General features: G+C 40.1%; 4 protein-coding genes across 4 annotated transcripts; 2 read left to right on the top strand and 2 right to left on the bottom strand.

Moving 5' to 3' along the window:
* Positions 1-3,867: 3,867 nt before the first annotated feature.
* Positions 3,868-4,877, top strand: LOC131677694 (DNA repair protein XRCC3). Its single transcript, XM_058957661.1, has 3 exons — positions 3,868-3,990; positions 4,049-4,404; positions 4,461-4,877. Exons 1-3 carry the CDS (start codon positions 3,933-3,935, stop codon positions 4,875-4,877), a joined length of 831 nt encoding a protein of 276 aa, XP_058813644.1. The 5' UTR covers positions 3,868-3,932.
* A 20-nt stretch (positions 4,878-4,897) lies between these two features.
* LOC131677686 (regulator of G-protein signaling 7-like) lies at positions 4,898-30,927 on the bottom strand. The gene is made up of 6 exons (XM_058957652.1): positions 30,710-30,927; positions 29,623-30,629; positions 20,970-21,083; positions 20,784-20,909; positions 20,125-20,416; positions 4,898-13,580 (listed from the first exon to the last, which is right to left on the bottom strand). The coding sequence occupies exons 2-6, from the start codon at positions 30,522-30,524 to the stop codon at positions 13,521-13,523; spliced, it is 1,494 nt and encodes a 497-aa protein (XP_058813635.1). The 5' UTR covers positions 30,525-30,629; positions 30,710-30,927; the 3' UTR covers positions 4,898-13,520.
* A 473-nt stretch (positions 30,928-31,400) lies between these two features.
* LOC131677687 (ferrochelatase, mitochondrial) lies at positions 31,401-32,962 on the bottom strand. The gene is made up of 3 exons (XM_058957653.1): positions 32,760-32,962; positions 32,499-32,667; positions 31,401-32,438 (listed from the first exon to the last, which is right to left on the bottom strand). Exons 1-3 carry the CDS (start codon positions 32,803-32,805, stop codon positions 31,478-31,480), a joined length of 1,176 nt encoding a protein of 391 aa, XP_058813636.1. The 5' UTR covers positions 32,806-32,962; the 3' UTR covers positions 31,401-31,477.
* A 7,891-nt stretch (positions 32,963-40,853) lies between these two features.
* Positions 40,854-47,297, top strand: LOC131677693 (annexin B10-like). The gene is made up of 3 exons (XM_058957660.1): positions 40,854-41,122; positions 45,954-46,844; positions 46,910-47,297. Exons 1-3 carry the CDS (start codon positions 41,105-41,107, stop codon positions 46,964-46,966), a joined length of 966 nt encoding a protein of 321 aa, XP_058813643.1. The 5' UTR covers positions 40,854-41,104; the 3' UTR covers positions 46,967-47,297.
* The last annotated feature ends 13,651 nt before the right edge of the window (positions 47,298-60,948 follow it).

The following is a 60,948-nucleotide window of genomic DNA, read 5'->3' as shown; positions in this document are numbered from 1 at the left end:
ACCACAAGTTTCTAAAATCCAGAGATGATACTTATGGAGGAACAGGTATATTTTTAAGGGAAGATTGGGGATATCTTGATATTAAATTCAATGGTATGTCTAATTCAACGCAAGTCGTTGGTATTAAGGTGGTTCGTTTGGATTTGGTATTGGTTTCATTGTATATTAAACCATCTATAACAATCCAAGATTTAGAAGACGATTTAACTAAAATATTTGAAACGGTAAAACCCTTTAAAAAAGTTATAATCGGTGGTGACTGGAACGGACATCACTTCGCCTGGGGCAATGATTACCACGACACGAAAGGTAATGCTATAATGGATAAAATCAACACATATAACGTTTTGATACTCAATGATGGATCAAAAACCTTCATACCATTAGAACTTAATAAAAAAGCAACAGCAATCGATATAACATTAGCTACTGCTAGTATTTACAATGATATAGAATGGAAAACATTGGATGAAAGTATAGGAAGTCATCATCTAATTATTCAAATCAAATTTACACATCAAAACAGTGAGAATACAAAACCGGAATATGTATACAATAATAAGAAAATAAAAGAAGACATAAGTAAATTAAATTTATCCAATATAAATGATATAAACGACTTTCAAAAAATGGTTGAAAAAATTTATAAAAATAATAAAACAAAAAATAAATATATCCCTAAATTCTGGTGGACAGAGAAAGTAGAACAAGCTTGGCAGAATAAGAAAACAGCACGAACTAATTTCAATAAACATTCAAACTCAGAAAACCTAATCAAATTTAAAAAATCCCAGGCTATATTTACTAGACTTAAACGAGAAGAAATTAAAAATAAATTTTTGGAATTTGTGACGAGTATTGATCCATCATTGAACTCAAAAGAACTATGGAACAAAGTTAATAAAATAACAGGTAAACGTAAATCACAAAAAAATAACAACATTCTGTATGACGATGAAAAACTAGCTGATACTTTTTTGGATGTACATTTTGGAGAAAATAACTTGAAACCTCTAGAATCTTTTTATAACTACACAAACTATGATTTGCTAAATGCAGAACAATTTGGAAAAATTGTAAATAAAAAGAAAAACTCATCACCGGGAAAAGATAAAATAACTTACGAAATGCTACGTTCATTATCCGCTGAATCTAAGGAAGCAATAGTTAAAGAAATAAATAAATACTGGAAAAACTGCTACCTACCAATAACCCTAAAAACTATTAAAGTAATAGCCATCCCAAAACCGGGTAAAAACCAGTCAACCATAGAAGGTAAACGACCAATATCCCTAATTCCAACCATTACAAAAACCATAAATACCGAAGTGCTAAGTAGATTGCAGAACTTCTTAGATAACAATAATATCATCCCAGAAACTTCATTCGGATTTCGTAAAAATAATTCAACCATAACTTGCACTAACTACTTGATTAATAAAATAAAACAAAACAAACGAAACGGGTTCTTAACAGGAGTTATATTTTTAGATCTTTCTAATGCTTTCAACACAGTTAATGTCTCAATATTGGAACAAATTATGATACAGTACTCCATCCCATCTGAAATAATACAATGGATTACAAATTTTTTACAAAGTAGGAAAATAATTTTCGAAACAAAAAACAAAACTTTAGAGCGATTCATAAGTAACGGGTTACCCCAGGGCGATGTGATGTCACCAACCTTATTTAATGTATATACGGCAAATCTACATAATCTAATTGAAGATGATACAGAACTAGTACAATTTGCAGATGATTTCGCCATAATAATTAAAGGAAAACAATTAGAGAGTATAAATCAATCTGGACAAATATTTATTGATAAATTGACGACAGAAATGACTATGTTAAACTTCCAAATAAATGCTAATAAAACAAAAGCGATGCTGTTCCAGAACAGTAATAATACATTGAATATAAAAATTAACAACCAAATAATAGAAACCGTTAGACACTATCCATACCTAGGTATCTGGTTAGACAGATATTTAAGTTTTGGAGCACATATTAAGGAGGTTAAAAGAAAAGCCAACGACAGATTAAATATGATTAAAATAATATCCGGAATAAAATTAGGAAGCCATCCACAAACCATGACGATTATCTACAATTCGCTAATAAACAGTATGGTACGATATGGATCCTCAATCTTTTCTAATTCAAAAAAGTCCAATTTGAAAGAATTACAAACAATCACAAACGCGTGCTTGAGAAGAGTTACCGGATGCACCCGCACCACACCATTAAACACGCTCATGGCAATAGGAGGTCAGAAACCCGTTAAATTACAGCATGAACAAAACACTGCTAAAGAAATAGCCAGATATTTCCACTCCAATAACATAGTTTCTACACAGCTTAACTTAGAAAACATAACTCATATTGACCCAAGTAAATTATCCTACTTAGAAGAAACATATATGAAGTACCATCAAATAATTGACAAAATATCTCCACTAGAACGAATAAATGCAACACCTAATATTACAGTCACATGCTCTCTAGAAGGCATATTGACGAATAAAAATGAATTAAATACAGCACAACTACGACAAGCAGCACTTTTCGCTATGAACGGTAGATATTTCGGTAGACCAAAAATATTTACAGACGCATCTAAAGATGACAACATCTGTGGTGTGGGTGTGTTTAACGAATATACAAATTCAAGAATTTCATTAAAGTTAAAAACAGAAACGTGTATAACAACAGCAGAGATAATAGCAATAGATGTAGCACTAGATGATATCGAAAAAAATGAAATTCAAAATGCAGTAATATATACCGATTCAAAATCAGCTTGTGAAATCATCTGCAATGCACTAAACAGTGGTATAGGAAGTAGATTAATCACCAAAATAATTCACAAGGCATCGCGTTGGTTAGTCGCAATCCAATGGATACCTAGTCACGTTCAAATAAACGGCAATGAAATAGCTGATGCTCTAGCAAAAAATGGTTTAAATGAGACTAGTACCTTATCTAACGTAGTTCTTCTAAAAGATTCTTTTTTGAGCATAGAGAAACAAATTATCCAAAAAACAAACTTGTGGTATCGTGAATATGCTATTGAAAAGGGGAAAGGAAAATTCTTTTATGAATTGCAAAAAACGATTGAAAAAGAACCATGGTTTTTCAATAAAGGATTGTCCAATGACGAAGCAAGGTTGCTGAATAGATTAATGTCGGGACATGATTTCTCAAAATATTGGCTTGCAAAGATGAAATTAGAGTCAGATGAAAACTGTGAGATTTGCCAAGAAGTGGAAAACTCACAACACATTATTTTGTTTTGTACCAGGTTTAACCGCACCCGTTCCAAATATTCATTCGATTGTAAATTTTCTTCACTTAAAGAATTGTTCAAGTCAAAAGATCTTAATATTCTAAAAGAAGTAGTCAATTTTGTTAAAGAAATTAAAGTAGATTTATAACTTTTACTAAATATGAATTAATACTGCGCATAGTTTCCATTATTTTCATTTCAGATTGATACTGCGATAACACGAAGCCGTCCTCGCGACAATAAATAAAACAACAGGGCAATATAGTCGCAGTCACTCAGCCCTTATACCGAGCTGTCAGCCGATAGCTCAAACAGCAGAGATGCCAGATTTGCAGACAAGTCTGCAAATTCGCAGACTTTTAATTTAAGCTGCAGATTTTTTCGATGATGCAGATATTTGCAGATTTTCTAGTTTGGTTGCAGATATTTGCAGATTTTTTAGTTTTGTTGCAGATATTTGCAGATTTTTGAATATAAAGGCTTTTGGTTACACTAGCTTTCCTGACATTTTTTGTTCTTCCCAGACTTTTAAAATTATTATTGCAGACATTTGAAAAAAGTACCTGGCATCTCTGTCAAACAGAGAAGAAGAAGAAGAAGAAAACATTTTATCGGTGCCTAGCACTAGGAATAAAAAGCAATGAGTGACACAGAGAAAACTGAAAATCGAAACAAGAAATCAACGGAAGTACTTACTGGTAAGATCTATTCAATTTGTAAAAACGCCATTTGCTCACCAAAATGTTAAAATTTCAGCAAAACAATCGCTGTCGCACTGTGCCCAACGGTGGCGTCGAATCAAGTTCCATGTTGCCTGTTTGGACCGACTCACCGGTGGCGGTTTGCCTTCACGTGGAATCGTTGAAATAGCGGGTGATGCTGGATCGGGCAAAACTCAACTCGCTCTCCATTTGGCATTGGTTGCCCAGTTTCAGCTGAAAGCTAACCCTAGGCTACAGCCTCGTGGGGTGGTTTACATTTGCACTGAGCATCCATTCCCATCCAGAAGGATAACTCAAATGGAACAAGCTTTGAAGGAAAAACGTGCCGAGATGGACGAAGGACCGTTTAATTTCACCGACAATATTTTCGTCGAACATTTGAATAGTTCAGTAGGTTCTCAAGGTTTACTTCACTAACAAATTTAAACTTCAATTTAGTCAATTAGACAGCTTTGGAACAATGTATCAGCGATCGACTCCCTGTTCTGCTGGAGAACAATCCGATCGAACTGTTGATAATCGATTCCATTGCGGCGGTCTACGGAGACGAACAGAACTACGTTGACCGTGCACATTCCTTCCGACGCGTCGTACACGCTCTACACTCACTGCAGGAGCAGTTCGATTTCGCCACCGTCTGCACCAACCAGGTACGGTCGGTGCTCGACGATGCCAGTTTAGACGATGAAAAGATCGTACCGGCTCTCGGATTAGCCTGGGCTAGCTTGGTACATACTCGGATACAGCTTAGCCGCATAATTGGAAACCACAAACGAACCTGTCGGCTTCAGTTCAGTCCCACAATCGCCCCGGGAGAGTGCCAGTTTCTCATTACTGAGGCAGGGATTTCGGATGCAATTTGAACCGGACAATTCGGAAACGATTCACAGTTTCAGAATTGTACATTTAAAATATAGAATTTTACACGTATTCCATCGTATTTGTTGCACTATTCTATGATTGATTGTTTTTTTTTCCTAGTATAAATACACTATTTGTTGACAGCTATCCTATGCTTTATACCTGTTTAACATATTTCTGTTACTTGTTTTTGGTAATAATCACAAAAATATCACAAATAGAAGCTAAAAACTATATGCGCTATATCAGTGTAAAACAATAGGAAACAATTCAAACTGTTTCGCAGTTCCATTGTCGTTTCATTTTATGTTTGTTACAATACATTACTGTGGCTTCGCTAAAAAAAATATAAAGTGGTAAGTAGCTAGTTTTTCGTTTGTTTCATTGTGCATTCTGCAACCATTCATTTTCCATTCCCTTCATCTGAAAGTTTTTAGATGCAAATCCTAGTCGTTTCGACAGTTATTTTTGCAGTTGGTTTGCTGTGTCAAATATTTAATGTAACAGAAAATAGCATTTGAAAGATGCATATAATGGAAATATAGTTAAAAATGAATGTACTACTAGGCTATAGCTAGAAGAGTTTCCATTTCAGCAGATTTGTTAATATGACTCGCCCTTCTCGCCTATTGAACTGATCTTTACGGGAATAATGATGTTCAAAGCTCACATTCATTCAAAATGAGCATAATAAACGTGCACATTTCACACCATGAAAGTAGCGATAGGGACGAATTTTATACGCACCTCGAACATGAAGACGATTGCAACATAAGCCATGGTGTTGGTCAGTAGGAAAGATAAATAACGGTTATTTAAAGCATCGTTTACAAATTACGTAACGCACAAATTGCCCAAAATTGACTGCCTCATAACATATCAAAAATTGTCACAATTTTTTCACTATAAACATGTTAGGCAACATCCATAAATGACGTAGCAATTTTGGAGTGATTTTTAACACCCCAGCTCCCCCATTGTAGCATTTCGTCGCAAACCTGTATATACCCCCTGGTAATGACGTACCTTGACGGCAACTCTTCTCCCCACATCCCCCTAAAGCTGAGCATGTATTATTCGAGAATTAGCAAAGAAAAAACTTCGTTTTTAACTACGCATATGTTCAAGAATTTTCCATTACAATTAGAAAACTAAAAAGATTGAACAAATAAAAAAAAAAAAAAACGAAGCGTGAACCATTGAGTACAGTATTAAAAAAATCGCACTTTGATTTTGGAATCATATATAAGGAAACGCTTACGAATTGAAAATTCCTATTCCCCCTTAAAAAGACTACGTAACCTGACATGACCCCCTACCCCCCGTCGTCACACATCATCACAAAATACAAAACTCCCCCATACAATGCTACGTCATTTATGGATGGACCCTTATGTCACGTTATAGCCTAGTGTTGCAAATTTTGCAACCGTGTGGGTCGACCCGAGTGATTGAATGGGCATGGGTAACTTTTGTGTGCCCCACACGTAGGCGAGAGAGGGTTCTTTGCTCAATTCTTCACCTTTTGTGGGAAACCTCGAGAGCCTCTCTAATGAGCAACGAAGTGGTTGGTGACATTACTCTTGAATGCCTTGCAAATACCTGACGACGGCACTTCTTGGGTTAACAAGCTACGGGAGTGTCGGCCGAGTTCGGCTAGTCGGTCAGCGTCTTCGTTTCCTCTAATACCACAGTGTCCTGGGACCCAACATATCGTAGTAGGGGGGTCGCAGTTCTCTTCGATTTCCTGGACGTAAGGGTGTTTAGATTTCCAGGACTCTAGTTCGGGTAGGACGGAGAGTGAATATGTAAATATCACGGTTAGGGTATCCTCGGGTTTTTTGAAGATTGCTGGAGAAATCGTTGCTGCTTCTGCTGAAAAAAATGAACAGGTGAATGGGATACGAAAAGCAAGACCTGTTCCTATTTCATTCACTCTCATCCCCACACTCTCATCCATCTTTGAGCAGTCAGTATAGATCATGATATGGCGGTTCACTAACTGGTTGAGTTGCGCTCGCACTGTACTGGGTTGTGCTTTTGCTATAATGGTACGAGAAAGGCTGGTGCCAAGATTTGGTCCACGATTAGACCAATTGCGGCTCCTAACTCTGTGCAATTCAGTGATTTCTGGAAGAGGGGCGTGAAGATTTCTGGCCGTTTCCAGAAGGCTACAATCATCATCGGTGGTTTTTTCAAGGAAGCTAAGCGCCCGTTTCATGGTGGTCACTGCTACAGCCCACCGACCTGGAAGAACACCAGCCTCAATGCAGACGGCTTCGGCGGGGGTGCTGGGAAGAAGATTGGTCGCTTGTCGAATCGCTCCATGATAGAGGGGGCAAGAGTGACGGCCAAGCTTTCCCAATTCCGACTGGTCAGTTCGATACCGTGGAATATTTTACTGTGAATTAAAGCCTGGGTTATATTCAGTGCTGTCCTCCTGTTTGAATTTGTTGTGGAGTGCGTATGGTTTGAACTAGCCGTTTCTTGCGTTGGCGTTCCTTTTTAATTTGCATGAAATGGGACGAGAGAGTTAGCTATCGCAATGTTAAAACCGACGGACTCAGCCCATCGCCCAACAGCACTGAGCGCTGTCTGCAGCTTTATTCTTACACGCCTCATTGTCTCCCCAATTACTACAAGTATTATGTCGTCTGCATATGCGAAGATTACACACTCGCGGGAAGGGCGGTGAATAAGGAGTTCATCCATACTAATTAAAAACAGCGTAACAGAAACAGAACCTTAAGGGACTCCATTTGCCTCGTGAAAGGTGCAAGACCGGTTGCCCCCAATGCAGACTTGGAAGCTACGGTTGCTAACGAATTCCTGAATGAATCTGCCGAGGTTACCGCGGATACCCCACTGATGTAGCTGGCGGAGTACACCCTCCCGCCATACAGTGTTACAGACTTTCGCTATACCCAGTATGGAAATGTCTGCATGGTGACCTTCCGATAATGCTTGGTAACGTACTTCACTGAAACACCCAAGATGTACACCAGTGCCAAGCGCCTTCCTAAAGGCGAACTGTCGGCGGTCGAGTAGGTTCTCGTCTTCTAACAGGGTGTTTTAGGCCTTCGCTATACCCAGTATGGCAATGTCTGCATGGAGATCTTCCGATAATGCTTGGTTAACTACTCCACCGAGGCACCCAAGATGTACGTCAGTACCGAGGCCCTTCCTAAAGGCGCATTGTCGGCGACCAAGTAGGTTCCTGTCTTCTAACAAGGTTGTTAAACGTCCAGTCGCTCTATAGTTTTGGTAGTACAGGACATCAGGCTGATTGGACGAAAATCGCTTGGTTCTATTGTTCACTCTCCTCCAAAAATCTTGGGCTGAAGAGTTATGGCTGATACCGTCGAGAAAGTCAGCCCAGCTGGTGGTCTTAGCCTTCCGAATCGCTCTTCTGGAGGTTTATCGATGATTGTTCTCTTGAGTGATCGAAGGGCCGTCCGTCATGCCCTGGTAATCGATGCCACTTCACGGTTCCACCAATGTATTGCACGACTCGGAGGAATCCCGCTGATACGGGGGATACAAGATGATGCTACCATGATGATCCTACCATGAGCTCGGATAGGGTCTCGGGTGAGTATGCTCGGTCTCGGTCGATATTGTCAGATCGATTTTGTTCAAATGCTATCTAATCTGCTCGGTCAAAAATCCAGCGCCTACGTCGGGACGTAGAGGGGGAGTGAGTTCATGGAAAATTGTGATGGGAAAGTTGTCGCTGTTCCCCTTGTCGGATGAGACGAACCATCCACAACATCCTGCGATAGAGTAGGTGCAAATTGTTAGGTCCAAAGCCGATGTCGATCGACCGCGCAGAAATGTGGTGCTGCCGTTATTAAGGATGACAGCATTACTGTTCTAGACTACTTCCAATATTACGTTACCGCGACAACAGCATCTCCTAGAGCCCAAGCAGTGTGGTGTGCGTTGAAGTCCCCCATTCATATAAAGGGGGTTGGGAGCTGCTCGATGAGGTTGCCAAGCTTATTTCGTATATCACTAACTTCCTGGGGTACATCGATTGAATCTATAGTGTATTTGAGGGGGTAATTGATCCGGCGTGCTAGGGCGATTAGGTCGGTGTTGAGCTGCACCGGCTCTGTTATTAGGTCCGATCCGGTTCCGAGTCCAACTGTCTGATATATGTTGGCACCACACCTAGACTCCCAAGCCAAACGTGGCTAAACCACGGGGAAGGATTCGTGCCCTTGCTAGTGTGTGTCTCCTGAATATCGAGGCAGATATGCTCGTGGCAAGCGATAGTTCGTTGCAGGTCTACGAGATTTGCTTGCAGTCCGTTGGTGTTCCATTGTACGGCTAGCACGCTATTTCTCCCACTAAGGTATGAAGTAGGAGTACTGGAGTTGGCACAACTACTTCGAGTAGGGCTTCTGACACTTAGCGGACTGGAGCTACCAGACAACCCTCCAAGAGCTATGCTGCTGGCGGTTGCGTTAGATTTTCCGGCCATGTCTAGAGGTGATGATCGGCGATAACGTCTTCCGCATCGTGCACGATGTTTGTAGATCCTATCGTCTGGATACAGAGGCTCCCCAGTGGCCACCAGAAGATCCTGGTAGTCTTCTGGTGCCTCCAGGAACATGGTGAAAACGGAGGCTGATTTACCGTTTGAGATCAAGCTAGCAGGTTTGGAATTTCTGGTTGTCTAGCTGGCATTGTTATTACTTGTACGAAAGGGTACTGGGTGTCATGAGCAGCCAGCGACTGGCCTTAGATTTTCTTCTACTGGGAGAGACCGGTGCGCCGGTGGGTGTAGGTGGTGTTCTGTTAACTGACATCGTGCTGGAAAAGTCCGGGGTTGGACTTCCCAGATACGACGCGTTCATTGGTTGTTGTACTTTTCGACAGGTGGTGCCTCGACGGCCGTCGGGGTAGCGGAAAGGACCGCGTGTTCCACTTTCGATTGGATGCGGGGGGTGATGCTTCTTCGATAGTCATTCACAGAGGTGAGATCCGGTGGCTCAGCTACAACAGTCGACAGGGACGAATCGGATGAGACCGAAAAATTACGAGAGCGATGTATGTGTACGGTTAACTGTTGGTATGATAATGTTCAAGTGCGTATTGTTGGAGAGGTTTTCTCTGTTGATGTCGGTGTCCATGAGGGCTCCAACCGGGGGGTTTTGGTCGGTTTTGATTATGCTGGTCGTAGGGTCTATTTAGTCTGAGATATCTATTGTCACTCTTCCTTCTTTACCGACTTCCAGGCTTGAATGTTTCATGGTTTCTAGCGAGCTGGCCCTTGTCTGCGTGCTGGTTTGCGAATTTCTGTATGTGCGTGTTAGTTGTTCTGATTTGTTTTCCTTTTTAATCGGGCTTCTTGATTTGGTCGATTTTCGGGTTGTCCTTTGGACTTTTTGCGTCGCGATTCTTCATTGCCATGGTGGATGCTCTGTGTCGTCCCCATATCCGTGGGTCGGTTTGATTGTATCTGCTTGCAGTTCTTGGGGTTTGTTCCGGTGATTATATTGTATTGAAGTTATCGGGTATGGTGCGTTTTCTTTAAGGGTATTGACGTGTGCTATTTCTGATGGAGATCTTTGCGCATTTTGCCCTGAGAGGGGGCTGAAAGCTTTGCGAGGGTTTCATTTCGCTTAGTACTTCGAGATGTTGAGATTTAGCTTCAGATAGTTTTCAGCTGCTGGATCCGCTGCAGTTTAGGCAAGTCGGTCGTTTGGCGCAGGAGCGACTACCGTGGCCAAACATTCCGCATAACATGGAAGAAGAGCACTGCCATACTGGAGTCCTGACTAAGCCTAGATAAATGTTCTCCGGAAGATACGATCCTGTGCATGAAAGGACAACCAACGGTATGTTGGCTGGTTTACCTTCTATCATTTGAGTGATTCTTCTGGCGTGATGATGTTTTGACTACTTAGCTCCCGAGCGAGTTCGTCCGTGCTCAAGTCTATCGTATCGAGATCATATATAATACCCTGCACCACGTTGAGGGTTGGGTGGTGAATAATCTCTATAGATTGATCGGTGACAAGGGGTTTCATTCCGATTAACGCATTGTGCGCTTTCTAAGTGATCGTGCGTAGAACGTACCGCGTACCTCTTGCCTCTTGAGCTGCCGCCATATTCGGGGAACGGGTAGACGATGTTCATCTACATCATTTCAGTTAACCTGTTCTCATTAGCAGGGTCTGCTGGTCAATTATATCTCCAGAATTCAGGTATGATGGAAGGGTGTGGTTCATGGATGGCGTGCCGACCCCATGCGGGGTCCCATTAGCTGGTTTGGGTGAAATAAATTTTCACAATGTTCGAAAGAAGTTGCAGAAAATTTTCGGTGCAATATTTTCCGAGTCTCAGCTATCCAACGTCACTTTAACTGAGATCTCAGCAAAAAAAAAAGTTTACTGTGCTCTCAGCTGTTGAGATTTCGGCAAAAGATGTGAAAAAAGCTGAGATTCGACAGAACAAAATAAGTGTGCAAGCCGCTTACTGTAGGTGAGAGATGAGAAAGATAATGAAGAAAAAGAAAACCACATGTGATCTTCGGTGCTACCGTATAGAGTTCCAAGCAAATTATTTCACACACATTAATTGGCGGTTTGTTTTCCTCCAGCTGTCATATATAAAACTGTCAGCCAATTTAAACATTTGAAATAGCTCGGCTAAAGTATTTATAATGGTGTTGAAATGCTCTATGTCGCTGTTAAACTTATTCCGGAGACGTACAATACCGGTTGGTCAGATTCCATCATGAAAATAATCCGATCGAAAAGCTATTCTCGATTTACTTTCCTCCAACTATGACAGGTGGAGGAAAACAAATCGTTGAACACACTAATACGGTTACAGATTGTCAAGTACTCGAAGGGCGAGACACACGAAATGCTGCAAAAATAGTGTTTACTTCTAGCAACACTACCACCACGAGCAAAGTGATTGGACCAAATGTAGTAGGATTTGTGGAATATTTGATGAAGGCTAGGTTGAAGACAGCCCAGTTAAACTCATTCCGGAACCGGTTCGGATTTTAGAATGGAGTCAGAATGGATTCCAACTCAAATGCAACAACCGATTCCGACTTAATCGGGTTCGGAATCGGTTGTTGCATTGGAGCTAGAATCCATACTGACCACACAAAAAGAATCGAAGAATGATTACTAGTTAAATTGAATTAGACAGAAGAAAGAAAATTCGGAAGTGCATTGTACGAGAAATGGTCAAAGACTAAGTAAATGATTCAATTCATAAAAAAAACTTTTTGAGCTCTTTGATTTACTGTAACCGTTTGTATTTTATTTGCCCAGTTGTGTTCATTTGTCATTTGTTGAAGTGAAAAGATGCTAAGAACACACATACGAGTGAAATTGTAGAAAAAATATACAAGAACATTAAATGTTTATCAAAATTTTGTTAACAACAGTCGCAAGTCTTATGGTATAGTTCATGTGTTCATTTTTGTAACCATCAAATCGAAAGTTGAAAACTAATTCGCCGAGTATGTATGTGTAATCGCACGATGTAAGATAAGAAAGGTGGGAACATTCGTCATTTTTAATGTTTTGTATGACGCTTGGATTCGTGGAACATAAACACCAACAAATGATCAAATTAAGAAACAATTTAAGTTCCGTATTTGTCATACAGAGGACTGGTGTCATCTTCTACACAGTTACACATAACCAAACTAACTTCTAGCAAGTAAGGCGATCACATATCGAACAGGACTTAATATTCGCACATCCGGATTCTTTGGCGCTTTTTATTCTAAATGGCGAATTCCGCTGGTTTTCCACCTTCGAGATGATTGAAACAATTTGACGCTTTTATCTATAGATATTGGGAGCTACTATGGATAATTTGAGTTAATTTACTACTCTATAGTGGTAGGATAAGTTCTTTGATTTATTATTCTGGCGATTATGGTTTTGATTGTTTGCTTACTTCAATGGAATGCTGGAAGTGGGCATGAGAACTGGTTTAAGAGTGATTGTTTCAATAGCTTTGCACCGAATGGAGCTGATAATTTTCAGAGTAGATAGGTATTCAGAGAAACGTGAGTGCAATTGAACTGTCAATTCATATGATTTTAATCGGTTATAGAGTTTTTGCGTCTTTAAAAACTTGTTTGCCACTAAAATATTATCCAAACTTTAAAATCTCACTATTTGTTCGAGTAATGGTGGGTTACCGCTGGTGACTGTATAACATGTTTCGCTTAGCTTATATCCACGTGTCTATAGATAGTTTGTAACATGTCGTATTAACTGTGGTAATGTTTAACCTCATTTCACTATCTGTCAAGCGGCTATAGAGTATATCCCCCACCACTATTTGATGATTAGTATACTACCGCACAGACTAACAGACATAAAAATCTAGCTCATACCTACGTTCACCATACAATCGATCACTATGTCTGTTGGTCTGTCAGGTTCTGGTGGCATCTAAATAGGTACGAATATACTCTCCTCTAATGCACATTTACCTACAATAGCTGGTTACTGCTCTAGCAACAATCTGGAACAATCTTTTAGGTATTTGTCTGATGTTTGCATTTGAACTATTCTACTGTTTCAACGACTGTTTGGTTGTTACCTTTTCTCTCTTCCGTTTGTGCTGCGTGATGTTCGCACAGACACGCGTCTGCCTTAGTTTATCACAGGTGTATCTTTTCTGCCGGAAAATATTCGAAGTCCTCGCACGGATGTCTGCATTTGGATCACGTTGCACGTTAATCCGAAGAAACAATCAAAATAGGTACGAGGTGTTAGCAAACTTCTACCAGAAGAGGTGTTTATGGTTCACAATATTTAGCGCGACCAACTTGCATATAGAAACAGTTCGATGTGGATATTATAAAGACTACTTACTATTCTACCACTATTCTACCATGAGTTACTAGGGCTAAGAAACAACGGGATACTGGCATATGAACGAGCAACGAAGAACTGGAATAGAAATCATGCGCGTTGATCATAGTAATCTGTATATGCATTACCCAAATACGTATCAATAGGAAATCAAATCACCATCACACCCCAACCACTAAGAAGTAAGAATTTAAACGATGATATAGACGAGTTAACCGCTAGAACAAAAAAGAGGAAAAGATGTGGTAAAACGCAGCTTTGGGGCACAATGCACCAATAGCTTTCATCAAAAGTTACGGAAAATTCCTGGAAAAAGCAACACCAAGCAAAAGTCCGTCATAGTAAAGCCACATATTAACAGACATTACACTCGAAAACAATGCTTTGTCCACTTTAACGGTCATTTCAAATATATTTGTAATTGGGGCTGTGGCCGCATTTGCGATGATGGCGCCACTGACATAAGAACAATCAGGCGGGGGATAGACCACTAGTGAAAAATTGTTCCCATGCTTGAGGGGTAACACTCTAGCAAATGAGTGTTTGGGACCGTGTCTAAAAGGTGGAGCTAGAGTTCAGGGAAAATCAGCGGATCGATATTTTTTAGGGGAATTTCTTCATAGTGTTATGTCTGCTAGTCTGTGGTAAAGCGTCCATTAATAAATTACGTAAAGCAGGTTGTTCAACTTTGACCCCTCCTCTTCTTCAATGTCAAGAATTATCTCAAATTTCTTTATCCTCCACTTCTTTAGTACGTTTGAAATACTTTAAATAAAATTCTCTTCAATCAATACATGTTACGTAACGTTCGAGCCTACCACCCTTCCGCCATATTCACAATATGATACATGTTATCACACCTGCGCCACCCGGGGGCAGCAGGGACAGGAGGACAGAAGTACAGGGGCTTAACAACTCCCTCCCCCGGACTTACTTCGAGTTAGGGAGTCTTGCTAGGATATGGTGGGGCAATGTAATGTTGGGCTCTACCACAGATAACAGACGTTTAGGCTAGAACAAAATTTCTTCAAAAACCTGTGTAAACTTTCAAATTGATAAACGTTGGAAATCCGTGTTTCACTATTGCCATCTGCGCAACTGTTTGCTATACGTGTTTGACAGCTGCACTCTAACTGCATTGCATCGATCATTGCGCCATCTACAAACGTTTGCCAAACGTGTTTCAGACGTCTGATTTATTCGGAATCTCAGTAGCGGGTATTTACACACGATTCAAATCGAGCCTAAACGTCTGTTATCTGTGGCTCTACTAAACCTCTATAAAAAGCCATATAAATCCGAAGGCAGCTCCGTCGAAGCGAGTCGATACTGCTTCCGCAAAGGTTTCATCCAAAACTTTAACATAAAGCACCCTCACTCAACTGGAGTGCCAACCGGCACATTAGGATCGATACCAGTAAGATTACGGCATACTGGCGGCAGAACACGGATGTGTATGAGGATTTCATCGAAACCGACGGACAGCCATTACACTACCCAAGTAAGAATGGGTGGCACTTCCCCGAAACGGCGAGTAGGCTAATGGTACTGAATGCCCCCTTCCCTCCCAATAAAACTTTGGTAGGTCTCCAAGTACTTTCGAAACCCAGGGTTACCTAAAGTGACAAAGTTGACGCAAAAAATCGAAGAACTCTACGAAATCGTGAAAAGCAAGGGCAACGTGCACGGACAGATCAACGGTCTAGTGATTAGTATCAAATCCGCCGTAGCACCAGCCGAATGCGAACAGATGGCGTTACTAGAGAGAGCTGAACACGCCGAAAAGACGCTGAACACCATGGAGATAGCAAAAGTTGAAGCCTATGAAACGCCGAAGGGTGACCGATATTCTCGTTCTGTGAAAAGAGTAAGGGAAACACCAGGAGAGGATGAGGAACCGAAGAAGCCCGAATATCGGTAAAAGACAGCGAAACAGTCGACAATTGCAGAATGAATGGCGAACGGTAGAAACCGCAGAAGTGGGAATTAAAAAACAGAAAGAAAAGGATGAAAAGAAGAAAGAAGACCTTCGGCCGCACCAGGAGAGGTATAGGGGAGACGCTCTAGTCGTCAAAACGAACGATGGCGTGACGTACGATGCGATCCTCAAAAGGGTGAAAGAAGATCCCAAGCTGAAGGAGCTGGGAAAGAACGTAATAATAACCAGGCGCACTCGGAAATGCGAGATGCTGTTCGAGCTGAAGAAAGATCCATAGATCAAGAGCTCCGCCTATCGTGGTAGAAGCGGTGGCAAGAGAAGCGAATGTGAGAGCTCAGGAATCTGGACGAGATCACAACGGAAGACGAAGTGAGGAGCGCGCTAATATAGCAATGTAACCTGGAGTGGCAATCAGGTTGAGGAATGTGTACAGTGGCGCACAGACAGCAGCGATGCCTCAGCCAACAAGCTTATGTCGACGGTAAGATCAAAGTCGGATGGTCGGCGTGCTCGTTACGATTGATCCTTAGAGCCGTTAAACAAATAGAGAGGCATATCAGGCACCTGGGTTTCTTCCATCAGGCAAGAAGACCCGGACAGATTTGGTCTGTGCAGAAAATGTGGGGAGAAGGGACACATTGCTAGAGACTGCACAAAGCAACCGAAGTGCTTGCTCTGCACAAATGAGGCCGAAAAAGCCTACATGACGGGAGGCTTCTTATGCCGAGTGTACAAAACAGGCGAAGGCAGGCCAATAATGATGGAGATAACCCAGCTTAATCTCAATTATTGTGACATTGCACAGCAACTGTTGTGGCAGGCAACAACAGAAACGAAGTGCGACGTTGTAATTATTGCAGAGCCGTATCATGTTCCTCCCAGTATCGGTAACTGGGTGGTGGATAGTGCAGGGATGGCGGCAATCCAAGTGATGGACGGTTTCCCTGTCCAAGAGGTGATAGGTAGCAGGCTGACCAAAGCAAGTGGTTACAGCGTATTAGAAGCCCTGGCGAAGCTGGATGTAAGGATGTGCAACGAAGGTTCCGCTAGCACATTAGCGAGGACGGGTGACGTAGCAATGCCGAGGAAAATGGAGCCATGGAACTGCCTGCATCCGCCGCATTGATGGAACGAAAAGCTCAACATCCTCCGTGCTGCCTGTCTGAAATCCAGATCTGAATCCGGGCGGCTAGAGCCGCTTTTAAACGCTAGATAGTGTTTAGTAAGTCCACCTGCTACAAGGAGCTGTGCAAGGAAGTAGACCTTAACCTCTGGGGCACTGCTTACCGTGCGTTGATGCAGCCGTTGGAAATGCTGGTGACAATCGAGTCTCCAACAACGAGCTCCTTATCGTGGCAAAAAAGTTGAAAGCGAAGAAAGCTCCCGGTTCGGACGGTATCCCCAACGTGGCACTTAAGACCGCGATCCTGGTGTTTCCGGACATGTTCAGGCAAGTTCTACAGAAATGCATGGCCAGATGAAAGATCCAGAAGCTAATGTTGCTGCCAAAACCAGGGAGGTCACAAGGAGATCCATCATTATATCGGCCTATATGCCTGCATGATACTCTTGGTAAACTTCTGGAAAGGGCCATCCTCAACAGGCAGACGAACCACAGACTAACAGACATAACACTATGAGGGAATTACCTTAAAAAATATCGATTCGGCAATTTTCCCAGAACAATAGCTCCACCTTTTATTCACGGTCCCAAACACTCATTTGCTGGTGGGTTACCCCTCAGGCTTGGGAACAATTTTTCACTAGTGGTCTATCCCCCATATTATTGTCCATAGGTCAGTGGCGCCATAATTTCAAAAGCAGCCACAGTCCCAACTACAAATATATTTAAATGACCCTTAAAGCGGGCGAAGCATTACTTTCGAGTTTTATGTCTGTTAGTCTGTGGACGAACTAAGCTGAAAGTGAGAACGGACTATCGCAAAGGCAGTTTGGACGCCATCCCCACAGTCGTCAAGAGCGCGGAGAAAGCGTTGAAGCAGAAAAGAAGGGTAATCGCTACTACGCTGTGGTAACGATCGGCGTGAAGAATGCGTTCAACAGTGCCAGCTGGGTGGCAATCGCCGTAACGCTGCACAGAATGCGGGTTCCAGACTATCGGAAAACGTGATCTTCGAATGCCCTGGGTTCGAAAAAGTTCGAAGTGATGTGTCTCGACGAGTATACCTGAGACACTGTCAACTGAGTCATTACGAGTATAGTTTACGAGCTGCGGAGAAAGTGGCAAAGAGACCAACAAAGTAGCGCCATCGACTAGAAATCCACCGTGCAATCACAAATCGGGGTTCAGGAAAAAAATCGCCACCGGGGAACTCACTGTCGATGTTCACCGCCGGGGACTAGTCGACTAGTACGCGACGTAATACCGGGTTCGGGTCGTCGTGGCGCCAGTGAACCAAACATCCCACAAAATAATACCTTGATGTAGTTCCGTGGGGATGAAGGGTGAAAGAAAGAGTAAAGAGTGTTTTAGTGGTTAGGCACGAGCGTGTGTCACAGTGTCAATACAGCAACACACTACAGGCCAGGCTTTTGAAACGTTTTAAACCCGCGAGCATGTTGTACGGTTTTACGAAACGCATGATGATCGTGGAAAAAAGTTTACGGTAGACCGCTTTCGAGACGAAAACGTGTCCGTGAGTGCAGTTTACCGTATCCTGGCATCCCTGAGCGTGGAGCGGAAAACCGGTAGCGGCCGTCCGGTGAAGATAATGACGAAGAAGAAAAAGAAGGAAGCGTTGAAAAAGCTGTTCGACAACAAGGACGGAATGAGTTTGCGTGACACCGACCGAAAATATCACTGCTCCCATACCTTGATTCACCGAACTCTCAAGATGGAGGACATCATCTGTCGGAAGAAGACTTGATCCCCCGAGTACAGTGTCGGTGGATGACGAAGAACTATCGCGGGACGTCGTTCGTGCTGGACGACGAAAGTTACTTTCCGCTCTCGAAGACCCACGTTCCAGGAAACGACAGCTATTATTACAGCGACAAGTCGGCCACACCCACCGAATTAAAATATAAGTTAAAGCATAAATTTGAAGAAAAAAAAGTTATGCTGTACATCACGATGTCGGACAGAGGGATTTCAAAGCCGTGGTTCAAACCGAGCGGTCTGGCCATCAATCAACAAGTGTACCAGGAGGAGTGTCTTGAGAAAATTATTCTGGCGCTCTTAAAGGAGCATCATGCGGATGGGAAGTACGTCTTCTGGCCGGACAAGGCGTCTTCCCATTACTCCAAGAAGACGCTGGAGTATCTTGAGCAGAAAAAGATACCGTGCCGAAAGAAAGGAATCCGACCACCTTGCCCCTGTGCCGTCCCATTGAGAATTTTTTCGGCTCCCTCAGTGCCCTAGTGTACAAAAATAATTGGCGGGCCAAGGATACAAAGCAGTTGACTACCAGGATACGGAATTGTGTCCGGAAGATGTGTCCGTAGATTTTTTTTTGTTTTTTACTACATGACTGAAAAAAATCTCATTTTTTTATTAGTTGACAAAAATAACAGTGAAGGCGCTTTAAGCAACGTTCACATTGCTCTGAGCAAATGTTGTTAACTCGTCTTGAAACTTGTCGAATGCAAACAAACTTCATTTTGTTGTGTTTAACTGGTTCTCAGGTGGTAAAAGCGTTCGGATTTTATGGGAACAAAGCAATGCCAAAAAGCATGATTTTTCATATGTTGTTAGTAATTAATCATTTTAAATGCCACTTTCAAACGATATTGTACTATTCATGTGAACAGATCTTAAACATTTGAAACGTAGCTAGCGCTACTGGCGTTTGGTGGCAGCTTCTGGCAACAAACGGTATTCACGGGGCTGGTTGGACCCAATTGCTGATGCAGCAAAACTCGGTATGGATTTTTACATTCTTTCCTGCGTTTCTTATACCAAGGATAGGTGTAGGGCCGGATCTTATAGTGCATTTTACGACTAGGATCGTCAACTATCCCAATGTTCTGACCGCGCTGATGAACTTTCAAATAAAAAATTAAACCGATTGATACAGAGAAACATACCAAGAGAAAAATTGAACCGAAGAATTGCCCGTGGTCCCAAGGATAATAACATTGTACTTGTTCATCACCTGCTTAGCAGGTAATGTATATTTGCTACTACTATTGCTAAACATAGATCCGATAATGCTCAACCTAATAGATTTCGATTTGTTGCGTATTACAGATGTTCACGGTGTTCCACTCCTTCAATGTGAACTGTTGTTCTCCCATCCCTACCATTGAAGCCACTCGGAGGAATCCGAAAACTTCAAGCCGGAATTTATGCTGTTCAATAAATACTACTCAACCAAACAACACTAGATACTAACTCTACGCGTCGAGCGATAATGAAAAGAAGCATTTAGCCGAGCTCTAATAATTAATCTTCACACCAAACAAATTCGGTATGGACTTTACCTTCTTCTTGGAACCATTCAGGTACTCCTTGTACATATCGGAGCGCAGATATCGTGAATACGAATCGGTTTTCATCAGATAAAACACGTGATCAGCTGCCACGTCGAAACACCAGCGACTCTGACTGACCGTGCCACCCTTGATAGCCTCTCGCGAGATCTCGAGAGATTTGGAGTCAATGTTAACCGGGCAGGCCGCATCCGGTGCCAGGTATTCGTTCCAGATCGCATTGGCAGCGTCCTTGATCTGCGACTGTGGCTGGGCCTTCATGTCCTGGATCGCTTCCCAGAATCTACAGTGACGAGGTAACGGAAAGTTAGTTGGATCAACTTGGGCATTATAGCACAGACTAACAGACATAACACTTAAAAATAAAGCTTCGCCCGCTTTAACGGTCATTTTAAATATATTTGTAGTTGGGACTGTGGCCACATTTGAAATTATGGCGCCACTGACATATGAACAAGTATATGGGGGATAGACCACTAGTGAAAAATTGCTCCCAAACCTTAGGGGTAACTCACCAGTAAATGAGTGTTTGGGACCGTGAATAAAAGGTGGAGCTAGTGTCCTGGGAAAATGGTCGGATCGATGTTTTTTGAGAGAATTCCCTCATAGTGTTATGTCTGTTAGTCTGTGATTATAGGAACAATGATTACTTTAAATTTTCGCCACTAAATTCTTTGTCAAGAAATTTCGTGAATTGCTCCCGTCCGATAGGATCGTTCAAAAGCTCTCGCAGACTGAATCCCCAGCGTTTGACACGTTTCATCGGGATATCCTTGCTGTAAATTTATTCAAGAAGGTCATTAGATGTCGTTCATGGTTTCAGACATTCAACTTACCCTTGTTTCTCGGCGTCCCACAGCTCGGTACTGTCCGACTGCCATGGGTTAGGATACTCTGGAGCGTTCAAGAAATAGTCGAACTCACTATACTGCTCATAATAGGAAATGTATCTGAAAAGAAATCAGAAGTCGATCTAGTTGGATTGTGTCCCGTGAAATCGATGTCTCGCATTTGTTATGGTTATTAGAATTAAACTATTACCGATATACACGAACTAACCCTCTAGACTTTTCTAGGACTCATTTACGTACACGTCACACACTAGCACTAGCTGGTGAAAAATAATAAACAAAGACGGCAATGGGAAATGGGATTGTTTTCAATCAAGAAACTGCATTAGCGTTCGTAAGATCGCCCGACAAGAACTCACTGATAGGGGGCATTTTCTCGAACGAATTACATTACATCTTCCTTGAGATCATATAAACAGGGCAGAGCAATAGCAAAACGTAAAGAGTACCAAAGAGTCGATGGCTTTAATCCTGAAATTGCGCAAATTTATTCCAAATTGTTTTTTCTACAAATTGCTTGACTGCTGCACAAAATTGTTGTGCCTGTGACGAACTAAAGGCCTTTTCTTAAACTACAACATCATCGATGTACATTGTCTACGCGAGGCAAGATCCAAAGACAAACATGGGTACAACGGGTGAGTCAGAAGTAGCCGGACTAAACTAAAACAAATTGTTAAGATACCTTTTGAAAGTCTTTCAGACTTCTTTTCAAGTTCAGGTAAAGATTTATTTTATAATTAGGAAATTTTACATTTAGTAGTTATGTAAAAAGAAGTTTGAACTGCGAGTGGTCTATTTTTCTAAAGTGTTCATAAAACGTGCTTTGTTGCTCCCATCATGGTTTGAATGGCATTGTGATCCACCATTTCTGCACATCCTTGATACTTGATTTTGATTGTTCTGCTGAAGCAGCTTCTCTAAGTCCAGCTCTGATGCCTCGAGTCTGGAGTGGAGCCCTCATCGATACTTGTGGAGGACATCTATGGACTTCGCACCACACGCTGTCTCGCATCACTTCCATGATCGCTGCACAGATATGCGAAACGACACAAAATCGTTCACGTTCATGCTGCGTTTGCATGACAGTTCTGACATTTCTCACTTGTGGTTGGTCGATTCGGGTGCCCCTCGCATATGTGTAGCGACAAAAGTGCGTTCATTGCACTTGAACACGGTACGCGTGCGTGCTTCATAGTCGCCGTTGGCACTGAAAGTCGTGTAGAAGGCGTTGGCGATTGCCTAATTAAGTGTACGAATGATTATCGAACTCACACCACAGGCTAACAGACATAACACGTGAAAACAATGCTTCGCCCGCTTTAACGATCATTTTAAATATATTTGTAGTTGGGACTGTGGCCACATTTGCAATTATGCGCCACTGACATATGAGCAAGCATACGGGGGATAGACCTCTAGTGGAAAATTCCTTCATAGTGTTATGTCTGTTAGTCTGTGCTCACACTACGCGGTGTACTTCAGTTAAGCTCAGCCGGAAATGAACCGGATTTCTGGCTGGTTCCAGTTCGTATTCCGGCTCCAGTGACACAACCGATTCTAGTTAGTGTGAGTTAGTGTCACTGGAGCCGGAATACGAACTGCAACCAGCCAGAATTCCAGTTCATTTCCGGCTGAACTTTACTGGGACTGTTTGTCCCAACATTAGAGGGAAATGATTTCGATCGGCAAGCTCGCGTCAAAAGGTGTCAATGCAGTATTTGACAGCACCGGTTGCAAGCTCGTTCACGGGAATACAGTAGTCGCGGTCGCGGATAAAGCAAGCGATATGTACTGGTTGTGAGTTGTGAAGGATCGAGTGTAGAAATCCGAAACAAAACAGCATACGAAAAACCGCCAACATACATGGTATCGCTGGTTTGGACACATGGATCCAGATGTTATTGGTAAAATAAAGCGACACGATTTGGCGATGGGACTGAAAATCGTCGATTGTGGTATCCGCTGGATCTGTGAATGCTGTATTGAAGGCAAAGAGGCTCGGTCACGATTCCGCAGGTTGTCGAAAGGACATCAACTGAAGTGCTAGATATTTTACACAGTGATGTTTGCGGACCAATGGAGGCAACTCCAGGAGGCTGTCGCTCTACAACGCGTCAAGTGGAAATCACCGATGGACTAAGAAATGCAATCTCATCGTGAAAACAGAGTATGGGAACGCGTCGAATTGCCGGTACATCGAAAGGCAATCGGATCGAAATGGATCTTTAAGCGTATCAGGAATCAGGAATCAGTAGCGTCTGGCTCAAATGGCACGTTCCCCATGTTGATCGGAGATTTGTGCCTTGCCAAGAATCGTCTTTTCATCATTTTCCTGATGGAAAGGATTGGGGAAGTGGTAAGGTTAGGGGTAATGAAAACAACGACACAACAATTAAAACAGAGCATTCTGCACCCCCGGAGTGATGCTGAACGATCTGCAGGTGCTACAACAGCAAGAATAAAACTTCCAACCCCCGGAGGGATTTAGAACCTCTGCTCAAACAGTGAGCGGATATATCAACACCCCCGAGGGGATATTGTCATTCAAATACGGCTAAAAAACTATAGCTCTTTACCACACTGGGTTAGGAACAAAAGCATATCCTTAAATTTCAGCTCTCTGTACATAGGTTCATCTATGTATGGAGAACCAAAAATCCGGATGCGCACAGGGATGCCAACGGTACCGATAAACTACATTTTTTTCGATATATTTACATTTGCACAAGCCGTACAGCCCGCTACAGCGACGCATCACTACAGCTCTTGCCAGAACAGTAGCCAAACCGAGTACATTTTCCCGTACAGCAGTAGAATACATTTTTGTTTTGCTGCTGTACTCCGACTGCTCGGTGAGAGTGTGGCGTAGTAAAGATTGTTCTCTTGCTTTGTACATTTTTCTCTGCATAGTCAAAGGAAGAGTCCCGCACACGAAAACGTTGATGCCGGCCGTGGCGTAAATGAGCCGCATTCATTGTCGTCATTTTTGAATAAAAATATTAAAAAGATTGAAAATATTAAAAAATGTAAAATAAGGAAAGAGAAGCTGTACCGCTCGCGTCTGGTGGCTGTACTGGGGACAGTAGTTTTTTGTCATGTTACTGCTTTGCACACAGGCAGCCGTACAGCGCTGGGCGTCCTGCACTAGCGAATGACAGCAGCATCGAGAGAGAAATGTGAATGTAGGCAGAAAAATTACAGCCGTGGAAAAGGTAGGCATTTTGCATCCTTGGATGCGCAATTGCATTAATACAGGGCAATTGTATATCAAATGATATGATGTTCCGTAATCGGATTCACAAAGATCACATGAATAATACTCAGCGCGCTGAATAGTAGCCATGTGATAATTGAGTTTGCAATGTCCAGTCAGTGTCCTGACCAGAATACTGCAATTGTGCTTGGAAAAATGCAACAAATTTCTTGACATTTTCGGACTCACATCCGGCAGAAAAGCCTTTGTTTGATCGCAAGTTTGCAAGCTACGGTTGGCATGTTCGAATGCAGCCCAAGAGCGAATCTTGTGCTTTATCCAACTTATTGACAGTGGTAGAACTGGTTCTGGACCAACGAAATCAGTCGCAGCGCTAGCTCTAGCCAATTCGTCCGCCCATTTATTTCCAGTAATACCGGAATGACCGGGTACCCATAGAAGGTAGATAGCATTTGAAATGCTAAGTTCTTCGATTTTAGTTCGATATGCGATTACTAATTTCGATCTCGAATCTGCCGAACTAAGTGCTTTCAGGGCAGCCTGACTGTCAGAGCAAAAATAGATTCTTTTACCGCAAATTCCCTGTTGAAGTGCGGATTGTACGCCACACAGAATCGCAAAGATTTCTGCTTGGAATACGGTACAGTATCTACCAAGCGAATGAGATTGGTTCTCATGACAATAGACACCAGCACCGGCTCGGCCCTCCAACAAAGAACCGTCCGTATAAGAAACTACGTATTCTTCAAGTTGTCGCTCCATCCAGCCAGACAGCCATTCCTCACAAAGAGGAATTCTCACATTGAAAGTTTTAGAAGGAAAACTACATGTGAGTGTAAGGTCACTGGGAGCAAGTGTATATTCATCCCAAGTAACCATTTGGGGCCACAGTCTTGTGTGGCTAGTTACACGATCTATTGGGTTACTGTTCCAGAGCCCAGTAACCTTAAGACGGTATGCACAAGAAAGTGCTTCTTGTTTCAGAAACACATGTAGTGGTTTTATGTTCAAGAGTGCCTCGAGAGCAGCAGTAGGTGTTGTCGAGAACGCATCAGTCATCGCCATCAAGACCATCTTGATGATGGTTTAACTTTGATTGGATTGTCATGACTTCTCCCTTCTGCCACCAAACAAGGCCATCCGTATTCCAGTATTGGTCTAACAATTGATGTGTAGATCCACTGAATGTACTTGGGTTTGAGTCCCCAAGATTTGCCGAAAGCCCGTCTACATTGGCCAAAGGCCATGCAAGCTTTCTTGATCCTGAAATCGATGTGAGCTGTTCAATTAAGTTTTGAGTCGAGAATTACCCCAACGTACTTAACTTGATCTTCGACAATAATTTCAGAGTCAAAAAACTGCAATGGACGGTTGTAATCCCTCGTTACGTGAAAAGCACCATTGAGGTTTTATTTGGATTACCTGATAGTCCAACATGAAGACACCACCGCTCAACAACACATAAGGCTTGTTGCATCAAATCAAAAAGTGTGTTAATGCAAATACCGGTGATCATTATATGATAATCATCGGCGAAACCATACGTCGGAAACCCAAGCTCATTTAGTTTTCTCAACAAGCTATCGGCGACAAGGTCCCATAGAAGTGGTGACAGCACACCACCTCGAGGACATCCGCAGACACTCAGTTTCCTCATCTCTACTTGTCTTAACGATGAGCACAGATGTCGGTTGCTAAGCATTGCGTGTATCCAGTTCGTGATATATGAAGGTACTCCATGATCTCGTGCTGCTTCCAAAATGGATTCGAAAGACACGTTGTCAAAAGCCCCTTCAATATCGAGAAAAACTCCTAAACTTGATTGCTTTTGTGAAAAAGCTTTTTCAACGTTGTAGACAACATTGTGTAACAGGGTGGTAGTAGACTTCCCCCGCTGATATCCATGTTGCATTGCATGCAGCGGGTGCTCGCCCAAGCTACCATCCCGAATGTAGTGGTCGATTAAACGTTCCACTGATTTGAGAAGGAAGGAGGTCAGACTGATCGGTCTAAAGCTCTCTGCCTCCTCATAAGTGACGCGGCCACCTTTGGGAATGAATTTGACAGTTATTTCCATAACTGACATACTTCAACCCGCCGGATGCCACGCGGACTCTAGGCTGGTTTTGTCCGGAGAAAGATAATAGAGTTATCAACCTCCTAGTGGACCACAGCCAGTTACTGGAGAGTTCGCCCGGCTCTTCCCAGGCTCCGTTCGCCATTGAGAATATTTTAAACCCCCTCAACAATTTTACCCATAGCACGGGTCGCATGACACTATGGAATTGGGGTTCCCTGTTTTGTGTTACCACCGGAACAGGTAGTCCGTAGTGTAATTCTTAGCCGGTTGAAACAACCACTACCGACACTACACGGCTTATCTAGGCTGTTCGGAGAAAGAAGCTGACAAGGCAATCGGATCAAAATGGATCTTTAAGCGTAACAGATGAGGATGGCAATCTCGTTCGGTTCAAAGCGCGGCTGGTCGCACAAGGCTTCTGCTAAAAATATGGGAAAGATGGTTTTCGCTCCCGTAATAAAGCCGATTACATTTCGTACGAATAAGCAAGCGAAATATATTAACCATGCATGTTGACATCTGGCTGTGACTGTGTATCTTCACGGACAGCTGCAGGAGGAGATCTTCATGCGCCAGCCTCCCAGTTATGAGACAGGCAATCCGAATGAAGTCTGTCGATTGAAACGCAGTATTTACGGACTTAAACAGCCAGCTCGTGTTTGGAACACAAAGATCGACGAGGTGCTGAAACGCATGGGTTTCTGCCGATCGACGGCGGACTCGTGCCTTTACATACGCCAAAAGGCGAGCTACTTCATCTTTATACTGATCTATGTTGACGATGCAATTGTCATCTGTTGTACGGAAGAGGAGTTTACTAATAGCGTTTTCGTTTTTTTCTTGGTGTTACACCGGTGTAGTGCAAAGAAAGAGATAGACTAATTACACCCAAGTTTGAATGAGTGTAGCACCGACTACAACTGACTGGGCAGGTGATGCCAGCGACCGCAAATGGAACTCTGGGTTAATTTTAAGTACGGCGGTGGACTTATCGGATGGGGCTGCCATAAACAGAAATGCGTGGCATTGTCTAGTACCGAGGCTGAATACGTAGCCCTTGCCGAGTGTCTGCTGGATATAAAGTGAATTCAGAAACTAATGTTGGACGTTGATGAGCAACTGGCAACACCGACACGAGATATAATTTCGTGATAGATATGGTTCGAGATGGCATCGTGCTACTGAAATATTGCCAAGCGAGCACATGGAAGCTGATCTACCGTTACAAGCTGTGAAACTACCTGTAGCGATTGGCATCAAGCCGTTCAGAGTTGAGGAGTGTTGAAACGCCTGGTTCGACACACAACAACTGACAGAAAGCCATCCAGGCAACACTGCTTACGTTAAATGATATATAAATTTGAACACAATAAAATTCATTCTTGTAGGTAGCGTATTGCGAATCTTTTCTTAAATCCTAGGATAGGATCCGCCAGCTCTGTCCCCTGTTTTTGAACCAATTCTGAACCAGCTCGTGATTGGACGAAAGTGACATAGGCAAACCTTCGGCTTGGAAACTAAAAGTACTAAAGGGCTGCTTGGAAGTGTTGTCATATTGTGATATCAAACATAAAACGACGATTGTTAACTGTGTTGATTTTTTTGTTTTCCCGAGATACCGCTTTCTTAAATATACGACCGAAACAAAACAAATATTTTGGCAACATTGGTCGAGTGGGGGTATGTCGTTTTCAACAGGGATTAGTAAAATATAAGAAGAAGCCAGCTGGCGGATCCTATCCTAGCTTAAATCCACATTGCGACTTTTGAGCCATGCGCCACCGGGCCGTGCGTTGAGTTACGCACCCATCTAGTTTGCATCAGTGCGAGTGAGAAAACTTTTGACGTTTCTTTTTGTTTCGATCGCACTCGTTTGTATCCCATATAGCAAGAACCCCGACGAAATGCTAGATTATCTCGAGATAGACAATACTAGCGCCCGCACGCGTATTATTTGTCTCTGTTTGGCCCTCGTTTCCCACGTTTTATCTTAACCTCAATATTTGGCTCTCAGGCGATGAAACTATCGTAGTCCGACTGAGAGTTTCCCGGTGGCGGAATTTTTCTCGGTACTGATGTCTCCGTTGCATCAACCAATTAGTTCCCAGTTTTGTCAGGTTACAAGAAAGGAATTTAAATCTACGCTTCGTTGCAATCTACTCGATGTAGTCCTCGGCGATAGACCTAGCCTCCACAACGAGCCAACTTGTAGGTGACAAGGCCTGCCACCAACTTTCACTACGAGGAAATACTCTCAAAAGAAACGAGAATCCCATTTAATGTGCCTAATATTACATTTTTGTCCAACATATTCAATTTTTCAAATTTCAATAAAATATTTCAACAACATCTCCTCTTCGAGCTCAATCTCAAGACGCCTTTGCTTCTCGCGCAATATCTTCCGCCTCTGCTGCAGTGAGCGTACAGGACTTCGAATCGAAACGGAATAGTGTTTTAAGTAGCTTCCGAACAAACATCGAAAGCTGAACAAGCCTTTGATCCAAGAGAATAAGCTGAACAAGAACTGTTCAAGCCAATATCCAGCAAAATTGTTTGTTGGATTAGGACGTTTATTTCATATCTTACATAAAACATAATTATTTAACATGCTTTTTATCAATATGATGTATTCAAAAATGGTATGAATACCTCCAACATCTAAGAAACATTTACCATTCGCATCTTATCGCTTGTTTACTAGTGAAACGCTTGTAAATCTCAATAATAACAATGCGTCTCCATCGACAGTTTCTTTTTTAATTTTGACTGCTTATCGCAACGTTTCGCAAAACTAGTATAGACTCATTCTGAAGCTTTCGAATGAGTATAGTGTGATCGCGAGCGTCGTTGTTGTTATAGCATTAGAATTTCCAATTCAATAAAAGTTGTTGACAAACAGTTATCTAAACAATAGTTAAACCAACAAGTAACTTGTTATTTTACGATGTAAGTTATTCAAATAGATAATTTTGCTAAAATAATGTATTGCATAAAATCAATCGTTAACCTTTTTTTCGTCATACAAACTTTCAATTGGAAGAACACTTCATCACCTTTATTAACAGGTTAAACAGTGAGCATGATCAATGATACCACTCGCGAGAACTTCATTAAATCCAAACTCATGTCTAAAAAAGTAAATAACCATTACTTTGAAAATAATGCGTATTTCAAAAAACTGTCCAAGTTTAGTCTTTTTATCGTAGTGAAGCCATTACAGAAAAAGCTCGACTGTCGAAAAATGGTGTGCACACTTTGGGAAATGTTGACTCATGGTTAAGTATAGTAATAAAGCAGCAAACACACCCCTGCCCACATCACAACCCACACGCTGTACTTACGATTCCGCCGCCTTCGACACCTTGATGGTCCGCCGCTCCAACTTCTGTTTGAGCAGGTTGATTGTCTTGGCCATCGTTTCGGCGGGGTTGCTGTTGGCAGCTGAACCGGCTGAACCCGAACCCAGACTGGACGCTCCCCGCCGGTAGGCCTTCTTGATGTCCATCTCGGTCGTATTGACACAGCCGGGCATTGGACGGTGCACATCCCAGAAGGCGCGCTCCTGTGAGTCTAGTACTTTGCGCTCCAATTTGTCCCGCTTTTTGTCCACCTTGCTCTGGGCTTCGGCTTGCATAAAGATGAACTCCCATTTACGGGAGAACATCTTCTGCAGCTTGGCCAGATTTTCCGCTTCGTAATCGGCCAACTCAAGACGGGTTTTGTTTTGCATGGTTCGCTTGCATAGGTAAATAGCGTAGTCGGTATTCTCCGGCTCCCAAAAATTGGAAGGCCAAAAGTAGGGCGTCTGAAAGCGATAGAATGTTCCGTCGTTCTTTACCGTCAGTTGGTGGTCGTCGATCGGAAACAAATAGCCATGAGAAGCAAGCAGATGGGCCAGATGAAGAGCTTCTGTCACATCATCGACGGTTAAGTTTTGAGTTATCCATGTAACCAAGTCGCCTCCAGTAAACACCGAAGGTACCTTGCTCATGAAGGCTTTCACCGTGCGAACGGATACTCCGGATCCTTCGGCTTGCATTTTTTCGATGATCGCTTCCATCTTTTTGTAAACCAAAATGTTTGGTGCATCCTGGCTGTGGGCCGAATGATGGGTGGTTCCAGCACTGAAACTGACCAGGGGTCCCGTTCCACCTCCTGATCCTGCTCCACTTGCACTGCTGTTTGAACACATTTTGTTTGTTAGCCGATCTTTCTCTGTGTCAACTGTCTTCTTAGTGACCATCGTTCAATCAAAATTTTAGCTATGGGCTCCGGTAGTCTTGTTTTTACGTTTAAAACTCGATTCTACAACCCGTTTGAATTCCTTAAACTAGTGTGGGTGGGGGTACTGCAAGACAGTCAGAAGAAAAATCAATTATTTGTTGTAGCCCTGCAAACATTACTCCCTTTCGTGAATAGAAAACTTACTTCTTGAAAAAATATACAACTAAAACTCACTCGCATTTCCATACTATTAGTTTAAACAAAGCTAAACCACTGGACGTAGTCACTGACAATATTTTTAACGATGCACTCCCAGTCTGAGGATTATTTTTCACATTTTGAATCGACCTCGAAAAATTACCTGCCTCAATCCTTCGTGAAATTGATTTTTCTCTATCTGTCATTGCTACTGAGAGAACGAGGATGAGGTCAAGAGACATATGGGGTAAAGATCGAGGGCGCAGCCAGCGAAACGAGAGCATCTGTAGCTGCAAAATTACGTGATGTAACTATGGAGTGCTATACATCAAACTGCATTTATTGCATGCTCTCGGTTTCCACCACGTTTAATTACATACTTGGTTGGTGTTGCTTGCATGCTAGATACTATTCATCTCCTCTCAATACTGTGATTTGGATTGTTTTTTTCGACGATGGAATTAAAGATTCTCTCTCTCAAAACACTCGGACACCCCAGGAATGCAGTTCGCTCTGTTTTCATTTGGTTTTACCGCTCACCATGTCGGTCGGTACATGCACGATTGGGATGACTTTGAGAGTGTGTTTCGCAAAGGACCTATTGAATTCACATTAGAATATTGAAATCAAACCTGATGTGGTACCAACGAAATATAACAAGGGGATTTTCGGATTTTTCAACGAGAAGCAAATGAAGTATTTTCTACACAAATTTATCACACTCTCGATTGAACCATGTCCACCCCAACGAAAGCTATAACCTTAGAATTATCTCTAGTTACACATTTGTCGAAACCACTCCTTGCTAGTTGAACACTTTGCATTCACACAAGCAGGGCATCGCAGGAGAAACTTAGGATTCACACTGTAACCGTTTTGTAAATGACTGTGCACGACATCAGTCAAGGCATCGATAAACAGCGGATGATCATTTGGGGCGGCCGCGCGGCCTATCTTCTCCGCTCCGACCTCGTGAGCCAACTCGGTGCAATACTCAATATCCAATTCATGTAACGTTTCGATATGCTCGTTGACGAAAGCAATCGGAATCAGGATAAAATTTTTCTTACCTTGTTTTACGTACCCCTTGATGGCATCCTCAGTAAACGGTTCCAACCAGGGCAGAGGCCCAACCTTCGATTGCCATACTAAACAGTATGGGTTGCAGTATTTTAGCTCATCCATAACATTTTGGACAGAAGCACCTATTTCCGAAGGGTAGGAATCGCCTCGATTGACTGCCTTCAGTGGTAGTGAATGGGCAGAGAAAAGCAAAATGACATCCTTACGTTTTTCTTCCGGGAATTTATCAAGTTCCTTCCGGATGTTATCGGCAAACGTCTTTGCTAGCAATGGATGCGTGCCCCAGCGGTCGATAATACTCCACTTCGTATTGGTGAGAGCGTTTTTGTTATTTTTATAATGCGAAAAGATTGCATTGAAGCTGGATCCTGAAGTGGCACAGCTGTACTGAGGATACTGCGAAAAAAGGACCACTCGTTCGGGTTTATCCTTTTCAACTTGCTGCAGAGCGTCCTCCGTTAGCGGCGTTACATAACGAAAGGCTACGTAATGTTTATGAGGTGCCGTTTCTGGAGATACTAGATCCAACTGCTGGCACAACAGTTGTCCCTGTAGGTTGGTCCACTTAAGAATGGGCGATCCACCGCCGATTTCCGAGTATTTTTTCTGTACCTCCGGAGTGCGACGCTTGGCGATCCAGGGGCCCAACTTGCTGCCCAATGTGAAGAAAGAGTATTAAATTTCATGAAGCTGGAACCTTACATTCCATTACCTTTGAACAGGCAATTGGATCATGTCTCTATCGGTCATAATCCTGTGCAAATAGTCGTGAACCTGATCGGTATTCTGAGGGCCTCCCATATTGAGCATGACGATTGCTGTACGAGGTTTCGAGTAGGCCACCGTTTGCGTACCGAAACATCGCAGATGAGACGACGTGGCTAAAAGTGGAGATTGAGATAATAAATTTTAAATGATACTCGAGCACGTCTTTAGAGCCTTCACTATCTTAGTACCTGAGTAGATTACTCACCTAATCCCGAGAAAACCGGTCTTGATACAAATGTATGACGCAGCATTCTGACTGTACACAAAAGTAGTTCTTCAAATATGTAGTGGCCCAATGAAATCCCTAAAGCTAAGTTTTATAGAGGGAATGTACGAGACCAAACACCATTAGTCGTATTCAGTTAATTGCGTAGACTACGATATGCAATTGAACACAACACAACTAACATATACATCAAGAGCGGCCTGACAAACCGGAATGATTTGACGTTATATGTATGTACAGTTAGAGAGAGTCCGAGAGAGCGTTGAGCACTTCAGATGAAAGTAAATAACGAAAACTTACACGGAAACGAAAAACTACCTAAAATTGAGTTCCTTTGACTCAATCTCGTGGTATCGTGGGGGAACTTAAAATTAAGTAAACCGTGTTGAAGGTAGTTTCCATTTAACCACGGCAAAAATTACAACTCATTGATAGGTTTTTTATACTCCAATTTAAGTTGAATTTACCTAATTTTGAGTTCACCCCAAACAACTCAAAAGTACCTTCCTCCACGGAAGACCTCGACTGAGTCGAATCTCTCGTTTTGTTTTTGACAACACTAATAAGTGCGAAAGAGACGCACAACTCAAAAGTAAGTTAAAAGAACTTATTCTGCAGGTTGTTTTATTTAACCGTGTACTGATATGCTCTCATGTAGATTGCACACAACTTATTGTATACGAGTGGACAAAGGAAATAAAGCTCGACGACTTTTATTTAAAGGGTTACCGTTGAGGTCTTTTAAAATATATTTCTGAACTCGATGAAATTTCTAAAATTTAGTGTTTTACCGGGTTATTTTTAAAGTATGGTAATGAGCCTATTTTGCAACCATTAGGGAGAGGGCGGCCGCGCTATTTTTTGAACAACTTTTAAATGAAGCTATTTTACCTATTGGCGATTTGCGGCAAAGCCAAAATTAGTCATGCGACACCTATGATTCAGCTCATGAACTGGCAAAGTGATACAGTTTGCTTTTTTTTCACCCGTAAGTGAGTCGTAGCTTACAACAAAATCTTCATTATCTTCTCGGAAAAAGCTTACCACTGCCAAAATATGAATGAAACGAGTAAGAAATTTAGTTTTATTTGCAATTATTCTGAAATTACAGCCATTTGCAACTATTACACTCATACATTTCTTCGAAATGTAATCGGGGTATTATTGTGGTTATAAAAAATCGTTTCATAAATAAAGTTCCAACTCGAAACCGAGACCAAATCAGTACCAATGTCAAACTCCTTCATATTTTGAACTACGTAGGAGATTCAGTGAAGACTATCGGAGAGAAGGATCGGCTGTGCATGATACAAAGATGTCACTTTCCTATTAGCCGGATATATTCTTTCCTCGCCTGATCTGGAGAGTTTCATGAATTTTCACCATCTCATGAAGGTTTAGCCACAGATAACAGACGTTTAGGCTCGATTTGAATCGTGTGTAAATACCCGCTACTGAAATTCCGAATAAATCAGATGTCTGAAACATGTTTGGCAAACGTTTGCAGATGGCGCAGTGATCACTACAATGCAGTTAGAGTGCAGCTGTCAAACACGTGTAGCAAACAGTTGCGCAGATGGCAATAGTGAAACACGGATTTTCAACGTATATCAATTTGAAAGTTTACACAGGTTTTTGAAGAAATTTTGTTCTAGCCTAAACGTCTGTTATCTGTGGTTTAGCTTAACTTAGGACGAACGGGAAATGCCGTTGCGGCGGCTACGGTGCTCAACAAATTACATTTCGAAACAGCGCGCATGTAGCTCTGCGAATAATATTAGAAACCACTATGTTTTACACTCTTTTCGCAAGATATTTACTCATCACCTTATAAAATGATGGTTTTCCTTCATTTTCATAAACAATTATCAACAAATTGATCGGTAATTTGGTGTTTAAAAGTCATTTTTTACCATTGTTTACAGAAAATATATGCACTATGACAGAACAGAATCAAATCAGTAACACTTTCCTTCCAGCGCTATCTGCGAGCGGTTTCAACGTAGAATTGCCAATTACCAAATACAAATATGTATTTGTATTTGCTATTCACTTCCGGTGAAAATTTCAACGTGTCGACGTGTTGGTTTTCACCGAGTGCTAGATAATTCGCTTTTTTCACCTTGATTGGGCGAATTACTCGTGCTGTGGTGGACCAATTTTGTGGCGCTGCGAGTTTATCGTCGGTTAGTCACAAAAAGTAAAGTCCATTGGACTATAAACGAAAATTAACTGGCAATATAGCTTTATATGCTGTGCCATTTTGGGCTTTGTTTCACAAACAAGCCCAACAGAAGCGAAGAAGAAGAAGAAGAAGTATTTGCTATTACCTTTCTCGAAATAAAATATCAGTGTATACAGTTACTAAGTTATTTGAATAAAAGAGTTTTGCTAATAAAGACCCTAACCTTTGATTTTAAATTTGTTGTAAAATGAAAAATATGACAGCTACAGCTTACATGTCTTCAGCAAACTTTCACTGAAGGTCGTATGGTTCTAGCTAGAATGATTAAAAAGTGTTTTTTGTATCTTGGTAAAATGAGAACCACCCTAATTATTGTTTTAACAAAAAGAAGGGACTCACAAACAACGAAAACTTTTCCAAAGACGTGATAAGGCTAAGTAGTTTAGTTTTATTAAAATCTCAAAATTCTCGCTAAATTTGCATTCTCACCTTGGTGAATTTTGGGCTGACAAAACGGGGACATTGATAAAATCTGGACATATAATTTTTTTCTTTTTTATTAATAAACCGAAGCTCTTATTCTTTTATAGTCCCTAGACATGAGCTGCCAAATGATTTTGTTGAAAATCTATATCCTCAATATAAAAAATCTGTATTTGTCTGTAATCAATGAAAAAAAAGTTTTGATAATTGAAGCGCATTTAAAAGTTTGAAGTATTGTCTACTAGAGATGGGCCATTCGTTCGCGAACGGTTCAAGTGAACTGGTTCTTCGAAGTGAATGAGCGAACGGAAGTTCTTTTTAAAAGAACGGTAGTTCTCAATTCTCTTCAAAGCGAATGAACTGAACCTGACCCAAAGCCGTTTGGCGAATTTCTCGGACCGATTTTTAAGCGAACGAATGAAAATGAACCGACTTGCCGTCCCACAAACCGCTCTCTGTGCTCTCCCAGAATGGAACTGGCGAAGAACGACTCATCACATTCTCTATTTCTCTAGTTATACATCATGAAGAAATCGCTACCCTTGAACTTGTTAAGCATACAGGGGTAAAATAGGGGGTATAATAGTCTCCAAGAATCGAATGTTTTGAGAGACATTCGCTAGATACAAGTAAAATATCAGCTGAACGGAAGAACGGTTCATCTGAACTAGTTCTTTTTACAGAACTGTTCAGTCGGGAATGGTTCTTCGAAGTGAACTGTTTCGCCCATCTCTATTGTCTACTATAAAGTCAAACATTAAAAAAGGTGCATAAAATGAGTATTTTTAAATAATCTATACATTTCCCGGCTCAATAGATTTAATTTGTTTTAAATATAAAAAGTGTTATGGTTCATTTGATAATAATTTATTTAAGAAATGGCCACTGTTAATGAACAGGGCTGCAGGAAGGGTCCTCTAATGACGTTGTCAATGGAAATTGCAAAAAAAAATCTGTATAAATCTGTATTGTGTATGGAAAATCTATATTAAATCTGTATTATGTATCCGGTCTATATCTGCGATTATAAATCTGTATAATACAAATAAATCTATATAAATGGCAGCTCTGACATAGCCTCATAACCCTTTATGATTATTCTATATAAATTTGCACATTGCAAAATTAAAATTAAAATAAAAATTTTATTTTTCCATATTTCTGATTTCTAGGATAAGAAAAATATGCTAAAGAAATGATTTACTAGAAATTAACTTAGTTCGTCTGCTAGAGCCCATCAAATGAATTTTCATACAACGCTGACAAAATCGGGTCAAAAAGTTGACATAATCGGGATAGATAAGGTAGGTAGATAATTAGGTCTTCACTGTAATGCTTATTTAGCCCCCGATTTTGTCTGCCCCGAATTTTCTCTACCCCGATTTTGTCAACCTCATATGAATATCCGTCTGATGGTCACCAGAGCTTAAAAAAATTGACATCGCTGCATGAACTTGAAAGAAAACGAAATTCAATTCAAGCCCGCTGCGATGAATGAAATTTTTGGTTCGTTTCCATCGTCATTCGTTCGCCCGACGCAGCGCTTTCAGGTACGGACATGTTCGGTTTCAGAAGCAAAGTGAATTTTATTTCTATGCTGGCTCTGAGAGGGATTATCGATCAAAAGTGCACCAGATATATATTACGCAGTTCACTTATGCTCGAAAATGTAGAAGATGCTAAATTCTGCTTTCAAACTGTCGGCATAATAACAAATGAATGCTTTGGTTGGTGAATGAATTTATATTTCCTCTGCACTCAAGCATTCGATTCTGCATGAAATTTCAGTCAGTTGAAAATTGAATGAATGACAGAGGCGTTGAATCTGAATGTCGGTTTCGGTAAATTCAAGCAGAAATAGGTAAATGATTTTGAAATTTCGTAACACTGATGGTCACTAACAGACGAATCAACGCAAATTCGAGTCTTTTTTGAGCATATATTCCATAGCGAATGGATGCAGAATATAAAAAAAAAGAAAAAGAAAATTTCTTTTTTGTAAGGGAAATTTATGCTAAATAATGACACAGTTGTGAAGGTATGTCTAGGTGCTATAGGTTTATCACAGATAACAGACATTTGGACTAGAACAAAATTTCCTTAACCCCCCGGCACTTGCGCGGTTGGCTCCCCGAATGAGCAGCCGTTGGTGCTGAGAGAAAATTTCGCTAGAGTTTCGGAAGGTGTTGTACAAAATGCAACGGCGCGAGTGCCGGAGGGTTAAAAATCTCTGTAAAATTTCAAATTGATGTACGTTGGAAAATAGTGCTTCACTATTGCCATCTACGCAACTGTTTGCTACACGTGATTGACAGCCGCACTCTAACTGCATTGCATCGATCACTGCGCCACCTACAAACGTGTTTCGGACGTCTAATTTATTCGGAATTTCAGTATGTAGCGGGTATTTACACATGTTTCAAATCGAGCCTAAACGTCTGTTAGCTGTGGGTTTATTAAAAAGAAAGAAAAAAAATATATCCCGATTTTCAGTGTGAAATTCACCATGGGGCCTAGCATGGGGCTGATAAAACGGGTCATTATTATGCCTGTTACAGATTAGACCCCCTTATGTACTTCGTAAACGTCATGCAATGCCAATATTTTTAATTTTATTTTAAATTTCATTTTTTTATTTATTTACTTCATGAATCGATGTAGATTGGTATGGTTACAGATTCAGCCACATTTATTTCTTAATTACTATTATACATATGGGTCCAACGTCAGATTTACAACCAAAATTTTAATTCCTTTCAAATTTTTTTCTTGCATTCTTTAATTAAAAATAATTGATACGTAATTTTTGTTTTAGCTGAATATGATTTTTTCAAGTTTGAACCTTCCCCATCATTAATAATTCGGAAACTATTCCATGCATGAAGAAAACAATTAAATAAGAAAATTTGCGTATTTGTATGACCTTGCCGGAAAAAAATAGGGAAAAAGTTTTGTTTATTATATAATTATTATGCAATTTTCATAAACAATTTTTTTTTTAAAGTTAGACCAATCTTGTTTGCTTTTTTTCTTTGAATAATTGGAATCCTTCTAATTGTGTAAAATTTTGGAGTGGATATCATTAAACATTAAAAACCACAATTTTACGCTAAACGCCCAGTATGTTTTTTCGAGTGTTGTCCTATTGGAGCTGTAGAACTAGATTCCCCGTCAGAATCACTACAATGGCGAGACAGGCAATGTCGCCCACTAAAACACTGCTTTAGGCCAATTGCAGCAGGTGGCAGTGAATGTGATATTCACTGTATTGATCAGATATGTGTGGGTCGTAGGGATTTCACGAGCGTGTGTATCATCATATTGTACCTATTATAATTGAAATATCTTGTAAAGTGCTTCGAAATTCATTCTAAAGTTTTCACAAAATCTTTTCAATATAATTATAAATATTTTCAAAAAAAAATAGTCCCACTTGAAAAAAATATTTAATTTGTTTCTAACACTTGCAGGATGCGGGTGTCATTCCACATCAGATTTGCAACCAAAATTTCAAATTCTTCCAAAATATTTCTGGCATTCTTTAGTTAAAAATAATTAACACGTATTTTTTGTTTTGGTTGGATATAATGTATTTTTTCAAGCGATGAGTTTTTAAACTTCTGAATTTCATAAAATTTAATATTTTCCAATCACTGATAACTCGAAAACTATTCGATGCATGGAAAAAATATTAAATAATAAAAGTTGCGTCTTCGCATGAGTTCATCAAAAAATGTAATAGTTGTTTTTTTTATTTGTGTTATGTATACTGCAAATACTAGAAACTAATTAAATATTTCTTAAGCTCGACTAAATTTCTTTTTATTTTTTGAAAATATTTTTAATTACACTGAGAAGATCGTGTGAAAATTTCAGAATGGATTTCGAAGTACAGTCGTGATTTTTAATATTTAAAGAAAAAATAAGCAAAAAATGGTCAAACTTTAAAAAAATCAATTCGTTTATAAAAATTTCATAATAGTGTATAAGTTATATAACAAACAAAACATCTTTCGTAGATTTCTCTGATAAGGTCATGCAAAAACGTAACTTTTATTACTAAATATTTTTTCCATACATCGAATAGTTTCCGAGCTATCAGTGATTGAGGAAAATTCAATTTTATTAATATAAAAAGTTCAAAAACTCATAACTTGAAAAAATTACTATATTCTGCCAAAACAAAAAAATACTTGTCAATTATTTTTAGCTAAAGAATGCAAAACAAAAGTTTTGAATGAATAAAAATTTTGATTGTAAATCTGACGTGGAATGACCCATATATACACAAATACATTGTGAATGAAGCAATTACTGCCTTTACAGAATTATCCCCTTTTGCGTTAGATTTTTTTATGCACCAAATATTATTTTAGTTTCAATTTAGTAATTTCGCATCAATTGATTTTACAATTTTGAGATCATTCGTGTGTACGATAATGAGGTATACTTCGATAATGAGGTATACTTCGATTTCGATTTATGCAAGTTCAATTTGGATAAAATTTCTGCTCCTTTAATGTTTGTATACTGATAAGCATGCAGCGTGCTTCATAAGATGGCAGAGGAAACGCTGTTCAGATTAGTTTACGAAGGGCAAATAATAAAAACTGTTTTTGTATCGATTTTATTCGTTCTTTTTGTGTGCTTTTGCACCAAAATAATCCTGCAATGTTCCAATATCGACCTAACATAAGCAACATAACATTTATCCGTTGCATGAGCCGATCGCCTTAATGCTCCAAAATTGTTATTCAATTCATAAGTTCAGTGAAGTCTTTATTTCTGATTTCTTTATTTAAGAAACGTTTAACTTCAACATAACAAAACGAACTACTAGAGTACTGCATTAGTTTGTAATTATACGCTACACCATCGTGATAGGATACAATAACTGGCAATTGATGGTGAGACACGTGAGCATGCCTGTGATGTAAAGGTACTTTAAAGAGCAGGAATAGTGGGGTAATACTTCGTCGGTGGTATTGCCTGGAACGTAATGCCAGGAGTGATGTAGGATCGGGGTAGGTGCTGCCCTTCGATATTTTGTGTATTGAATATCTCCTGGTAAGAATATTTTTTTAATATTGAAAGGAATATATTTTTTTGTTTTCCGCATGATGCAAGCTGATGATTAGCAAATGAATCATTATTGTGGAAAGCGTTATTTCCAATTTTCGCGAAAGACCGGATGACGTCTCGCTATATAATAAATACATACAGCAACAGTGACGTGGATTCGATTAGGGTAACCACGGATAGTCTAGACAAAATCTAGTCATCGTGGTTATGAAAAGAAAATGAAAAACCAGAAAACTCTCTTCTCAATGTGTTGATAGAAGCATACTGCAAATTACTGCGGAGAGGAAATACAACTTTGATATATTAGTATATGCGACCAGGCGTGGCGGCAGACTGACCAAGCAACCGGCGAAGTAGAAATACGAGATCAGTCGATTCGGACAGTGCAAAGTGGGAAGATCGCAAGAGAGATCTCACCGCTAATTATACAGTTTAGTGCGAAATAGAACAGAGCAGCCTTTTTTCGGTGTGACTCATCAGTGTAGATTTGACATAAGAACAACTAAGCAAATAAGGCACTATCTAAGCAAGGTTACTTATCGGTGAAGTGCAAACTTGAACAAGTAGTGCAAAAATGTCTTGGTATTACACTGTAAGTATTTTGTAAACATTAAACTTTATCACCACAGTTATTTTTGGACACGGACGAAATCTAGCGCTTAACATCGAGAAGAATTCACAGAATGTGCGCTGAATAGTAACACAAAGTACAATGTTATGAATCATCATGAATGCGTAATAACGTTATGCGAAAATAATAGTGGCAGTAGGATGGGAGACCTCCGTTGGTACCAATAGTTGACGTGTCCTCAATGTGTGCCGTATGCGTATGCTAGCATCATCAGTAGTCAATGACGGTGAACATATACTGATGGGCCTGATTTGGTTTCACAATAAGGCATAAACCTGTTCCAGAGGTGCACTTTGCATACCGTGGCAAGTTACAGTGTAAGAGTCACGTGCAAATAATTGTGTCGTTTAGTGCTGAAAACAGCTCAAGTAGTGTGTAACCCTCGCCGTCTATAAACATGATGTGATGTGGTTTCCATCCTGAAAGTATTTGAGACTTTCTTAAAACTTTATTTACTATGATATTCAACGTCCCACGAAACAATACTACACTAGTACGCAAACACCTGGACTAATTAATACTAGCATCCTGTCGATCCTTTTCGAATGTATATCATAAGTCCATTTTTAACATCATTATCACAATTATTGCGCATTTAAGTATTGTGGCGTGTAAATGCTGCAATAATTCGAATATCTAAGATGCTACAAGTTTAGAGCATATAGATGGGACAAAATGCTACTGTTTGCAAGCATTTTAAAGTCGAAACCTCTAATCTATATCCATTACGAAGTAGCTCATTATGTATTTTTGTACCCAGGGACCATTTATCACTAAACAATAATAACTGTAAATTAATGGTTAAACAAGATAAGTTAGCCAACAACCCCAAAAACTTCATAACTTTTGCAGTATGAGGCAGACATTTAATGCACTCCACAGAAGCCAAAATAAACAAATAAAAAACCCCATAAGCACCATATACCCTAGCATATGCATTAAAAGAAAAGTTTTTACATTAGGTGGAATGTCCGTGTATGGTGGGAAATAAAACAGCAACTATTGATAAGAGATCGCAAACAAAACGATAACGTGATAAAGACTACATAGATAACAAGTGGTTGTTGATTACGGCGGAAAACAGGTAATTAAAAAAGCAGTCAGTTCATATTAAACTGCTGGATAGTAGGTAGTTCCGTTAAATGCGCAATGTTGTTTTTAAACGACATTGCGAAACACGTCTCAAACTTCTCGTAGTAACCTGTGAGGTGTGAGATAATTTTCACCAAATCAAAAAAAGTTTTTTACATCTTTAAGAGATAAGCGACTAGAGATTATAGATTATAGTTTTGTCTCAATTAAGCTTTCTCGAAGCTATTGAAATTTGAATATCGGTTCTGTACCTCGACAGACACCGATTTTCAGAACAACTGGATTTAATGAAAACTAAGGATTCGAAAACCGGTCGTCACTCGTTCAATCTCTTATACGTCTTCCATTAGGATTCTCTCTGAATATTATTCTGAAATAATTTATTTTGCATCCCAAAAATGTCAGGCTGTCGCACTAAGCTTTAAAATAATGGTAGAAAGCGGGCTTTTCTTTCGAGATTTAAATTGTGAAACTCTTCGTAATTATTTTCAGCTTTAAAGCCTACATTTTCAAGGATTTGAATCCTGAGAAAGTATTGTTATCCAGATTAAACATTTTCGAATAAATAATTTTGAATGGAACATCAAAAAATTTGGTTGTGTTCGATATCAGCAAGTATAGTAAAAAGTTTTGATTTTTAATTTTCTCTTCCCATTGCTGGTAACTTCGTGTTATTCATCGCTAAAAACAAACTTTCTCAAGCTAAATTTGCACATTTACACTAAGGCCAGCTTTTATATCGACATTATTATTATAGTTGCCTGTTGCTAGCATGATTGTAAAATCTATCAGGCCAGGACATCTACTAAAAGTTGCTTACTTTACTGATATAATTGAAATATTTCGGGATCCACTCTTTACTCAATTTTCCCAATAAAAAAAAAAAATATTGGCTTAGTTAAAAAAAACCTACATAAGTCAAATAGCAAAGCAAAGTGAGCTCTTATGTAAATGCAGCCTCCGTTATTTGAAAATTTTTCCATGCATCAAAAAAACTTGAAAAAAAATTGGGTAGAAATATACGCGTCAATTATTTTTCGCTAAACTGCGCGTAAGAAGGTCGAAGAAAATCAAAAGTTTGTTAACCTGACATGGAATTACCACAGACTATATGGGTTAATGTTCGTGTATAATATTTTTATTAGGGGAATTTAAAGGGTTTAAAACCTAATCACTTTTCGTTACATACTGTTTTTGTTGAATTTGCAAACTGCATATCGAAAGCAAAGACGTAATCCTACGTCAAAAAACATATGGAGGTAATGAGCCGATTTACGCCATGTTTCTATTACCACACTACCCATTCGAAGCCATTGATTAGAGTAATGTCTGCCATCTTTGTTCAACGCATTAGGTCAAATGCAATTCATCATTTTCAGGGCATTTGTATTATATGATTGGTTCTTAACAACGAAGCAAAGCTGTTAATGCCAATTTATGCGCATTCCAGCGATTGTGTTCCCAGTAATTCATGAATAATGAGGTACTCTCCTTAATATGGTGAAAATAGGCTCTTCACCATATATTTTCTATTTTTATTCTATTTTACATAACAACATACCACTTGAAAAAATGGCCCACGGATTTCGAACAATGGAGTGGAAGCGTAAACAGATTGCTTTGCTATTGCATTAAACCCGCATGGGCCAAAATAGCTGTTGCAGCTTTTGCCGAATTTTCAAACGACAATGAATCGCAACGTATAGTAAACATTTATTCAGCCAATAACTTTGAATTCAAGGCGATGACATATTTTATGCAATGAAATTCGTAGAAAATACTCAAAAAACATTGAAAGGCGAAGGCAGGGATCGTTTATTTCGAGTTATGTTCATAAGTGTGAACCAAGAGGGTGAATGTTTTGACGTTTCTTTGAAAAATGAGTGAAGCCAACATAAGCTGGCTTCTTGGCTCGGCTAGTTGCCAAAAATGACAACGAACGGCGAAAAAAATATGTTTTTTTTCGCATGGAACCTAATCCAGTGGATTCAAAAATGCTTTATTCTACTTGCTTTCAGGGATCTACCATGGCTGATCCTTTAAACTTTAGGCGCTATGCCAGCAACTTTTGTAGTTAAACTATTTAAGATAGCGACTGTGCATTTGAAAAACAAAGGAAACCGTCATGTTTCTTCTTACCGTGGCGATCTATCGAGATAAATAAGTTTCAAGATCCCCGTGTATGTGGACGATAGGAAAACGAAGCACGACTACACGATTTGGCACTGGCACTTTAATGGCATGTTGCCATTAAAATATCATGTTTGGCGTTTATTTTTTACGTTTAATTACTTTTCAATTGGGATACCATTGAGTTCCCGAGCGCCCCTTTTTAACCCTTAAATGCATACTGTTGCCATTTGGCAACATACCGAATTCTGTGATATAAAGCCTCAACAAGAGGTAAATATCGTATCCACAACGAAAAATGAGTACCAAAGAAAAATGAGATTCATGCATTTAAGGGTTAAAACATCGATATTAAACCTCGAACGTTGCACTTGCGTTTTCACCCTAGAACGTTGCACTGGGGTACAAATGTACCCCACGCGTTTGATCGCCCTTTTCGCAGGTAGAAATGCAAGCAAAAAAATGTATAATACATCATTTTCTTCGTTTTTTAATTGGTAAAACAGCTGTATAAGTGAATGTACGGAATTTATTGAATCAATGATACATATATTGGTTTGAGAAAAAAAGCAAGCAAAAAATGCATAATACATCATTTTCTTCGTTTTTTAATTGCGAAAACAGCTGTATAAGTGAATGTACGGAATTTATTGAATCAATGATACATAAATTGGTTTGAGAAAAAAAAAGTGAAAAAATCGCGGTTTGGCTTTTTCACAAGAATTACTATAACTTTGCGAACTGATTTGAAAAGAAAAACAAATCATTCTAAAAGTTGAAAGAATGGTCTAGAAACAGTATAAAATGGAATTTCGATATTTTTGAAAAAGTGCAATTATTTGGCAGAGTTAAAGTTTAAAAACCGGGTGTTTGAAAATACCACGAAATGGGGTGGCAATTGAAATGAAAAAAATATTTCTGAGCAGTAATACAGTGGTAACACGCAACGTTATTGTTACAGCATTTTCTGTACGCAAATTATACTTGCAAGTCATTGTTTTAAAAATCATGATAAATTAAACAATAAAAATCAGCAAAAATGAGAACGATATCTACTTTTACTTCTATTTCTTCTTCAAAATTAAATTAAATTAATTGAACAAATGATTAAAAATGATTTTATAATACTAATTGTTACTTACGTAGTAAAACAACCAGTATTTAAACTGGCATTGTCACGAGTCACGTTTCCACTGACAGCACGAAACCTGACGAAACGCTAACGGCAAATGTACCCCACGCCAACTTTGACACCTGCTTCCACGAAGGCTATAAGCAAACTAGTTATACCTCCTTTTCCTACTCTTACTAGGAACTCTAAATTTATTTATGGTTAGGGTCCCTGGTCGACAAATGTCGAATTCTCGTCTTCACATGACTCCAAAGAAGGCGTGGGGTACATTTGAACCCCAGTGCAACGTTCTAGGATTAAAAAGTATCGTTGCAAAGAATTTCCGACATCAAACCTTTCCATGAGTATCCGTTTATGAGTACCCGATCATTTTGTTGTTACCGACAATAAATAGACACAAAAGGATCATTCAATAATATATTCCCTCTATATCGACAGGCGAAACCAACGGTGTTCCCGGCCGAGAACTTCAACCCCTCGGCCGATGCTGCGGCATTACGTAAAGCCATGAAAGGCTTCGGAACTGACGAGCAGACGATAATTGACATCCTGTGCGCCCGCTGCAACTGGCAGCGGCAGCTGATCTCAGAGGCGTTCACTCGCGAGCTGGGTCGGGACCTGATCAAGGATCTGAAATCAGAGCTAGGTGGAAAATTCGAAGACGTTATCCTCGGTCTAATGTTGCCACCGGTTAACTATCTGTGCAAACAGCTACACAAAGCTATGGATGGTATCGGCACTAATGAGCGGGCGCTAATTGAGATTCTCTGTTCACAAAACAACGAACAAATGCTGCACATATCGCGAGTGTACGAAGAAATGTATAATAGACCGCTGGCGGAACACGTCTGCACCGAAACGTCCGGTAATTTCAGGCGGCTGCTAACACTGATCATCACTGGCACACGTGATCCACCAGGTACTCTCGACCCTGACCATGCCGTAGCCCAGGCCAAACAACTATACGATGCGGGTGAGGGCAAATGGGGTACCGATGAGGCTGTGTTTAGTAAAATTCTAGTACACTCGAGCTTCGATCAATTGGAGTATGTGTTTGAGGAGTACAAAAAGCTGACTGGACGTACGATAGAACAGGCACTGAAAGCCGAACTGAGCGGCGACTACTACGAGGCACTAAGCGCAATCGTGGAATGTGTCCAGATGGCGCCACACTTTTTCGCGAAACGCTTGTTCGAAGCCATGGATGGACTCGGTACGGATGATACTACACTGATTCGTATAATAGTTTCCCGGGCGGAGATTGATCTTCAGAACATCAAAGATGAATACGAACAAATGTACAATAAAACGCTGATGAGTGCTGTGAAGGTATTATCTTACAATACAAATATGTTGATTGCAGTTAACACTAATGATATTTTTTACCATTACAGAGCGAAACATCAGGGGATTATAAGAAAGCACTATGTGCCTTAATCGGACATGCCTGAATATTGATCGACAATTTCATAGTGATTTAAGGAAATCTCTTTGACCTCAATTATTAAAATTCCAACACGGAACTATGATAACTACGTTTTAATGTTATTTATATACTTAAAATCTTTTATATATTCTGCACAATCCAGAAATAAGTGCCAATTTTCACGACATGCTTCTGACATGGAAGCAGAACAATTACACTACAAGCGTAGAATAAGATATTTCATATTGACAATGTTTCCACTTATTCTCAATGTTGCGACAGTGAATCTATACACCACATGAAACGAACAAAAAGAGCTTGAATAAATGTCCATTCTAAACGCAAAAATAAAATTACTTAACTATCTCTAGTTAATTAGTTATTGGAAAGGCGTGTCGAGTTCTTCTCATCAGAATCCGAACCTAACTTACTGACAGGACTAAACTAGCGCAAAATTGACGCTAGCTCCAAAAACGAAAACTCCTAGTCCTGCGTGATGTCCCGTTGGGAAATGGTTTCTGATTAAGCTGATGAGAATTACCGAGACTTGGTTTGGCTTAGCAGGCCAACGCAATATGCACTATGCTATATTTCGTCAGTGGAGAAAATGTAGATAAAAACATTTTTTCTCCAATTGTTTTAAACCATATTAGCGCCAAATACAAATATGTTTGTATTTGACTTCACATAACTCCATAGAAAAATTCTAGAGGTGTGATATCGCACTTATTCCATTGTTACTTTACATATGCGTCACGTGACGCCGGCCTATTGGCACCAAATTTTGTCTTCTTTTAGAGATTAATAAATGCTTTATATGGATAAACCGGTGACAAAGTTGATCGCATTTTTTCATGCATATTATCAAGCGTTCAATTCTTATAGACGCTCACCCAAAGTTCTTTGAACCTTAACAATAACAAATATGTTATACACCGCATATGTATTACTTAACGACGCTGAATCCCTCTGGATAAAGATTCGACACGTCAACCGTTTGTTTACCATTTATCTGTCAGTGTCATTCCAATTGAGCACGAGACCTGTCAATGTCATTCCTATCGAGCAGCAGACTTGTCAAATTTTGCAATCTGATGAATGAATTTTGGAAAGTATTGTGATAGTGAGTTACAATATTTTAAATAAATTTCTGAATCGAATCTTCAAGACAAGGTAAAACCACAGATAACAGACGTTTAGGCTCGATTTGAATCGTGTGTAAATACCCGCTACTGAAATTCCGAATAAATCAGATGTCTGAAACATGTTTGGCAAACGTTTGCAGATGGCGCAGTGATCACTACAATGCAGTTAGAGTGCAGCTGTCAAACACGTGTAGCAAACAGTTGCGCAGATGGCAATAGTGAAACACGGATTTTCAACGTATATCAATTTGAAAGTTTACACAGGTTTTTGAAGAAATTTTGTTCTAGCCTAAACGTCTGTTATCTGTGGTAAAACATATAACTTTTATCATTACGGTGCCTACTAAAAGTTGCTTCAACCATTACAGCTATACGTAAGGTTGTAATTTTCTGGTAAACAACAGAACCGGACCCATTCTGAACGAAGGTCGTAGTTTACCGGGAAGCGAAAAAAAAACAAGTATTTTTTAAACCGGCGGTAGTTTTATTGGTACAAAACTTCAAACAGCACTACATGATGAAAAAATATTTAAGTTAACGCTGTGACAGTGGTACTACACTGAGAAAAAAGTTATGGTATGTATGACCAGACTTTTCTGGTTGCTTCAACTATTCATGTCCATGTTCATGTCCATGAGATCGATGATACTAAACTTCTGTATCGTCTGTAATACTAGAAAAAATGATTACTGCTTGACTATGCTTCTAGTATTTATGATGTTTGGAATATAGTTACTGCAACAATATTTACCATCTCAAAAATAACAATGGAATAGTATAAATCGCCTTATAGACTAGTTCAACGTCAGTATTGAGATGACAATTTTTATTGACGTGACTATGTAAAAGTAAAAATGAAAATACGAAAATGCTAGATGTAACCAGTATTAATTTACAATATTGTAATAAGTCACGATGCCAAATTATATAATAGTTATGGGAATGCAAATGTTATAATAACTAAATACATTGTTAATGTGAACGTGATTCTTGTCGAAAACACTATTGGCATATAGTGTTTTTCAGCCCACTATGCTTTGTAGTACAACTGACTATGCATCTTGTCAATATTTGCGTTTTAATTTTCGAATTTCTACATGACGCCGCCATTACAGCGAAAAGATTCATGCGTGACATACGTGCGCAGTGTGTTTAATATTAGATTTTTCACGGACTAATTGGATCAATATTGCATCAGGTAAGTAAATACTTCAGAATCATTTTTATAGAGAAATCGGGATGTTTCAAAATGTTTTTTTTTTGTTTAGGTGTTCTATGGATTTAGGGTTATAGCTGAGAAAGATGAAGCTGAGGGTCATAATTTCAGATTTACTTGAGGACCCTCAATACTTGATTGGTAATAAATAGTTGGTACTTGGATGTGTACACCATTTAGCTTTATTCGAAGTGAGTGATAGTGGACTAAAACCTGCGACTCACAAGGCAGAACAAAACGCTGACCCTCATATACATATTCATTAAATTGGCAAAATGTAATTGATCAGATAACAATTCAAATATTATATCATTAAATAAAGAGAAAATATATCAAAAACAAAGAAAAGGAAATGATGGAAAAATATTAAATTCATAAATTTTCTGAAATTCGCTCTAATTATATAATCCTTCGCCTCTCTGGTTATTTTAGGCCGCGTCATTTTCAATTCAACCAGATGGTCCATTTCAAAATAACCAGTCAACAAATGTCAAAATCACGATATTTTAGTTATTACAAACAGTTCCAGGTTAAAATGACTAGATTTATTGTTATTTCAAGCACCCGCATACAATGGTAATTCAAACAATGTCAAGTTCAGTTTTACTACGACGGTTCAACTCTTCTGGTTTTGTTTTTACAAGCATTTCCAGGTAAATATTACTATGCATATTGGTTATTCGTTATACTTACAATGGAGTGTTCAATATTACTATTATCGTACAGATCACCTGTATAGTACACTTGAGCATGTATATAGTTAGTCAGCTAATGCTGTAGTCGGCTAATAATCACTATACCCGCAAAGTCGAATTTACGTCCTCATATGGTAACTGTTACCATACTATTTTTCTTAGTGTAGTTTGCAGAAAATAATGTTGCCAAACCATTTTATTTAGTTGGGATAAGATGGCGAATTTCAGTATCAGTAATTCAGCGTCTTTAAGGTTGCACAGAGAATGCGCAAAATTCGCAAACGAAAAAAGCAGTTTTTTTCCACACCGTATGTCAGATCTTCATAAAAATCAATCAGCGTATGTAGAATGTTATTACAGTACTGCGGATTGATTTTTATGAAGATCTGATATACGGTGTGGAAAAAAACTGCTTTTTTCGTTTGCGAATTTTGCGCATTCTCTGTGCAACCTTAATATTACTCACAATACAATGCAATGATATTAGCACTGAGAATTGGCAAACAAATAAAATTGTTCACTGTGTATAAGAAATAAAACTGTCGTTTTGAAATGCCACCAGCAAGTAGCAACTTACCACTAGCCGCTGGTACGATCGCGGCCAGCAAACGCTACACGGACGTGGCGTGCAAACTGGGATACAATGGTGATTCAACCATGCGAGCCTGTGTGGGTGATTTTCAACGTATTTTATTTAAATGTTTATACACAGGTTTTTCAAGAAAATTTGTTCTAGCTTATATGTCTGTTCTCTGTGTTATTCGTATTATTGATATCATTTTTTAGACAAAAGAACGATAAACAAGAGAGAATTTCATGGAAACTACACGTAATTCACATCTTTACCCTTCGTATAGAAGCCATTACAAATGTTCCCTGCATTGAAATTAAATGAAATTTCTTATTATAAATCTTATTAGCTCTACTGAAAAGTTAAATTGAAATTCTTCATATGGTAAATAACATCGATTTTTTATGTTTAGCACTTTGTGGAAAATGTGTTTTTAGGATATGCTATAGAACGCTACATTAAATCTTGCTTTGAATTTATTTTTCTAGTTCTCAGATAAATTACTTATAATCTATTTTTGTCATAGATTCTGCCAGCATACAACTCCTGTTTGATAATCGTCCTCCTCTGAAAAATTAGGATACATGTGATTTGTGACATGCGACACATCACATGCAACATTTCTCCTATATTTTGTTGCGATACTCATCAGTGAGTGACGCGCATTAGAATCGAATGCCAACATTTCAGTTACTTGGGTGAAACTAACCACCAAAAAATCCATCCGCCAAAATATTTTAGAGGTACTAGTAGCGACATCTAGCGGTAAATAGTTAAACTAAAACAGCGCCACCTGTATTTCAGATATGTAAGCTTGTGAATTAAACCACCAAAATTTAACAACCATTTTTTTTAAAATTCAATTTTAATAAAACTAATAAAGCAATGGCATTTTTTATTAAATCCAACGAGAAACTAGTTTAAATATCACAAAATTACAATTTTATTGTCAGCGGCCTACAAAATATATAAAACCATAGATATGTAAACAGAACAGTAGAAATGAAAATACATGTACTGAGATGTCTAGAATAGATCTCTGCAAATCTAAAAAACATAACACAGTCGGGCCGTAAGAGCATAGCATACGCCCCCGGGGATCTGAAAAATATGGTGCAGCTGGTTTGCATAAGGTACAATGCTTTCTCTTTGCATGTAGAAATCGTTCATAAGAAGTGACCAGAGAATTTGTTGGCGCAGTAGAAATGAACTACCAAGTATTTAGATATTTAGTATAGGTCCCTAGGGATCTAAAAAGTATAGTGTAGTCGGGCCCAAAGAGCTCTTTGATACCCTTGGGTGGCATAAGGTAAAATGCTTTTCCCTTTACATGTAGCAATCGTTCATAAGAAGTGACCAGGAAATTTGTCGGCGCAGTAGAAATGAAATAACAAGTGTTTAGATGTTTAGTATAGGTCCCTAGGGATCTGAAAAGTATGGTGTAGTCGGGCCCAAAGAGCTCTTTGATACCCTTGGGTGGCATAAGGTAAAATGCTTTTCCCTTTGCATGAAGAAATCGTTCATAAGAAGTGCCCAGGGAATTTGTCGGCGCAGTAGAAATGAAATACCAGGTGTTTAGATGTTTAGTATAGGTCCCTAGGGATCTGAAAAGTATGGTGTAGTCGGGCCCAAAGAGCTCTCTGATACTCTTGGGTGGCATAAGGTAAAATGCTTTTCCAATTGCATGTAGAAATCGTTCATAAAAAGTGATCAGGGAATTTGTCGGCGCAGTAGAAATGAACTACCAAGTGTTTAGATGTTTAGTATAGGTCCCTAGGGATCTGAAAAGTATGGTGTAGTCGGGCCCAAAGAGCTCTTTGATACCCTTGGGTGGCATAAGGTAAAATGCTTTTCCCTTTGCATGTAACAATCGTTCATAAGAAGTGCCCAGGGAATTTGTCGGCGCAGTAGAAATGAACTACCAAGTATTTAGATGTTTAGTATAGGTTCCTAGGGATCTGAAAAGTATAGTTTAGTCGAGCCCAAAGAGCTCTTTGATACCCTTGGGTGGCATAAGGTAAAATGCTTTTCCCTTTGCATGTAGAAATCGTTCATAAGAAGTGACCAGGGAATTTGTCGGCGCAGTAGAAATGAAATACCAAGTGTTTAGATGTTTAGTATAGGTTCCTAGGGATCTGAAAAGTATGGTGTAGTCGGGCCCAAAGAGCTCTTTGATACCCTTGGGTGGCATAAGGTAAAATGCTTTTCCAATTGCATGTAGAAATCGTTCATAAAAAGTGATCAGGGAATTTGTCGGCGCAGTAGAAATGAACTACCAAGTATTTAGATATTTAGTATAGGTCCCTAGGGATCTAAAAAGTATAGTGTAGTCGGGCCCAAAGAGCTCTTTGATACCCTTGGGTGGCATAAGGTAAAATGCTTTTCCCTTTGCATGTAGCAATCGTTCATAAGAAGTGACCAGGAAATTTGTCGGCGCAGTAGAAATGAAATAACAAGTGTTTAGATATTTAGTATAGGTCCCTAGGGATCTGAAAAGTATGGTGTAGTCGGGCCCAAAGAGCTCTTTGATACCCTTGGGTGGCATAAGGTAAAATGCTTTTCCCTTTGCATGAAGAAATCGTTCATAAGAAGTGCCCAGGGAATTTGTCGGCGCAGTAGAAATGAAATACCAGGTGTTTAGATGTTTAGTATAGGTCCCTAGGGATCTGAAAAGTATGGTGTAGTCGGGCCCAAAGAGCTCTCTGATACTCTTGGGTGGCATAAGGTAAAATGCTTTTCCAATTGCATGTAGAAATCGTTCATAAAAAGTGATCAGGGAATTTGTCGGCGCAGTAGAAATGAACTACCAAGTGTTTAGATGTTTAGTATAGGTCCCTAGGGATCTGAAAAGTATGGTGTAGTCGGGCCCAAAGAGCTCTTTGATACCCTTGGGTGGCATAAGGTAAAATGCTTTTCCCTTTGCATGTAACAATCGTTCATAAGAAGTGCCCAGGGAATTTGTCGGCGCAGTAGAAATGAACTACCAAGTATTTAGATGTTTAGTATAGGTTCCTAGGGATCTGAAAAGTATAGTTTAGTCGAGCCCAAAGAGCTCTTTGATACCCTTGGGTGGCATAAGGTAAAATGCTTTTCCCTTTGCATGTAGAAATCGTTCATAAGAAGTGCCCAGGGAATTTGTCGGCGCAGTAGAAATGAACTACCAAGTATTTAGATGTTTAGTATAGGTTCCTAGGGATCTGAAAAGTATAGTTTAGTCGGGCCCAAAGAACTCTTTGATACCCTTGGGTGGCATAAGGTAAAATGCTTTTCCCTTTGCATGTAGAAATCGTTCATAAGAAGTGCCCAGGGAATTTGTCGGCGCAGTAGAAATGAACTACCAAGTATTTATATGTTTAGTATAGGTCCCTAGGAATCTGAAAAGTATGGTGTAGTCGAGCCCAAAGAGCTCTTTGATACCCTTGGGTGGCATAAGGTAAAATGCTTTTCCCTTTGCATGTAGAAATCGTTCATAAGAAGTGCCCAGGGAATTTGTCGGCGCAGTAGAAATGAACTACCAAGTATTTATATGTTTAGTATAGGTTCCTAGGGATCTGAAAAGTATGGTGTAGTCGGGCCCAAAGAGCTCTTTGATACCCTTGGGTGGCATAAGGTAAAATGCTTTTCCCTTTGCATGTAGAAATCGTTCATAAGAAGTGCCCAGGGAATTTGTCGGCGCAGTAGAAATGAACTACCAAGTATTTAGATGTTTAGTATAGGTTCCTAGGGATCTGAAAAGTATAGTTTAGTCGGGCCCAAAGAACTCTTTGATACCCTTGGGTGGCATAAGGTAAAATGCTTTTCCCTTTGCATGTAGAAATCGTTCATAAGAAGTGCCCAGGGAATTTGTCGGCGCAGTAGAAATGAAATACCAGGTGTTTAGATGTTTAGTATAGGTCCCTAGGGATCTGAAAAGTATGGTGTAGTCGGGCCCAAAGAGCTCTTTGATACCCTTGGGTGGCATAAGGTAAAATGCTTTTCCCTTTGCATGTAGAAATCGTTCATAAGAAGTGCCTAGGGAATTTGTCGGCGCAGTAGAAATGAACTACCAAGTGTTTAGATGTTTAGTATAGCTTCCCATAGACACAGGAAAGTTCCGTTGCAGCTAACTGCGAGTGAAATGAGTGAACAACAAAATAAATTTCGCCCATTACGGGAGAACACAATCGCGATTGATTTTTCGCAAACCCGTCTTAGACCTTCAGTGCGCGAGGTGGAACAATTGGTCAAGGTGAAAATGGAACTTGATCTTACAGAGATATCACACGTCCAGCTTCACCACACCAGGAATGTAGTACTAATAACGTTCAACTCCTTAGCCGAGGCAGAAAGCTTCGTAGCAAAGAACAACATGCAACATGACGTCGAATATGAAAACGTCAAAGCCAAGATCCCCGTGTATATGGACCTTGATCTAACGGAAATTCGCCTCCATGATCTGGCACCTCGTACTAGCACGGATTATATTAAAAGATTCATGTCGAAGTATGGAGAAGTGGAATCCGTCTCTAACGACACTTGGAGAAACTTTTTCCCTGGCATTCTCAACGGTGTTCGGGTTGTGCGAATGCGGCTGTACCAACCTATACCATCTTACTTGACTTTCGAGGGCAGATCATCTCAAGGTGTTAACTACATACAAAGAACCCTATGCACATACCCTGGGCAGGCGCCCACGTGTCAGTTCTGTAATCAGACTGCACACTACGGTAAGCCATGCGCCAAAACAACTAAAGAAAACTCATTTTCAACCACCACTACCAAACAGCCTTCAACATTTGCTGATACACAACAAACAGCCGGCCAACAAATGAATGCCGGACAAACAATATTCCACGGCATCCCAAAGCCAATACTCACCGTACGCAGGGATGAAATAAACAAGAAAGAAGACGGCTATATCAAAGTCACTCGAAAACACAAAAATCTAACAGCGACAACCATTCTAGTGATGACGATATGGACACAAACACAAGCGAGGGGGAAGGCAGACAGATTGATCAGCAAGCAGCAGAAGGTACACCCGACCATCGCTCACCACCGAGAAAGAAAGTCAACACAAGAAACGGAAAGCAGTGCACCCAGGATAGTCGACAAAAATAATGTTCGATGGTTTATATATATTTTGATATCTATTTTGAATGAAATTTTGAATTTGTAATTTTTGAAATGTACATTATTTTCAAAAAGGCGAATGACCCTCGAGGTTAAAGCCTTAATAAATAAACAAACAAACAGTATAGCTTCCTAGGGATCTGAAAAGTATAGTTTAGTCGGGCCCAAAGAGCTCTTTGATACCCTTGGGTGGCATAAGGTAAAATGCTTTTCCCTTTGCATGTAGAAATCGTTCATAAGAAGTGCCCAGGGAATTTGTCGGCGCAGTAGAAATGAACTACCAAGTGTTTAGATGTTTAGTATAGGTCCCTAGGGATCTGAAAAGTATGGTGTAGTCGGGCCCAAAGAGCTCTTTGATACCCTTGGGTGGCATAAGGTAAAATGCTTTTCCCTTTGCATGTAGAAATCGTTCATAAAAAGTGATCATGGAATTTGTGGGCGCAGTAGAAATGAACTACCAAGTGTTTAGATGTTTAGTATAGCTTCCTAGGGATCTGAAAAGTATAGTTTAGTCGGGCCCAAAGAGCTCTTTGATACCCTTGGGTGGCATAAGGTAAAATGCTTTTCCCTTTGCATGTAGAAATCGTTCATAAGAAGTGCCCAGGGAATTTGTCGGCGCAGTAGAAATGAAATACCAAGTGTTTAGATGTTTAGTATAGGTCCCTAGGTATCTGAAAAATATGGTGTAGTCGGGCCCAAAGAGCTCTTTGATACCCTTGGGTGGCATAAGGTAAAATGCTTTTCCCTTTGCATGTAGAAATCGTTCATAAGAAGTGCCCAGGGAATTTGTCGGCGCAGTAGAAATGAAATACCAGGTGTTTAGATGTTTAGTATAGGTCCCTAGGGATCTGAAAAGTATGGTGTAGTCGGGCCCAAAGAGCTCTTTGATACTCTTGGGTGGCATAAGGTAAAATGCTTTTCCAATTGCATGTAGAAATCGTTCATAAAAAGTGATCAGGGAATTTGTCGGCGCAGTAGAAATGAACTACCAAGTGTTTAGATATTTAGTATAGGTCCCTAGGGATCTGAAAAGTATGGTGTAGTCGAGCCCAAAGAGCTCTTTGATACCCTTGGGTGGCATAAGGTAAAATGCTTTTCCCTTTGCATGTAGAAATCGTTCATAAGAAGTGCCCAAGGAATTTGTCGGCGCAGTAGAAACGAAAAACCAAGTGTTTAGATGTTTAGTATAGGTCCCTAGGAATCTGAAAAGTATGGTGTAGTCGGGCCCAAAGAGCTCTTTGATACCCTTGGGTGGCATAAGGTAAAATGCTTTTCCCTTTGCATGTAGAAATCGTTCATAAGAAGTGCTCAGGGAATTTGTCGGCGCAGTAGAAATGAACAACCAAGTGTTTTGATGTTTAGTATAGGTCCCTAGGGATCTGAAAAGTATAGTTTAGTCGGGCCCAAAGAGCTCTTTGATACCCTTGGGTGGCATAAGGTAAAATGCTTTTCCCTTTGCATGTAGAAATCGTTCATAAGAAGTGCTCAGGGAATTTGTCGGCGCAGTAGAAATGAACAACCAAGTGTTTTGATGTTTAGTATAGGTCCCTAGGTATCTGAAAAGTATGGTGTAGTCGGGCCCGAAGAGCTCTTTGATACCCTTGGGTGGCATAAGGTAAAATGCTTTTCCCTTTGCATGTAGAAATCGTTCATAAAAAGTGCCCAGGGAATTTGTCGGCGCAGTAGAAATGAACTACCAAGTGTTTAGATGTTTAGTATAGCTTCCTAGGGATCTTAAAAGTATAGTTTAGTCGGGCCCAAAGAGCTCTTTGATACCCTTGGGTGGCATAAGGTAAAATGCTTTTCCCTTTGCATGTAGAAATCGTTCATAAGAAGTGCACAGGGAATTTGTCGGCGCAGTAGAAATGAAATACCAAGTGTTTAGATGTTTAGTATAGATCCCTAGGAATCTGAAAAATATGGTGTAGTCGGGCCCAAAGAGCTCTTTGATACCCTTGGGTGGCATAAGGTAAAATGCTTTTCCCTTTGCATGTAGAAATCGTTCATAAGAAGTGCCCAGGGAATTTGTCGGCGCAGTAGAAATGAACTACCAAGTGTTTAGATGTTTAGTATAGGTTCCTAGGGATCTGAAAAGTATAGTTTAGTCGGGCCCAAAGAGTTCTTTGATACCCTTGGGTGGCATAAGGTAAAATGCTTTTCCCTTTGCATGTAGAAATCGTTCATAAGAAGTGCCCAGGGAATTTGTCGGCGCAGTAGAAATGAACTACCAAGTATTTATATGTTTAGTATAGGTCCCTAGGAATCTGAAAAGTATGGTGTAGTCGAGCCCAAAGAGCTCTTTGATACCCTTGGGTGGCATAAGGTAAAATGCTTTTCCCTTTGCATGTAGAAATCGTTCATAAGAAGTGCCCAGGGAATTTGTCGGCGCAGTAGAAATGAACTACCAAGTATTTATATGTTTAGTATAGGTTCCTAGGGATCTGAAAAGTATAGTTTAGTCGGGCCCAAAGAGCTCTTTGATACCCTTGGGTGGCATAAGGTAAAATGCTTTTCCCTTTGCATGCAGAAATCGTTCATAAGAAGTGCTCAGGGAATTTGTCGGCGCAGTAGAAATGAACAACCAAGTGTTTTGATGTTTAGTATAGGTCCCTAGGTATCTGAAAAGTATGGTGTAGTCGGGCCCAAAGAGCTCTTTGATACCCTTGGGTGGCATAAGGTAAAATGCTTTTCCCTTTGCATGTAGAAATCGTTCATAAAAAGTGCCCAGGGAATTTGTCGGCGCAGTAGAAATGAAATACCAAGTGTTTAGATGTTTAGTATAGGTCCCTAGGAATCTGAAAAATATGGTGTAGTCGGGCCCAAAGAGCTCTTTGATACCCTTGGGTGGCATAAGGTAAAATGCTTTTCCCTTTGCATGTAGAAATCGTTCATAAGAAGTGCCCAGGGAGTTTGTCGGCGCAGTAGAAATGAAATACCAGGTGTTTAGATGTTTAGTATAGGTCCCTAGGTATCTGAAAAATGTGGTGTAGTCGGGCCCAAAGAGCTCTTTGATACCCTTGGGTGGCATAAGGTAAAATGCTTTTCCCTTTGCATGTAGAAATCGTTCATAAGAAGTGCCCAGGGAATTTGTCGGCGCAGTAGAAATGAACTACCAAGTGTTTAGATGTTTAGTATAGGTCCCTAGGGATCTGAAAAGTATGGTGTAGTCGGGCCCAAAGAGCTCTTTGATACCCTTGGGTGGCATAAGGTAAAATGCTTTTCCCTTTGCATGTAGAAATCGTTCATAAAAAGTGATCATGGAATTTGTGGGCGCAGTAGAAATGAACTACCAAGTGTTTAGATGTTTAGTATAGCTTCCTAGGGATCTGAAAAGTATAGTTTAGTCGGCCCCTCTTTGATACCCTTGGGTGGCATAAGGTAAAATGCTTTTCCCTTTGCATGCAGAAATCGTTCATAAGAAGTGCTCAGGGAATTTGTCGGCGCAGTAGAAATGAACAACCAAGTGTTTTGATGTTTAGTATAGGTCCCTAGGTATCTGAAAAGTATGGTGTAGTCGGGCCCAAAGAGCTCTTTGATACCCTTGGGTGGCATAAGGTAAAATGCTTTTCCCTTTGCATGTAGAAATCGTTCATAAAAAGTGCCCAGGGAATTTGTCGGCGCAGTAGAAATGAACTACCAAGTGTTTAGATGTTTAGTATAGCTTCCTAGGGATCTGAAAAGTATAGTTTAGTCGGGCCCAAAGAGCTCTTTGATACCCTTGGGTGGCATAAGGTAAAATGCTTTTCCCTTTGCATGTAGAAATCGTTCATAAGAAGTGCCCAGGGAATTTGTCGGCGCAGTAGAAATGAAATACCAAGTGTTTAGATGTTTAGTATAGATCCCTAGGAATCTGAAAAATATGGTGTAGTCGGGCCCAAAGAGCTCTTTGATACCCTTGGGTGGCATAAGGTAAAATGCTTTTCCCTTTGCATGTAGAAATCGTTCATAAGAAGTGCCCAGGGAGTTTGTCGGCGCAGTAGAAATGAAATACCAGGTGTTTAGATGTTTAGTATAGGTCCCTAGGTATCTGAAAAATGTGGTGTAGTCGGGCCCAAAGAGCTCTTTGATACCCTTGGGTGGCATAAGGTAAAATGCTTTTCCCTTTGCATGTAGAAATCGTTCATAAGAAGTGCCCAGGGAATTTGTCGGCGCAGTAGAAATGAACTACCAAGTGTTTAGATGTTTAGTATAGGTCCCTAGGGATCTGAAAAGTATGGTGTAGTCGGGCCCAAAGAGCTCTTTGATACCCTTGGGTGGCATAAGGTAAAATGCTTTTCCCTTTGCATGTAGAAATCGTTCATAAAAAGTGATCATGGAATTTGTGGGCGCAGTAGAAATGAACTACCAAGTGTTTAGATGTTTAGTATAGCTTCCTAGGGATCTGAAAAGTATAGTTTAGTCGGGCCCAAAGAGCTCTTTGATACCCTTGGGTGGCATAAGGTAAAATGCTTTTCCCTTTGCATGTAGAAATCGTTCATAAGAAGTGCCCAGGGAATTTGTCGGCGCAGTAGAAATGAACTACCAAGTGTTTAGATGTTTAGTATAGGTCCCTAGGGATCTGAAAAGTATGGTGTAGTCGGGCCCAAAGAGCTCTTTGATACCCTTGGGTGGCATAAGGTAAAATGCTTTTCCCTTTGCATGTAGAAATCGTTCATAAAAAGTGATCATGGAATTTGTGGGCGCAGTAGAAATGAACTACCAAGTGTTTAGATGTTTAGTATAGCTTCCTAGGGATCTGAAAAGTATAGTTTAGTCGGGCCCAAAGAGCTCTTTGATACCCTTGGGTGGCATAAGGTAAAATGCTTTTCCCTTTGCATGTAGAAATCGTTCATAAGAAGTGACCAGGGAATTTGTCGGCGCAGTAGAAATGAAATACCAAGTGTTTAGATGTTTAGTATAGGTCCCTAGGTATCTGAAAAATATGGTGTAGTCGGGCCCAAAGAGCTCTTTGATACCCTTGGGTGGCATAAGGTAAAATGCTTTTCCCTTTGCATGTAGAAATCGTTCATAAGAAGTGCCCAGGGAATTTGTCGGCGCAGTAGAAATGAAATACCAGGTGTTTAGATGTTTAGTATAGGTCCCTAGGGATCTGAAAAGTATGGTGTAGTCGGGCCCAAAGAGCTCTTTGATACTCTTGGGTGGCATAAGGTAAAATGCTTTTCCCTTTGCATGTAGAAATCGTTCATAAGAAGTGCCCAGGGAATTTGTCGGCGCAGTAGAAATGAAATACCAAGTGTTTAGATATTTAGTATAGGTCCCTAGGGATCT

The sequence above is a fragment of the Topomyia yanbarensis genome, chromosome 1, assembly GCF_030247195.1.
Source record: "Topomyia yanbarensis strain Yona2022 chromosome 1, ASM3024719v1, whole genome shotgun sequence".
Taxonomy (NCBI): Eukaryota; Metazoa; Arthropoda; class Insecta; order Diptera; family Culicidae; genus Topomyia; species Topomyia yanbarensis.
This window is presented reverse-complemented; position numbering and strand designations above follow the sequence as displayed.

What these genes read in the sequence shown, in the direction of transcription:
- LOC131677694 (XM_058957661.1), top strand. Translation starts at nt 3,933, where the DNA reads ATGAGTGACACAGAGAAAACTGAAAATCGAAACAAGAAATCAACGGAA. An exon ending in ATCAACGGAAGTACTTACTG is followed by an intron (nt 3,991 to 4,048) that starts GTAAGATCTATT and finishes TTAAAATTTCAG; the next exon opens with CAAAACAATCGCTGTCGCAC. An exon ending in TCGAACATTTGAATAGTTCA is followed by an intron (nt 4,405 to 4,460) that starts GTAGGTTCTCAA and finishes TTAGTCAATTAG; the next exon opens with ACAGCTTTGGAACAATGTAT.
- LOC131677686 (XM_058957652.1), bottom strand. Translation starts at nt 30,524, where the DNA reads ATGGTCACTAAGAAGACAGTTGACACAGAGAAAGATCGGCTAACAAAC. An exon ending in TGGGACGCCGAGAAACAAGG is followed by an intron (nt 20,910 to 20,969) that starts GTAAGTTGAATG and finishes ATAAATTTACAG; the next exon opens with CAAGGATATCCCGATGAAAC. An exon ending in TTTAGTGGCGAAAATTTAAA is followed by an intron (nt 20,417 to 20,783) that starts GTAATCATTGTT and finishes TCGTCACTGTAG; the next exon opens with ATTCTGGGAAGCGATCCAGG.
- LOC131677687 (XM_058957653.1), bottom strand. Translation starts at nt 32,805, where the DNA reads ATGCTGCGTCATACATTTGTATCAAGACCGGTTTTCTCGGGATTAG. An exon ending in ACCGGTTTTCTCGGGATTAG is followed by an intron (nt 32,668 to 32,759) that starts GTGAGTAATCTA and finishes CTCCACTTTTAG; the next exon opens with CCACGTCGTCTCATCTGCGA. An exon ending in ATCCAATTGCCTGTTCAAAG is followed by an intron (nt 32,439 to 32,498) that starts GTAATGGAATGT and finishes CACATTGGGCAG; the next exon opens with CAAGTTGGGCCCCTGGATCG.
- LOC131677693 (XM_058957660.1), top strand. An exon ending in CGCTGATGAGTGCTGTGAAG is followed by an intron (nt 46,845 to 46,909) that starts GTATTATCTTAC and finishes TTACCATTACAG; the next exon opens with AGCGAAACATCAGGGGATTA.